This window comes from Pogona vitticeps, chromosome 12, assembly GCF_051106095.1.
Source record: "Pogona vitticeps strain Pit_001003342236 chromosome 12, PviZW2.1, whole genome shotgun sequence".
Lineage (NCBI taxonomy): Eukaryota > Metazoa > Chordata > Lepidosauria > Squamata > Agamidae > Pogona > Pogona vitticeps.
Window position 1 is genome coordinate 68,043 of NC_135794.1, and position 60,948 is coordinate 128,990.

Consider the following 60,948-nt stretch of genomic DNA (forward strand, 5'->3'; position numbering starts at 1 on the left):
CCTACAAAAAAGGGCAGGAACAAAGTCCACCCCCACCCCCACCCCACCACCGAAGCGCCTGGTTGAATTTTCACTTAATTTAATTTCATAGGAAACCACAGATGGTGCTACTAAACAGCTAAAGGTTAAAAGGGGCACTTTGCAAACTGAAAGAGAACTTATAAAATGTGTCATTCGAGCAAATGGGATAAAATGTTTTTACTGTAAAGGCTGTAGTTTACACCTCATTTCCTATGGGCTCAAAATTTCTGTCTCAAGACTCCTGGGAAAAATATTTCCCAAAAGGGTTCAAAAAAATCACCACTTGTCCCTTCAGAGAAGAGAGAAGACTGGAGCTCAGGATTGTCAGAATCTACATTGTCACAAGAATATTAACATGGAAATGGAACACTTCTAAGATGTGTGATGCTGTGCTTCACCAGAATTGCTCCTGGAAGATGGACATTGTTTGTCAAATGTAGTGCCTTGGGGATTTCCCCTCAGGGATGATGACCTGCTGGGAACTCTGTTGATTCAGAAAGGGGATGGAGGGAGGGAAGAAGGAAGGTGCTGAAGGCACAGGAAGAACAGTGCCCTGTTTTTAGAAGGGAGTCCTGGTCCATATATTTGAGAAGGTCCCTTTTCGATAGAGGCTGTCACCTCTTGTTATGAAAGGTCAAGAGACGGACAGTAGAGAGCTAGAGCTCAGCTGATCGGGGCAAAAAAGCTGCAGGTGGCAGACCATGCAACCACAATATTTGACCTCTGGGGATTTGTGAATAAATGTGGGTTCAATAAGGGAAAATGTAAAGCACACTCAGAGTTGACCAAGCATTGAAAATATGTCAAAACTGGCAATGCCTGGGATTTGATGTATGGGATAAGGTGTCCATGCAACAAGCAAGACATAAACAAGACCAATCGTAGGGAAAGCCCCAACTGCTGGAGGGGAGCAGCAGCAGCAGCAGCAGCAGCAGCAGCAGCAGCAGGGTGTTGGGGTGGGTGGACCTTTGCCCACCTCAGGACCAACCTTGCACCCTCAAAGCTAGCTTGCTGACTGCCATGACAAGGGAAGAACCTGTCCCACAAGCACTTTTGAGCTGAACTTCCGATGCCGGTCCTGTTAGCAGAAAATCAGCCCCACAAACAGTGAGTCTCCACTTTGCCCTCTTGGCTAAGTGGGCAGGGGCACAGCTCTCCCCTGCATTAAGACCTTGCCCACTCCTCAGCAGCTTCAGAGTTTTAGTCTTTATTTATCAGCCTGTATAATCTGGTTATCTCTCATTAGTGCAAAGCTGATTATTTTATCTTTCTAAATGTGACAACCAAAAGTTCAACTAAGCTGAAGGGCAATTAGCTGCTTTCATGAGCCATCTTAAGCACCCTTGTATGCAGAGTCTGATTGTGATCAGCCACCTCAGAGGCAGGGGGTGGTGGATGGAGGGACTTTGTGGTTTATGGGCTCCTCTTAGAGGACAGCTGTTGCCCAGGCAGGTGGCTGGCAAGCAGAATGGCTAGCAGGCAGGCAGGCAGGCAGGCAGGCAAGGGGAGCTAAGTCTGAGATCCACACAAGAGATCCAGGCAGGTCAACAGAGCAGCCAAAGGACCAAGGGCTCATCCCTCGTGATCCAGTGCAATCAAGAGGCCATCACCAGGTCCCTAACCTTTCTGCAGAAACCTTCCAGAGAAGTCCACAGCCTCCTGCAGAGGAACCAGATTCTTCCTTCTGGTGCTGAGTCGCTCTGACACATGAGGTGTCCCTCCCTGTGTTCAATTCTTTGTGCCACTTGAGCTGTTCGTGGGCAAGGCAGGTGGCTATGGGGAGAAACTGGGCTCTGGACTGGACTGGACTGGACTGGACTGGAAGTCCAGCAATGAGCAGACCGCTCTTCCGCTCCTCACTGCCCTGCTCCTGCCTCTTTACTCCCCCCACCTCTGTGCTGAGGCCTCACGGATCCAGTGACAAAATCCTGAACCCAGAGTAGGTCTTTGGACTGAGCGTGCCATTCCAGCTGCTGCTTGTGCAGCCCCACTTGGCCCCCTTTGTTCCCAGCTGCTCTGCTGACCTCCGGCTGGTGACCTTTTTGGCCTTTGTCCCTGGGGTGTGGCTCTGTCATGGGGACAGGCTGCGCCCTCCTTCCCACCCTTGGAGAAAGGACCGATAGCAGTGGAGGAGCATTTCAAGAGATGTCAAAACGGAGAGGAATGTGAGTCCCCTGCTGTGCTTCTCTAGGATTCCGAAGGCAGGGCCAGCTCAGGTGCCAGCCAAGGGCAGCTCTTCCATGCTTGCCATGTGTGAAGAGCTCCTTGTGCCTCTTTGGCCCACAGATACAACAAACCAAGGGCAGCCCCTGCCCCCAGTCCACCCCCACCCCCTGGATGGGGCAGGCCGATGGCAGAGAAACCCAGCACCCCTCACCACTTGTCTGTTGTCACCCCTACTTTGGAAGCCAAGCCAAGAGAAAGTGGCAGCTGCATCTTCATGGCTCAACGGAAGGGGGGGGGGAGGCAAGTGCTCTGCAGGCCAGTGTTTTCTGTTTTCCTTCTGCATTTCCAGAGCTGTTCCTAGACCTTTGGAAGTCAGGTGCCGGGGTGAGGCCAGCTCCTGGTGTGTGGGAGCAGTCCCAGTTTCCTTGGCCAGCTTCCAGATAGGCCAAGATAGGCAATGCACCTGGTTTCTAAGCCTTCCTTTGCTGTACAGGCCTGGTTTTCCTCCTGTCGTTCCTGCAGCCTCCTGGCTTTTTTGCAAAGTGCCTTTATTCGGCATCCCGCACAACATGTTCCATGACTGCTTCCATTGGCTTCCTGATATCTTTTGCTTACCTTCACAGCAAAACATTTTGCAAATGACAAGCCTCAAATCTATTATTACACCTTCTATTTTGAGGGCATGGAAGTGCCTAAAACAGCAAGCTCAGTGTTTTTGAAGGCTTTCTGTGGCCAGCGTGGTGAGCGTGGTAACATTTCATCTGCCCACAAAGTCCGTCCTCCCTCCCTCCCTCCCAACTGCCCTCATAGCTTTGTAACAGCAGGAAGGAAGAGGGCCACAGCCTCCTGGTGCTCCGTTGCCTTCTGCCTCTGCAGGGACTCAGCCAGGGAGAGCATAGCCAGCAGCCTGTGCCAGGGAAGGAGGAGGGCACCCATTGGCACTTTGGTTTGTCTGTCCAGGAAGGGACCATCCGGGGGGGTGCAGGGGGGGGAAAGAAGAAGAGTTCCTCTGCTGTCATGCACACCTGGCCACTACCACCCCCTTGAAGAGTCCTAGGGAGGAATGTGAAGACGTGCACTGCCCCTGAGCATCCTCTGTAGCCAAATGGAGAGAGGGATGTCCTCCTGGCTTTTAATGATGTAAAATTTCTGAATTGATTTCTGGCATTGTATAACACAGTTGGAATGAACTAAAGGGAGTTCAGCGCACCCACACCTCCTTCCCTCCATTGTTGCATAATTCATCATCTGCTGTAATACGATACCCTTCACCTAAAGACTTTACACATACTCATTATGGTTAACACCAAAGCTGTGACTGTGGATTCATTATGCCCTAATGCACCCATGATGCCAGAGTTCCCTCAAACCTTAAGAAGCTGGTCTAAGCGTGGTCCGTGCCAGAAGCCTCCTCCCTTCCCTGGAGAGGAGCTGTAGTCCCCCTCCCCCTCTTCTCTCCACTTCCTTCAGAGAAGGCTCTGGAGTGAGACAGAGAGACATGCTTCTGCCTTCTTCTCCCATATAGCTCTAACCCTCACCCTTTGACTCTCCAGGGACTAAAGAAGCAACAGCAACATCATCATCAGGTAGCTCCCAGAGCTGGAAGCACCTCTTTCAGCCCAACCAGAGGACACCCTTTTGACTCCAGGCACCTAAACTATGAATGAACCACAACAGGTGCTTTAGATCAGTGGTCCCCAACCTTGGGCCACCAGATGTTTTTGGACTTCAACTCCCAGAAATTCTGGCCAGGAGAGGTGGTGGTGAAAGCTTCTGGGAGTTGTAGTCCAAGAATATCTGGAGGCCCAAGATTGGGGAGCACTGATTTAGATCATATGGAATAAGGACCTATTGCTTTAAGAAACATCGGCTGAATTAGAGGCCTGCTGACTCAGAAGTCCTCTGAAATTCCCAAGACATTCTTTCCTTGTTCCATCTGTTTCCGTGGAATTACAGTCTATTTCCTAAGGTAAAGGTAAAGGTAAAGGTTCCCCTTGACAATTTTTGTCCAGTCGTGTTCGACTCCAGGGGGCGGTGCTCATCCCTGTTTCCAAGCCGTAGAGCCAGCGTTTTGTCCGAAGACAATATTCCGTGGTCACATGGCCAGTGCGACTTAGACACGGAACGCTGTTACCTTCCCACCGAGATTGTCCCTATTTATCTACTTGCATTTGCATGCTTTCGAACCGCTAGGTTGGCGGGAGCTGGGACAAGCGACGGGAGCTCACTCCGTTGCGTGGATTCGATCTTACAACTGCTGGTCTTCTGACCCTGCAGCACAGGCTTCTGCGGTTTAGCCCACAGCGCCACCACGTCCCTTTGTCTATTTCCTACTTTGCAGTAAAAGGCAGTTTCAGCCACTGTTACCACAGGCATTTTAGACCCTGCAGGGACTGGGCAAGCTGTCTTCTGAGACCAGCAGAGCTTACATGGTGGTCACTGAGAGATTCTGGTTTTACTCTCACCACCTTCTGTTCTGAACCAACAATAATCAATAACCCTTAAATCTGAAAGATTTCATTGAAGTTCATTTTCAAGACAAAGTTTCATCCTTGGACAGTGGCCTGCCCAATCCTCTCCCTGTCCATCACAGGGTACTTTGGAGCTGTCCTCAGACTGACAGCCAGAGAGGGAATCAATGATAATTATCAGGCTGCAGCCATATGAAGCTGAGCCCTTCTGCTGGGGAAGAGGTGGGCAGAGAGATGCCATGTGGGCTTCCAGGTCGGCTGCAGCATTTGACAGGGTGGGGTGGGGAGCTCTGGCCATTTGGTCACTGGGACCATGTGATCAGCAAGAGGCACTCCCCTTGCCGCTGCCCCCCAAGACACACACATATGCACATGACAACCTTTTAGCATGGTATTCCACTTTGGGAGATAGATGGCTGATGGCACACAGACCACGTTTCATTATATTAAAAGCTTTCTGCTGGTTGACACCAAATAAATCAGTGAGACACAGAAGCAGATAATCACAGCAGAGGAGGGTTTGCATGGTTTCTGTCTCTGTGATGGAAGGCAGGAGGAAGGAGAAGAGGGCAGCAAGGGCTCAGCCACCTGGCAACCGTCCAGCTCTCTGGCTGGGAAGAAATGTATGCTAGTGGCAGCAACAGCAGTGGGGCGGGGGGGGCAGTTCCTTCTTCCTTGCTCATCTGGTGTTCTCTGTCCCACTTGTGGATCCAGTCCAGAGATCAGGGTTCCTGAAGCTGCATCAGATGTGAGAAGGACTTGTTACCATCATAGCCAACTAATAGATCAATAACCCTCAACATGGGCATAGCTCCCTGTGGAGCTGTCTTCTTCTGATCCTGGTGGTTTGTGTCCAGCCAACATGACTAGCAGGCATGGGAAGACCTCTCCTCCTCCTCCTCCTCCTCCTCTTCTGATTGGAGTACAACATCAATCCAAATGGAGAGTACAGCAAAGAAATTGAGAGAAAATTGAGACTTGAAAGAGAAACAGTGAAATAACTAGAAAAGATCCTCAAGTGTGAAGACATATAACTGAAGACCAAGGCCAAAAGCATACAGACTACGATATTTTTGATTCTAATTTAGGGATGTGAAAACTGGGCAGTGGAAGAAAGCTGCTGGGGGTGGGCAAAGAGATTAACTCAAAATGAAGTGTTTGAGGAGAGTTTTGAGGATACCTTGGACCATCATACTGGAAAGGCAATAATGCTAGGAAAAGTTGAAGGCAGAAGGAAAACAGAAAGACCAGATATGAGATAGATCATGTCCATAACAGAAACCATAATCTTGAGTTTGCAAGAGCTGAGCAGGTTTGTTAAAGACAAGATGTTTAGAGGTCATTATTTTCTAGGGTTGTCATAAATTGAAGATGACTTGATGGCATATGACAGCAATAACAACAGTGCACAAGATCCTTTCCCCCAAAAGCTGACCATAACCCATAACCCTTCTGCCCTCGGTAGCACATCAGCCTCCCCAAAAGGAGCTGCTCTAACTGGGGAGAACAAGAAAGGTGAGCCTAGTGCAGCTGTGAAGGTCCAAAGGCATGCAAAGGGATGGTGTTGGGCACTTTGCATTTCTTGGGTCTTGAGTCGAAGGGCAAACTCCCGTCTTTCAGGGCAGCAAGTTCTTCCAGGCAAAGCAATGTGTTCTGCCACCACTGGGGAATAATGAAAGGGTTGGAGAATCACGTCAAAGAAAATGGCATGTGCAGAGCAGAAGGTGCATGGCTCAGGTGTGATCTGCTAATTACGAGGCAAAACGGAGCTGAGTGCCCCCTTCCAGGAGGGATTTATCCTTTCTCCCCTTTGGTGGCTGATTTGCAACAGGAAGTGAGAGGAGTCATTAACTCCGGGCAAGAATGTGAAATGGCTTCTAAAGTAGGACAACACATTCAAATAATTAGATAATCATTATTTATTCATTTGTATTCATTTTAACAACTTGGATGGCAGGCTGCTAATGCTACATTAGTGTTGAAAAAAAAAAAAAGCCAAGTTGTGAATCTGAAGGAATTCAGGAGTCAGGGGAAAAACACCACAGGACTGGGAGAGTTCTTGGATCAGCACATGACAGGCAGGCAGGCAGGCAGGCAGGCAGGCAGGCAGGCAGGCAGGCAGGCAGGCAGGCAGGCAGGCAGGCAGGGGGGTGTCCCTGGGAGAACCCACAGGCAGGGCCCCTTCCCTCCCATGCCTCCAAGAGTTGACCATGGGCTCCCTGAGAGGCCTTTGGTGTTCCAGTCTGGAAGCCCTCACAGGGAAGCCCCGGCACCTTGATGAACTCTGCCTCAAAGGAGTTCGTCTCCTTTTGCTTTGCAAACAAGGCAAGGGACATGGCCAAACTTAAGCGGTCAGGAGCCACCGTCTCTTTTCAGCAGGGGTGGCCAAGCGGATGCCCTGGCCAGGTGGGGCAGGAAAAACCACAAATCACATCAGTTCTTTTGCTTAAACATAAAATGACAGTTTCCAGTTTCCATGTGGATCGGCTCGGCTTCCTCCTCCCCGTGGGTGCCAGGTGGAATCTGCATCTGTGCATTGGCTCGTCCACTGCCTAGGCCAGCTCTGAGACCCCGAAGAAGTGTCCACGAGGCCACAGAGAAGGGAGGCCAGGCTTTGGCCACCACCCGGCAGCCGCCGTCCTCTGACTTCCTCTCTCTTCAGATGCTGGGAGAAGGGGGTGCCGAGCCCCAGCAGCCACCAAAAGCCCCACTGGAGAATCAAACAACATTAACTCATGACGTCAATAATTCATGGATTCTTTCATCTAAAGTGGCAACATCACACCATCAATTCACAAAGCAGCCACTTCTCCACAGAGTGTGATGCTAATAATGGCTTTCCTAACAATACACTCTTGGCCCAAGGTCGCTAACAGAGGCACAGCAGACACACACGGGGCCCTGACCCAGTTGGCAAAACAAGTGTGGGAAAGAGAGAGCCTCATTAGGAGCTATCAGGATAATGGCCTCGCTAAACTGCTTCCTGGGGGGATTGTTTAGAAATGTGTCAGCCTTCTTCGGCTTCAATCTGAGAGAAGATGGCTTGACGTTCTGCCTTCTGTGGGCTTCTCAGCACACAGCTTTTGGAGAGCTCAACCTGCAAACACTAAACTGGGAAAAAAGAAAACCACCTACACATATTTTCTTTAACAACCATGTGTTTAGGGCCGTGGGATCAGTCCAGGAAGGCCACCAGAGCAACCCCCACCAGTCCCCACTGCTCCTTCCTTAGAAGCGAGCCCTTCCGGGGGCAGAAGGTGGCCGGTGGCTCAGCCAGGCAAAGTCAGGCCCAGGGCATAACCACCCAATGGCTTGGCTTGACCACTGGCTTATTAATCAAGACGAAGGGGTCGGGATGAATAGTTTCATCGCTCACTCATTTTCACAAGGCAGAAGGGTCAGTGTAGTTGTGACACCAAGTTGCATCTCCCCCCCCCCCCGGTCTCAGTTATTTATTTCCTTTCATCTTTGCTCTCAACCTGATCTTCCACTTATATAAACCTCCCAGCCTGAGAAGGTTCTAGGACATTGACAAATGGCAACAGAGCAAGTGTCAAACCCCTTCCCTGCAGTTAGGTGGTTCATTTACAAGCTTTGTTCTTTGCCTGAGGTGCTGTAAAACCTTGGGCTAGGACTGTTATTATCAGGTGTCTTGCCATCTGTTGTACTTTAATGTCAGTGGAAGTTTCTGACCTGAAAGACTGTCCTGCTTTGTCTGTCCCCCCACCCCCTCAGGCCCCCTCCCTGCCAACGTGAGGGCTATTGTTCTGCATCAGCCAGGCGCTGCGCCCACCTCCTCCCCTTCCTGCAGCCCAGCATCTCTCTGGACCACGCCTGCCTTCCTGGTCAAAGGGTCAACGCTCTTTCCTTGCAAGTGATGAGCACTCGCTCACTCCACTCACTCTACGTGGGGGCCATAAATTCCAGGTCTGGGTAGAGGAATGGAGGGAGGGAGAGAAAGCCTATGCCTTTTAATGGTCCTCCTTTGAAATATTTATTTTTTCCAAGTTCTTCCATTCCTGTTTTCCTGTCACAAGGGACTGATGGTGGGAAGATGCCTGGAGCCATTCTGTTCCTGCAAAAACACATTCCCTTCTCCGGCTGATCAAACTGTTGAGCAAAAGTTGGATTTAGCCCCAACAAGGCAAAGAGAGAATGAATGGAGAAAGGTGGGGCTTCTTCTTCTTCTTCTGTGGTGGTGGAGGTGGTGGAGGTGGTTGCTGCTGCTGCTGCTGCTGCTGCTGCTGCTGGCGGTGGTGGTGGTGCTGGATTGAGGCATGTGTCAGAGTTTCGAGCCTTCCCTGTGGGATAAGAGGGCCTGGAGGTAAAACTGCAGAGAGGGCCTGGAGCTGCAATCCCAGGAACCAATATTGCCAAACAGTGCCCCTCCCCCGATCATGGGATGGCAGGCATGAATCAATGTCCCCGTCTGATCCCTGGCCATGAAAGGCATAGATGGAGTTCATGTGAGAAAGACAGAGAGAGGAGCAGGACAGCGGCCGGCAGTAACCTGTGGACTTCTCTGGTGACAAAACAGCCTCCTTCAGTGTCCCTAACCAAGGAAGGAGAGAGAGGACCTCCAAAAATCCCTCCCTCCCTCCCTCCCTTTGTAGCTTTCTCCAGCAACCCTGCCTGGGATAGGAAAGTCCCACTATTTGAAGGCTGTTTTCCACTCCCTCCCTCCAGCAGCAGGAAGGTGAGGAGCAGAGTCTGCTTGGGACCTCACCACCCCAAGCACGAATGTGGTGTCATGTCCCCAGATGAACTCCTCACAGAGCCTTGATCAGAGAGCTGGGTCTTTCCTCCCATACGCACCCGAACCCTCCAGGACCCCCAGGCGAGGGAGAGCCATTCCTGGGGGAGAAAGCAGGGGCTCTGCCTTTTAACAGAAGTGGGGGACAGCTCCCCCTTTCCACTCTTCCCAACCCTAACCCACATCCTTCCAGGCCTCATGATCGAAGGGTTACCGAGGCAGATTAAAAGGCAATACAGGCCAAAGGAGCTATTTGACACACGCAGCCCTTGCCAAAGAGGAGAGCCTGGTCGCTTCCCTTCAACCCCTTCCATCAAACATGAGGCTCCAAAATTATTCCTGGTCTCTCAACCCCTCCAGCCACCTCCTAAATTGAGCAATGGGCACCTGGGTGAAAAGAAATGGTTAAACGGCAAATATATGAAAAGGAGTAGAACAGCAAACAGGAGTGAGTTTTGCAGGAGAGCACCCAAAAACACAGATACTTTAATTTATTGATTGGGGTGTTGACGGCTGGAACTCTTGTGAGATCATGCCACCCATCATGACACTTCACTGCCAGGTAATCATCCAACTCTCAATAAACTTTAATCTTGACCCCATTCAATTTGGGGATGTTTATTCGCCCAGACCTGTTTGTCCGCAATGTGCTTTGTGAAGGAAGCATGTGTCCCTGATAGAGCCATGTCTCTGCAGCAGCACGACCTGAGCATATAAGCTCATCTCACACCTGAAGAACCAGTGGACTAGAGCACACGGAGGGGTTTGCAAACATGCCTTGTTGAAGGGCTGTCCTTTCGCTGAGCCACTGCTTTTGCTTCTCCCTCTATTCGGCACACAAAGCTGGGCTTTGTGGGTGGCCCTTCCTTCTCCCCAGGGAGGAGACCAGAGTGTGAAAGGCCAGTGAAATGCCAGCAAGGACACATAAACAGCAGGACTCTCAAAAAGTTGCACCGGACGGTTTGAATAATTTGGCTACTGAGGAAGAAATGACGAAAGGTCTGTGTAGAAGGCATGACCAGCTTTCAGGCCTCCATTCATTCTCCCCCTGCTCCATGCATGTTCTGTGACCACGGAAGATTGTCTTTGGACAAACGCTAGCTCTGTGGGTTGGAAACGGAGATGAGCACCGCCCCCCCCCCTAGAATCAGACATGACTGGACAAATTGTCAAGGGGAACGTTTACCTTTTACCTAACAAAAGCTGGCAAACTCTGCTCTTAATGGGCTGGATGGGAGAGCTCGGCATTTAGGGCTCAGTGGGTGTCCCGACCAGCACCAGCACCCCCACTCTGCCTTTCTCCCTGAATTTCATGTTATCAGAAAAAAGGAGAGCAATTATTTGTAGACTGTGTATTATTTTCCCACAGACATTTATGGATGGTAGACTAGAAATGGTCCATTTTCACATGCATGAACAGATGGAGCAGAAGTGAGCAAGAGGGGTTGGGGGGGGTGGGGAGAGAGAATGAGGGCCAAGAAAGCCAAGCAGTGTCTGCGCCCTGAGCCACATTGGGATTCCCAGTTAGTCACAGATGCTTAATTTAATTACAATTAATGAATTACAATTTACCCTGAGGGGAAATTGGCTTTCCTTGCCAGAGAGGTGTTTAGTGAAGAGCGTTCAAATTCGTGACCTAGACCTCAGATTCACAGGCGCTCCATTAAGAATGCATGAGGAGCTTTAAAGGATGCCGTTATTTGTTAGGGTTGCTCTAATCCCTGGGAATGTCTCAAAAAGGACCATCAAATGGTGAAATACTAAAGATTCTGCTTTCCCTCAGTTGTCCCACAGTCAAGGACCACTGAGGGGGCTGCTCCCTCCCTCCCGTCCCGTCCTCCTGTCTGTTTCTGTCAAATGCACACCCCTGGCAGAGGGAAAGTCGGGGCTCACAGAGTTGTTGAGAAGACCAGAAGGAATGGGCTCTCCTTCTAGGACTGGGGAAGGTGAGAAAGACCTACGTGGGCAGAACTGAGCCCCCCCCCACCGCACCGAGTGAGCGCAAAGAGTCTTAGGAAGGAGGAAGCCCACTGGGAGGTTCTCTGGAGTCGGTTTTGCCACCTCAGCAGAAAGAGCTACTGTATAAAAAGGCCATCGACATTTGAACTTTTTGAGATGAGAACTTTCCCCCCCTCTGAATGGGCAAGCTGGGAGAAGCAGATGGCTCAGGATGATGGAAAGTCCACCCCTCTCCCACAAGCCAAAGCCATGGGATTTTGCGACAAACTGGGTTCCATACTCTCAAGAATTACGGCTGTGTTTGACAGGCCATGAGTACAAATGCTGGAAATAAATGAAGGAAATCACACTTGATAAACATAGTGCTCAAGAAATACAGTTACCTTGTAATGAATTATGACACACATTTCGTTGGACGATCAAGGCATCGTAGCCCTATGGGGCAGGTTGTGCATCATAGCCCTACAGGGCAGGCCCTCCTGGAGTGACACAGCCTCTGCTTTCCATGCACTCAGGAGGACTGGAGGCTGCTTCCCACCAGGAGCAAAGGGAGGCCCTGCCATCCAGGGTTGCAGAAAACAAGACTGGCCGAGATCGAAAGCCTGAGCGGAGGTAAGGCAGCTTCCTCTGTGAGATGTTTGCCTCCCCCACCAGGCACATAGGTGTGTCTTCTGGAGTCAAGCCACTACCACCTCCCGGGCGGAGACGTCAAGGCTTCTGGCAGTGCCACTGAGCTTGTCTTTAGCTCCAACTAACAATATTTTGAGATCTCTCCCTCAGACAAGGAAAACGTTAGGAGCCAGGAAGGAAGAGAGGAACAGCTGCAACTTCTGCATTCCTCTAGACCTAAGGCTCCCATTTCTTCTTCGGGTGGTTCAGGAAGATCCCTGAGGAATGAAACGCAGAGACAATTGCCACCAGCGCATATGGGCCTCCCCCTGCTTTAAGGGAAAAACTGCCGTTTCAGTTCAGAAAGACATGGATTTACACAGCTTTCTATTGTGTGGCTCCAGAGCACACTCTGTAGCTTCAGGTCCTTCCTGGAGAAGCTCTTCAGGGGACAGCGCTGGGGGACTCTGGGCAGCCGGGGGCCCTGAGCTCCCAACAGGCTGTGGAGACGGATTGCAACCAGGGTGGGAGGAAGCCAGTGCCCCAGGCAAAAACAGATGCCAGCCCGTATCTGGGAAGGAGTGTCCAAGAAAGCTCAGCTACATTTTAGGATGTGCCACTATTCATTAACGGTTAGCAGATTAATTGTCCTTTTGATGCTGCTGTTGCCTCAGCATAACGGTAGTTATTGCTAAAAGGAACATGTCCCACATTAAGGGAGACAGTTCAAGGGAGTTTCTCCAGCCCTCACCCCCAGAGGCCACCTAAAAACTGCCTTTCCCTTCTTGCTGACGTGAGCCATCCTGATCTTCCCCCATGGGAACCAAAGGAAGGAAGGAAGGAAGGCTCTGAGGGTGCGCCATGATCTTGCAGGTTTGCCTTTACTGGGTCATGCTCATCCACTTTCTCTGCCCTTTAGTGAAGGAACTTGAACTTGGAAACCACAAACTATCCTCAAGGCAAATTATGCAGATGCCTGGGTAGTTAAGAAGCTAAAGCAGCAGGACGCCTCTGCTTCCAGGTCAGCCAGCCATTGCTCACCCTGGGAAAGACCTCTTTTGCCCCCCCCACCCCCGCCCCCCACAAAGCAGCTAGCCGGGTGCCCCTCTTTTGCTCCTTCACTGACGCGCTTTGCTAGGATGAGTGGTGAAGTTGGGTGTCCCGGAAAGGAATAAAGGGCCATCATGAGATGATGGGTCTTCTCGCGTCTGTTTTGGGAGCCTTTGCTTGACATCCATAGTTTTGGATGATCCATGTGAACAAAGTGCCAGTGACCTCAGCACCAAGGAGAGGTGTGAAAATGGCCCTGCTCTACAGGTTGGCCACCAGTAAGGCCCCAGAGGCGAGAGCCTTCTTCTGCCTCCAGTCCTGCTGCAGACCCTGGAGCAGTCTCAGGAAGAACGACCAGGCGACGTCGGTGCAACTGACTGCAGCCCCCCCCTCCTCCCCTTAATAAGTGGGGCTGTGACATTTGGAGTGCATGGGCTGTACAGAGAGAAAATCTCAGGCTGGCCAGTGTGCGACATCAGTGGAAGCAGGGTCGTGACCTTCCTTCCTATTGATCGCCCCTCTCTAATTTCCACAGCTTGCTGAGGCTTGTTCTTCCAACCTGCTGGTGTACATTAGAGCAGAAATCCATAACAGGGCTCTGTTCATCCAAGCACAGGAAGAAACTAAATTAAATGTTAAAAAACAATCCGAGGATGGAGCTGGAGACAATTCATCATGATCCTGAATGTCACTGGGTAGGCGGATTACCAGGAGGTCTTCAGCCAACAGTGCCTTCGCTGAAGGAAGAGTATGGAGAAGGTCCCAGAAGTGCCACATCCAGAAGGCAGACCAGAGAAGGCAGGAAAGCCTGTGGGGAGTTTACGTTTCCTCATCCTTCAGGAGCCTATAAAGATTGCTCCTTAAAGAAATGGAACACAAACTCTCCGAAGACACAAGCATTTGCCCGACCGAAACTGTACACAGCAGTGGTGGAGGGGGGGTGGGGCTGGGCTGCGGGGGAGGGAGACATGCCCATTTCTCTCTGTTTATTATGTGCATGCTGTGGGAGTTGTGATGGGCTTTGTAGAACCAGCAGAGGTGACTGTTTTTTAAGTTCCCTTAATTGCACAATGGAAACATGACCTATGTTTGGAGCTAAAATCGAGCAGTGTGGCTCGCCATTCTCCCCACTGCATTCAACCAGCTGAAATAATTGCTCAGACCCTGCTTTTAAGATAAAAAGAAAAATGGATATTTGCTCACTTATCCTGCAATTCGCAGGCTTGCCTTTGGTTACAGAAGGTTCAATAAGGTAGAAAACCTCTCATAGATTAATAGAAGGAATGAAGGACAAGATTAAAAATGGTCAAAACAAAGGTGGGTTCTCTCAGACCGCACGGCCAAAAGAAGATGATGGACATGGGGAGACCCTCCAAGGAGCATCCTTCCTTTTCGATGTCCCAAAGGTTGTGTGCCTAAACAAAGGCTGTCAGCCAACTGGAGGTGGGGAGGGGTCATCTTTGCCCACCAAAGAAGGAGTGTTAGTCCATTGACCAACACCATGGAAGCTGGCCAGCATGTCGATTTATAAGCCCTTCCTTCCTCTCCGGTGATCATTCATTAATCTGAACATGGAATTGGCCATTCATCCCAATACATGCGTACTCTGCCTTTCGGTGGACAATAGCCAAAGCCTTCAACCCTCACCTCTAGGCAAGGACTCCCTTCACTCTAGAACACCACCGGTGGTGACCAAGTCATCTCCAATGTGTTGCGATGGTTTAAGCAGAGCTGTTTACTTAGTCCTTGGTCTTCTGATGTTTGGCAGACATTTGGTGGAACCTTTGGGTGGCAGAAAGGGCCTCCCCTGCTGAACAGCAACTCCTCTAGGGGCTGACCCCTGGTCACTTGAAGTAAGCCAGCTGTCAGGATTTATGGAGAAAGGTGGGGTAAAAACGTGTTAACTAAATAAAACTACAGGCTGTGTGGAACACTGAGGAAAGCCTTGGCAGCAAAGTGGGATATTTTCTCTCAAGAGGAAGCGACAGACCGGGGTCTTCAAAGAGGCAGCAAAGAGGCCCCAACATCTGTGGAGGAAAAGGGGGCTGGACCACTTGTGGGGCCTCTGGCGCCTCACCTGGGCCTGCATGAAGAGCCCCACCTGGCAGTCCTGCTCCTCTGCCCTTGGAGGGGCTGGGGAGGTGGGACCTCAGCGTCCCTCAGGCCTGCTTAGCAAGTTGGCAGTGGCGAGCCCGTGCCCTGGGCAGTATTTGGTCCCCTTTCCGGAGAAATCATAACGGACCTAAGTGGGGAACCGAATGCTTCTGGCTCTCCTGCACGATAGCCTGCCACCCTGCAAAGAGTGAAGTCTTAAACAATATCCAGAGAAAGATATAAAGAAGTAACTATAAAAGTAAAGAAAATCGTGGCTTGCCATGGTAGCTTTAAAATTATACTTTTGGGGGGTAATTTTATGTTTATTTTTATCTGTATTTTTTCCCCTTTGTGTTTTGCTTGAACAGCTTGCACAGACTATCAGGGCTACCTCTTCCAAATCAGAATTAGGGAACTTTTATATAGTGGCCTGCAGAGGTTTAGCCCCCCCCCCCCGGCCTGTGCGGCTCCTTCATGCCATCCTCAAAAGTCTTCTCAAAGCTTTAACTTTCATAGGATGAAAAGCGCCTGATTGAAGTTTGGCTCCTAGGCAAGCAGGAGAGGCCAAAATGAGAGGATGAGAATCAGATCAGGTGAGGGACTGGCTTGTGCTCTTCCTTCCTTGTTTCCCTCTTGTCTGGACCAACTGATCTAAAAGCTGTCCTTCAGCTGAGATTCCTACATACATACATGCACGCACGCACAAACTATTGTTTCTGGCCATAGACCTTTACAGATTCCTTAATACAGATTCAATTCAATAAAGGATGCTTCTCTCCCCCCCCCCCCCGTCCCCTTCTCCCAAACGGGCTTCTTCCTCTCTGGCAACTTCCCCATTTCTGGAAACAGAGGCTTCCACAGTCAAACCGACAACACTTACCACAGCTTTTATCAAAGATTTCAATTCTCTTCATCTTAAGGAAAATAGGCCTTTTATTTTGTTGTGGACATAAAATTATGGGGCTGGGAAAATTGGAAACATTTCTGTTGAGGGAAATCAATTTTCTCACTGCCACATATGTTCAATATGTCAGAGCCATTATCCAGATAATAACAGCAAAATACAACTGAAATGGCAGGTAGAACAATCTTCAACACAGAGTCAAAAAAGATTTTCGCCCCCATCCCCCAGAGCATGTGTTGTCCCACAGAAGACGCTTTCAAAACATTTCTGTCGATGAACCATTTCCAGGCACCAACAGTGGGAAGAGCTGCTGGAATCAAACGGCCAAGAAATTTGCACTTCAATTAATATGTTCTCCCTTTCTGAAGCAGAGTTCTTCTTTCTATGAAACACTGAACTTTTTTCTGCACAGAAAATCTTAACACCAAGCAGCGCAAGCATGCTGCTGTCTTGATTCTAGAAAACAAAAATATGCCCCATATTTCCAAATTCCCTTGGCGAGAGCTTCCTAAAAGCTCCTCTGATGGGACCGACAACTGGCTCCTCTGCCAGTTCTCTGCTGCCAGGAGAGAGGCTGAAACTGGAGGGGACGGGGGGGGGGGAGAGAGAGAGAGAGAGAGAGAGAGAGAGAGAGAGAGAGAGAGAGAGGAGACGCCTTCTTGGCTGGCGCTCTGGCCCTCTTTGGCCAGAGAGGTAAGTCCACCTGCAGCCTAGCCTGAACCCTTTGCAATGACAGATGTTTTCTGTCTACCAGACAAGGGATGCCTCAGTGGGTGTTCAAGGCCAGCCAATGCGTGTGGCCAGACGGGCTCGTGGCTGCTGCTGGCCAATGCAGCTGCCCAGAAATTTCGACAATCGCTCGAACCCCGGCAGGCCTTTCCTCCTGTTTCTGTGGGAGACGTTTCAGAGAACGATTGGAACTGGCAAACCACAAGGATGTAAAATTAAAAGCAAGTCATGAAAGATCATCTTGCCTGAGCGTATTTGCTATGACAGCACCCACTGGTGTACAGGAGGCCACGGCCAGTCGGGATCTGGCCACTGCCTGTTCTAGTCCTCTTTGTTCCAGGAAAGGAGCGAAGAGCCTGCGCTGGCTGGGATTTGCTTCTCATGGCCTTCCTCTTCTCTGGTCCCCGTGGTGGCCAGTCCTGGATCGGGGCAGCAGTGGGGGCTCGTCCAAGACACCGAAGGGGGTCCAGCCCTTCGTCCAGGCGCAGGAAACTCAGAAGCAGCACCAGTTTGGCAAGTTGGGACCCCAGGGGTGGAGTAGGCTGTGGCAACTGGTGGGATCCAAGTGAACCAGGCCACACTTTGAACCGGAGGAGGCCACAAGCGGGCGTCAACAACCATTAATGAAAATATCTGGGGGAAGGACTTCTGCTAAGAATCATTCAAAACATGTACATTTACCACCATTAAAGAAAATTAGGAAAAGACCACGTGGTTCAGAATTACACAAATGCAAGAGTAGGGTGATGCCTTTATTGAACAACTAAAAAAGCCCCAGACAAATTGAAAGCTTTCGTGGGTAAATATCCCACTTCCTCAGACTGGGCAGAAGAAAATTATAGGTACTCTTGGTCAGAATCCCAAAACTTCATGGTAAAGGGGAGCTAAAGTAAGATGAAACCACCCTTCCCATCTCAGTTTAACTCACCTCATGCAGACAGAGTCAGCATGAGCCTATGCCATGATATTTTGGGTCTCTGACCTACAGTACCTTTAATTTTTCCTGTACTAACTAACTAACTAACTAACTAACTAACTAACTAACTAACTAACTAACTAACTAACTAACTAACTAACTAACTAACTAACTAACTAACTAACTAACTAACTATCTATCTATCTATCTATCTATCTATCTATCTATCTATCTATCTATCTATCTATCTATCTATCTATCTATCTATCTATCTATCTATCTATCATATACTGCCCATCTTGTCAAGGGTGACTCTAGGCAGTTAACAACATGACTATGGTGCAAAGCCTGAGGAAGTGGGACATTTACCCATGAAAGAGTAAGCATCCCCAGTATTATTTGGTTTCTTATTTATCGCCGGGCCTCCTGCTTGGTTTGCTTGTTCTGTGGAGGGCTGCATTCTCTTGGGGGTGACCTGGGGGGGGGCTGCTGCTGCTGCTGCCAGTGGGCAGAGCCATGGGCCACCCACATGTCAGGCCAGAGCCAAAGGGGGCTGGGTGAGGTCTCTCTGCTCTCCTTCCCTCCCTTGAGCAAGTGGGGAGGGGGAGAGATTAGCCCTTCATTTGCCGATGTCTTGAGGAATGGCCTGTGGGTGCCCTCCCTTGACTCACAGGGATCCCATGGGCCCTTGTATCATTATCCTCGGGTCCACTGAATCCATCCAGCCCTTTCTGTGATGCCTTGTCCTGCCCAGCTTAGCATTTTTTTGAACTTGTCATGTTTTTCCAGCAGGAGGAGAAAACTCGCAGTTATTCAGAGTCCGTCCCTCTGGGCAGCTGCATACGGTTTGTGCAAAACTCCTGAAAGTTTCAGAACCATCCAAAGAACAACGGGTGCAAGTCTTCCATCTTGGTGCTTTCTGTGGAATGGGGAGACAGTCCTCTAACAGACCTTGCAGGAGCACACCTTGGACATCCAGGGATGTGGCTTCTTTTGATCTGCAGAACAAAAAGAATAAGTGTATTTTTGAGCTTCTGATCACTTCTGCACTTAATCCCCCCCCTCTCTCAAAGAGACATGGAAACAAAATGTATGGTTATTTCTGTTCTGCAAATCAAATATGGTGTGGGGTGGAGTGAGGAGGTACAGCTTGTGCGATTGGTAATGAACTTCTTCCTTCCTCCCTTCCTCTGTGCCCTCAGTCCCTATTCTTGCCCCCCCCATGGCCCTGCAGCAACCCCTCCTGTGGCTGAGGGGGTGCCTGTGAGGGCCACGAAACCCTTCAGACCCTCAGACCTCCCTTCGGGGCAGCGTTCAACCGGCACCGTCCTGCTCAATGAGGAAGCCACCGGGGGGGGGGCTGCCGAGCTCCTGCCTGCCATTGAGGGCAGCTGCTCTTGTCCAGCCTCCCTTCGGCCCAGCCGGCCCAGGCGGGAGATGCCAACAGCCGCACGGGGTGCGAAACCTCAAAGGACAGGAAGCCGTTTTTCTCCCTTTGTCCAGGCGTCATTGGCCACCAGCTTATCCCCCTCCCCACAACCTCAAGCTCAAAGCCTCCCCCAGTGGCCCCCCCATCCCTGGCAGACCCTCTGTTTCCTTCACACTTGCCTGTCCATTTACGCCTGTCCACAGATCAATAGGAGCCATTCTTGGGGAAATACGATGTTGCCATGACAACCAAGCCACAAATTCTCTGTGGGAAGCCCTGAAACCCGTAGTAGAGAACTCTCTGGAGGGCTCCCAACCTATGAGGCAAGTTTCTTAAAATGCAAGAATAGGCAAAAGCTGGAGAAATTCGTGGCTTCCTGCCAAGGCAACAGAGTTGCAGGCCAGGCGGGCCCTTGCCTGACCAGGGGAACATGGGCTTCCTAATCCTCCCCCCACACACACCTGAGCTCTTATCTGCACCTTCTCTACTGGATGCTTCACATTTCAAACCCCCACCCCCACCCATAAGACAGAGAGAGAGAGAGAAAGAGAGAGAGAGCGCAGGTCCCATTTCATGATCCACTCCCTGGATGTTCCAAGACAAAATATCCGTGGGAAAGGGTCAGGTGTCGGCCTCCTTTCTCTGCCACTCTGTAAGGACGCCCAAGGATCTTTGTCTTAAAACAGTGGCAAGCATGAGATGCAGGCTGGCTGCTCACCGTGGACTGACCATCGAGCCGGCTCTTGTCCGGCAGCCCCTCCACCTTCACCTCGGCTGCCACTCACTCCCCCCCCCCGGGAGAATCCCTTGCCTGGAATCTAATTGTGTGGCCAAGGGCGGGCGGGCGGGGAGGGGGAGCAGGGAGGCCCTGAGATGGCTTTAGGGACCTGACATGGATTCTAGGCTGCTGCACGTTTCACTGAAAATTAAATCTCCGCCACACTCCTGGGGGAAGGATCGGGGGGGGGGTGCATGGCAGCTGCCCCTGGCAGAGCAGGTGGGCAGGGCAGCTCCAGCTGGAGAGGTCTGCACCAAGCAGATAGACACCAGAGAGGAGGGATTTTTAAAAAAAGATAAACAGATCATCATGCAAAGAAACAGGAGGGAAAAAGCCAAGCAAACCCAAAGGAGGCTTCATTTCTACATGAAGGAAAAGAGCCAAGCTCCCTGCGCTTCGCTCTGCACAGGTTTGCAGGATTAGTTTTCCAAAAGCGAGGTCAGCCCTCTTTCCATCAAAGAGGGCAGAGATTCACCCTGGTCTTTGGGGCCCTGCAAGGTTCACCCTGTCTTTCTGTTTACCGAGCCATCAATCAAAATAAATCTATTACAATATGAAATAAAAGAATCACAATGTAAGAAACAGTGAACTGTAAGAAGACCTGTGTGATTTGCTCTGCAGCAAGAACATTTCCCAGCCAAAAAGAGGACAGCAATTTGGTTGGGAAAGAATGATGCAAGTCTCCCTTTAATGAAACACCTTCGTATGTTTTCTGAAACATGGGGGACCCTGTTTTCTGGCTACTACCAGGCACCATCTTACACACATCTGCTCAGGAGTCAAACCCACAGGTTTCCATGGGCTTCCTGTCCAACGATGGCTTGGCTCCCCAGCAGGGCCGTTCCCCCCACCCCAGCACTGCTGCCTCATCCTTCCGACCAGTCTTGTACTTTTCCGATCGCACGCGCTGGGGGTGGGCATGCTTCCCCACCTCCTGGGAGGCAGCCTCCCTGGCACGGGTGGCCAAACAGGTGCCTAGGGGATGGCTCTCCTCCCTTGGTGCAGCTCCACCCTCACCAGCCAATTTAAAGAGCAAACCTACGTGAAGCGCTGAGAACTGACAGGCAGGGGCAAGGCCAGGTCATCAGGGCCAGGCAAAAGCAGGGCCGTTCCACTGGGTAAAAAAAGAAAGCTTCTATTCCACCAGTCTGTGTGTCTAAGAAGTAACAAGACAGGCTTTCCCAACAGATAATCCCTGACGATTTTTCTTTTATATTCTTTGATTTCCATTTTTGTCTATTTGTAATGTTTTTAATAATTTTATTGTTGCTCCAATTGTAAGCCGCCTAGAGTGGTCTAGTATGACCAGATAGGCGGGATAGAAATAAAATAAATAAATAAATAAATAAATAAATAAATAAATAAATAAATAAATAAATAAATAAATAAATAAATAAATAAATAAATAAATAAAGACCGGTTCTTCACTTGCATTGGAAAACTCCCTCCTAAGCCAGTGCCTCCGACAGAGGCTCACCTTGCATTTCACGTGACAGTAGTGCTGGCATGCCTGTATCCACATTATTTAACACTAAAGCTGCTACTATATAAGAGAAACTTTATTTTCTAAAAGTTAAATAATAAAAGCACCCAACTTGATTTTGAAAAATGAATTTTTTTAAAAAAAAAAACCATTAACATGTATTTATCCTATTTGTAAATTCTTCAAAACATATATTTACCCAGCGATACTTCCTTGTCCTTGGACGGAACAATGTTTTCCACATGATGTCTCAGAACCTAATCTTTCTTCGTGGCCCAAATATTGTCCAAGAGGTTTTATCTAGAATTGATGGTCACCCTGAGCTTGTTTGATCAGCCCTGAGGTTGTCCGGCCCCAGAGTTCGCAGCTAGGCAGGGAAGCAGTGCTGGGTTCTGAGCCTCTGAGGCAGGGCTTCACCTGGCCATGGGTGACTCTATTGGTAGGGTTAATTTTCAGCTCACTGAAGCAGCCACCCCTCCTTGCCCTTGCCACACCGTGGCTCCCCCAGGGCCACATCTGGACGGTCTCACCTGGATAGTCTGGCTCCTCCAAGACCTGCCTCTTGGCCATGTCCCCTCCTTCTTGGGCAGGCAATATACAGCTGTCCCCCTGGGCTGGGCTGGCAGCACCTGCAAAGAAGCAGAGCAGGAATACTCTGAGGTGGTGGTGGTTTTCCTCTTTTTCTATGGCTGACATCTAGTGATTAATTCCAAGTGAAGCAGATTCACCGAATCAACTGTACTTCTGTTGAGTGCTAACTTAACAAATCACATTCACTCCATGGGTCTTTTCTAACCAATAATTTCCAACTGGGTTTACACACACACACACACACATCCTGGCTGAAATCCTGTTGGGACAACTTCGCAGGTGCAAGGCAGATGATGTCATCAATCACACCTTTTTACTACTAATTCACTAATTCAAAGTTTCTGTTCCCTTTCCGCCTCCTCAAGTCCTGAGGCTCTCTGGGGGTCCCTTTCCTGGGGAAACCTTTGTGAGCCTTGAGGAGGAGTGAACTCTTTACAATCCAGACATTGCCTCCGGATTTTGAAGTGTTTTTAATGGTATATTACCAATAATGCTCACTTGCCCATGCTTGTCTTAGACCTTTTCAAACAGAGGCAGGAATTAGAGTACTGTATCTTGGAATGAGGACATAACAAACCATCAGCACCACGGAGAGCACCGCAGCCCTCCCTCTCGCTTTGCAGGGTGCAGTGAAAACAGCCACAGGCCCCTGCGTGGGATGCACAGAACACAAAGGCATACATTATTTCCCGAAATCCAAAATGGCCGCAGGTGTTGCTAAGAGGGCGGCAATTCTGCCTCGAGGGAAGGAGTCCCTCTCCCCAGCACCTAAAACTGGAGAAGGGAGTTCTGCTGAATGTTAGGTTTCACTGACATCAACCTTGAGTGACTCAGAGTTCAGGGGAAGTAGGTGAGCGACTCTTTCTCTTCTCAGTTTCAGCTCAGAAGCCACCTTGAGAGGCACCGAGCAATGACAGCCGGTGGCAAGCCTCCTGCGCCCCTGGAGCCACCTTGAGAGGAACAAGCCTCATGTGTCCGCCCGCAGTGACTCTCTACAAGACAGGCCATGACCGCCCGGGTCCTAAAGCCTTCCACATGGGTGGAGGGAGGGAGGGAGGGAGGGAGGGAGGGAGGGAGGGAGGAAGACCTCCCACCACCACCACCACCTTCCTGCTCCTTCCTGGTGGAGCCATTCTATAGCTGCACCCTCTTAGCCGATCACGGGCCTGACCCTTGGCCTCTATCTCTCAGCCAAGCAGGGCATACAAGGCTTTAGCAGCCATGTACACAGAGCAGTCCAAGAAGAAGTTAGAGATTAGCATGCTGCTCTTATGAGTTACCAGAATTGCTCACAGGTGAATCAGGAGTTCTTTGTTTATAAACATAGGAATGCTCAGCGAGGCTGGAAGCTGGAAAAAAAATTGCCAGTGACTTGCAGTGGGCCTAGACTTCCCTATGATTTTGAAAGCCCTCACAGGTGGCTGGTGTTTGGCCACCTCTAGCAACATCTACATAGCATCCAAATCCAGCATTTGGCAAAGATACTAGACGGCACATTGTTTTTAAAAGAAAGCCCCTTGCTGAAATGGGTAATTGCGCTCTGATTGAGTCACAGGCTGTTGTTGATCTGGTGATTAAATGACAGCCTGCAAGGTCTTCATTACCATTTTTTGCAAATAGATTAAGGAATTAATTTTGAGAGACCCCAAAATTAGGACTCAGAAGTGAACTTAGCAACATATGGCTGGGGGTGGGGGAGATCTCTGAGATGCACCCATGAAAACAGAACCAGCCGAGGGACTCTGATCATCAGTTGAATCTGGCGACAGAGTGAGGGGGTGGGAACAGGGGAAGGACAAAGAAACAGCAACCTCCCTCCCAGCCCTGCACAATCCTTTTTGGCCTCGGGGCTAAGCAATGTCTTGCCAGAAACAGGATGATGGGCCCTCGGACAGCTTTTGAAAGGGACAAAACAAACCCACTGAAAGGGACCAAGCTAGCCCACACGAGTGCTGGCTATGGTGGCTGGAGGGCTCCTTGGGATTCTGAGGCACCCACCCTGACCATTCCCTGCTCCAGAGCAGGAGCGGGTCCCTTGCCTGTCTCCGTCCTCTTGCGGGTGACCTTCCAAACCAGACCTCTGCTCCATGTGGGGAAGAGACTCTTCTGGACTGGAGTGGCCTACGCATAGCCATCATCGGAGTTCTGCTGAGGATACTAAGGAAGGATCTCCTCCCTGAAACATCCCGCATGTCTCCTGAACTTCCTCCCAGTTTACTCAGTGTGGCCTTGCTAGTTCTGAACAAGCTCTGAGGTGGAGGCTTCCTCTCGTGAGAAACTGAGGGAGTCTCTGACTGCCAGAGGAGAAGTTGGGTTGTCGTTGGCACTGACAAAATGTGCAGAAACAGAAGAGAGAGAGAGACAAACCACCCTCACCAAGGAATCTGGAGCCAAAGGAGAGCACAGTTAATGGACACTCTTGTCATTAAAGAATCAGTGAAAGCAGAAACTGATGAAAAACTGGGATTAAAGCTTTAGGGTGACTATCCTTCACACAGTCAAATTATCTGCCTGCTGTCTTAAGCTCTGCAAAACAGCTGGTATCATCTTCCTATCGCTTGCAACTCCCGAAACATTTCATTGGCCGCCAATCCAATTGAGCAGAAGTTAAACATAGAAAAATCGACTCAGTTCAACCATCTTAATTTTTAAAAATGAGAAACCAAGTAATTGTAGATTATGCAACTATTTAATCTGATTTAAAACCTAACATCAACCTCCTGCTTTATAATGCGCTTGGTAAATTGCCTTGTGACGCGCATGCTAGGCTACTCAGTTAGAGGGGCGTCCTTCTCCTCCCTCATTAAGCATCTCCTAATCCTCGCAGCCTCTGATTGCATCTTGTTCAGTGGAAGGATTGTACCTGGAGATACAGGGATTTCTATTCTGAGAGCAGGAATGGATTGAGTAACATTTGATGGCACATCCAGACTTTCTGAGTGTGCAGGATTTAATCAGCCATGCAAAGAGCCTTTCTATCTTTCTAGTCTTTGGAGCACTGCATGCCTGCTGAGGGGGCTCTTTGGCACAGGGAAGGGAGAGCCAAAGGCTGTCACAAGAAAATCCAGCACGGAGGCATTTCAACTCAGGGCGTCTCGAAGGAAGGAAGGAAGGAAGGAAGGAAGGAAGGGAAAGCAAATGTTAATATTAACTGTGTGCCATCAAGTCAATTTTGATTTACAGCAACCCTTTTTTCCCCAGGACCTTCTAGGTGGAGAGCACTCAGAAGGGGCTTACTATTCCCTCCTTCTGGGGGCTCCCTGGGACTGTGCAGCTGTTGCCCAAAGCCACATAGGCCAGCTCTTCTCCCAGGAGAGGCACAATGGGGAATTGACGCCCAAGGTCTGCAGCCAGATACCTAAACCTCTCTTTCTCTCTCTCTCTCTCTCTCTCTCTCTGTGTGTGTGTGTGTGTGTGTGTGTGTGTGTGTGTGTGTGTGTGTGAGAGAGAGAGAGAGAGAGAGAGAGAGAAGCCAAAGGAGGAGAGAGAATGCTAGAGAGTGGTTGAAAGCTCTCCTCTCCTTTTAGCAGTCTCCACTTACTTTTCTTAGGAGGAAACCTAATCTCCTCTGTTAGGAATAAATCGGGAATCTGTGGCACAGCTTTCCTCTGGGCCCGAGTACAATGCTCTGGGGCTCTTGCATTCACTAGTGCCAAGAAATTAAATGCACTGGATAGAAATATGAAGCTCTCGCTCTACAAAGCTGAGCTGCAGCTGGCGAAGGAGGAGACACTTTGTGAGGCACAGAGAGCATTTATCATGGCCCCCAGACAAGTTATTGAGCTGTCTGTGAAAAACAGGAAAGATCCCCGCAGAAGGCTGCAGCAGAAGCCCTTGATTGATAGAGGGAGGCGATGCAAAGCTGCCTGATGGCCACTCTGCAAAATAAAGGAGAGGAACTCAAGGTCCTTCGTGACATTCCCTGACCACAGATGAACAGCTACTTTATTACCACACAGAAAAAGGTTGCCCCTTGCTCCAGACTTGGCCACCTTCCGATGCACACGGTTAACTTCTCCAACAACTCCTTGTCTGCTTAACATGCCCGCTCCCTTTATAGGATTTAAAGGTGCAGCAGTTAAAACATTGCCTCTCCTTTCCCCGTGTCTCCATTTAAGAGCAGCAAATGGAAATAATCTGACTGATCTCTGCCATGGAGTCATAATCAGCGAGAGGACAAGCTGCTCTGTGACATTCAGGGACCTGTCAGAAATAGCTTGGAATTCCATCTCAGTGGCCCGAAATCTAGACGTCCCTGGTCTTTCTGAGGATTTTTATTGGTCTTAAAGTTGTTCTAGGCCAGGAAGGAAAATAGAGTGCTAAGAAAAAGGACTAGAGGCATTAACTTGCAGCTGCTGGTCTCTGTAGCCGCTCCACTGCCACGGATCCCAGGCATTCCTTCTGAGTTGCCTTGGGACAAAAGAGGAGAAATCAGGAAAGAAGCCCAGGATTGCTGCACATGGAGAAGCAGTCATGATCATCTCCGGCAGGTTTCCAAACAACTTGGGCTGAATGGTAACTACAGGCTTTTGATTTTGTCTTCCAAAATCTATGCTATACTGTTGTTGATGACAGTGGGTGGAGGTGGGGGTGGGTCCAGAGGAGTTTAATTAACCAAAATCACACAAAGCTCCTCTGTGCATCCAAAGAGCTGAGCCACTGGCGTTAACACAGATGAAGGGCAGCGGAAACTGTGGAAGAGGTGCCAACAGGGAGACACGCCTGTTTGCTTGTTGCTACACACTCTGCTTATTGGCATGTAATTGCAAAATTAAATATATATATTTCAGAAGGGGAAAAAAACCACCCGACATTGTTCAAGCTTTTCATGGCCACAGTAACCTACCACCATCCTAGGACTAGCAGTAAAGCAAAAGAGAATTACAGCTTCCTTAATACAGTGACGGGTTGGTACACCGAGAGAGGTGTCTTTCTTTGGAGAGCTTTATCCGACTCAGAGAGACCCACTCAAAGAAGCCTTCCCTTCATTTAGGGACAAGAGAACAGGCAGAGCTGCACAGAAGCCAACCTGCTTCTTGGAGGGATCCGACGGGCAGCCCATGAGCCCCAGGCCCCCCTTTCTGTGGCCAGCTATTTTTTAGGGCAGCACCTGCAAAACGGACAGGTTGGCAGGCCTTCCTTTTCCCACAGGTTGCCTTGAGGAAGCCACGGAGGTGGCCACCCCCTCCACCCCAGAGGGAGGGCTGTAGCAAGGCCTCCTCCTTCCCTTGGGGCTCAGCCCAGACATCCCCTCCCATGGACCTGAACAGTGGGGACAGAGGCTCTACCGCTTATCCCACGGGAAGGCCTCAGCCACGGAACCGCCGAGTTGTGATTCAGATCCACACAAGAGTCATTCCCAAATGATGATATTCCCTCTTGACTAATAATGTTGAAGGGCAAACCACCCCATTGTGGAAGGGTTACATGGAAGCTGCAATGGTCAGGAATGTATTATTGGCAATTTTAGCTCAAAGAAATCAATTAACAAGGTATTTAATGGTCCTGACCTTCCAGGATTCCAGAAGCAACCATGGAATTCTACAACAGACACAACCCTGGTACTGTACCTGAAAGGAAGTCATAGAAAGGAAGGGCAGAGCCTGTTTTTTAATATCCCAGAATGCAGGACATGTAATAAGGAAGGCTCAAGGAAGCCAGATTTTGGTTGAATATAGGGAAAAATTTGTGCCGCCCATGACCTCAGGGGGAGGTGGTGAGCAGGGCTCCAACGCTGGAGGCCTTCAAGGGCAAACTGGACCGCCTTCTGTCAGACCTGCTTTGATCTGGATTCCTGTCTTGAGCGGGGGGGGGGTTTGGACTCGATGGCCTTCGAGGCGCCTTCCCACGCCGTGATTCTGTGATTCCAAGAGGAGGAACCCTGAAGCCCTGCTTACTTATAACCACGATGACTCCAGGAAGTATTGTTCCCATCAGCTGGTGAAAACCTGTGCAAACCTCTCGCATTCTGCACATGGACACCTGATGCCATCCTCTGCACCAGGGCAGCAACTTTCAAGAAGTTGACGGAGCCGGTTTGGAAGCCTAGATTTCACAAGCGCATCTCGGCTCATCTTCCCAATACCGAACCCCAACACCAGGAAAAGCAGGAAGAGAGAAAGCAGGATGGAGCTGAAACCCCCCAACAAATCCTCTCGAGGGTCTGCTCCAAGCTCTGCCAAGTCCGATATCTGGACCCAGCTACACATTCTGAGATCCCACCTCACTAGAAGCTGTCAGAAAATGACCTGTCACAAAACAGAGCACGCTAATTTGCCAACTACTATGGGAGGCATGAAAAACTCCTTGTATGACAATCAAATGCTTTCAGCACTTATGGAATTCCATGTTCTAATGAAGTGCTCTCTGTGATGTATAGTTTGTTGCTCAGTGCACAAAGATCAGGCAGGAAGATGTCACTGGAATTCCTCTTTTGCCACCAAGTCTCCTCCATGCAATCCATGGTCTCAGGATTTAAAACGGTTTAAAATGGCATGTTTCCAAAAACATGGGCACTATATAACAATTAAATGCATGCTGCCTGACAGGGTACTACAAAAATACCTGGACTGTGGATATTTTACATAAATCCAATGGGAAAGCCTAGTGGATGGTGGTGGTGGTGGGGGCATCCACCAGACACTTTAAACACTAAACAGGAAAACTTTTTTTCAAAAAAGCACCAGTGTAATGCATTGGCATCCAAAATATCTAGCTCCCATCTGGAGTCTGAACAAAGCAGAGTAGAATGTTATCTTTTCTAATATTTTGGATGAGTCTGATATGGCGCCTGTACAATTAGATTTTGCATTAAAACACACAACAAATCTGATTTCTGTGCATTAAGGACTTCTCTGTTAAAAGATATGAACCAAAGAATTAAATATGCTGCAATTCTGCAGCATCTTCCAGTTTGCTTCCTTCAATACTTGACCACTAATATTAGAGAATATTGGATAAAGCTACACTTTGAAGTGAGTATCTCTGAGATGATGGAGAAGCCCAGTTAAACCACAGGTTAGATGATAAAATTCAAAATTGAGTTGTGTTTCTTTACAGGAAAGGGCTGTAATTTGAAGCAAGGGCCTTAATGCTTTCATCCTGAGGCAGCCTATTCTACCGAGGAGAGAGCTGGCTGTTCGCAAGCTAGCACTCTCTCTCTGTCTCTCTCAAATAACACAGAGGCCCCTGTTTAACCATCGCAGCTTATGAGGGATACCTGCGCTGGGGCCTTGCCACCTCTGGTGACAAGAGAAAGGAACAGGTTGGTTGAGGAGGGTGGCATGCCGTGAAAGCAGCCGAGAGGCCAGAGGGGAGAGGCTCCCCCTCCTCTTCCAGGGCAGACAGACTGGGTAGCAGTTCTTCTTGAAGGCAAGACAGAGAGCCACAACCGACAGCACAATGGGGCATTTCTGACTTGAGGGGGCCACAGATCTGTGCCTGAATGGCAGAAGGTGGGACCTGGCAGGAGACTGCTCACATCCAAATCCAGACCAATAAGACCATTGTTTGCAGGCTGAGTCAAGCACAAGATTCAGTGGCTTCCTTCTAAACACACATGTGTAGAACTGAGGAAAAACCAACTGACAGGCAGCTGGGGGCAGGGGGGGGGAATCCAATGTAAAAAAAGACATTCATCCTGCCCCACCCCCCACTTCCATTCTGGCACGATTACAACCTTCTCTTTAATAGGCAGCCTCTTCTTTTATGATGCAGAAAATGGACTCTTTCCCAGATTCCTGGAATGAGACGGCCAGCCACACTTTCATGACAGACAGACATGCCATGGGATCATAAATTAGTGATCACAGAGAAGGCTCACTAAGAAGATTGGATGTAAACTTTGGGTCACTTAATTTTTAAGGCTCAGCTAATGGGCTGAAGAAAATTGGATACCGCTTCATAACATAAATTCAGATGTGGGCTTCCCTGCCCATAAATATTAGAATCATTAAATATTATAGCAAATAGGTCTGTTGTAAAATAAAATGATCCAGCTGTAAAACTCATTTCCACGGTGTGGATTCTTCTACTGCCAAAGAATAAGAATTTCACATTTTGTACTAGGAAGTCATAAAACAGGAACAGCGTATGTTTAATGTAAGTTTGAGCTGATGGTTAAAAGAGAAATCTGAAACTGATGACTCCCTATAATTTGCAGTTCACAAATGTTGCCTATAAGATGACATGCATCCAGTCTTTCCAGCCAGATTTCCCATATAACACAAACATTCACTAAGAAGGAATGAAATACTCAATGCAATTTGAACATGTAGACAAAGTAACATCCTTTTTTGTTCACACCTTAAATACAGAGGTAGGAACAACAGTGGTAGGTGAGCAAGGGGAAATAAAAAGACAAGGAGGAGAAAATCCCACACAGGATGCTGGCTTGCCAAGCACATTTTAGGGCTCATCCAGATGCAGCATGTGTTGCCCTTCATGTACACTGATGGTTATCGGCATTTCCCCCACCACCACCATCCAGAAGACACAAGACTTAAACCAGTGCTAACCATGGCAAAAACCAACAGCAGCAGCAACAACAAAACCCTGTTTTCCATACTTTTTCAAAACTGTTTTTGGTGGGTTGGGTTTTGTTTCACTTTGGACTGGTGGAAGTTCCAGGGGCTTTCAATTTTGCACTATTCCACTGAAGCAGCCAATGTACACAGAGATTTCCTATAGAAAATCATTCTGAGGATTTCCTTCAGATTTTTAAAACAGTGGTTTGTGAAGGCAACTGATTTCCAAAGTGAATTATGAGATCAGCAGACATCTTCTGTCATCAGAACCCTTCTATTGAGCATTAATCTGCTAAAGCAAAGGGGGAAAATTCAGCAGACAAAATAATTGTAAAGTTTTTTTAAAGGATTTTTTTAACCAGGGTTTCTCCAAGGTTTTTGGAAGATTTTAAATCTATTTCTAAAAGAGATGCTGATTTCTTGAGAAGACAGGTGGGATCATGTGGGCAGAAACCCTGTTACATTCTACACTTAACCAGCACAAAATGAGAGGCTCAAGTGCTCCCTCTGAACAAGTCCTAAGAGGTGAGATACTATGGAAACACGCTCGTCCTGCTGAACCCATTCAGGCCAAGAGAGGTTGCTCGTACTCACCCAGCGAAGGATGGCTCCTCATTCTTTCCGCCTGGTCTGTCTGGGGCAATTCTCTATAGGCTTGTGGTTGCCTCTGGCCAGTGGCTAAAGCTTTTCGTTGGTTTTGGAGGCCCCACTGAACTTCAGCCAGCAAAACAGCCTGAATGGCTTCCATCACCTGTCATGGAGGAAGGTATGGGAGAGGTCGGTGTTAGGCAGTTGTTAATGCCAAGTACACCCTTGCTCCTCACTTCTGCTTCATCCCACTTGCTATTCCCTCCTTTAATGGGACAGAAAGGAGGAGTGTGTTCCTCATTCCCACTTCAAAGCCTGGGGCCATGTCCCTCTCCGGGCCAGGACTGGGAAGGCTGCATTGGCCCAAGGCCCCACTGCTTGCGCTGCTCGGGGGAATGGCAAACAGGCTAAAATTGGACAAAGCAGGGGAGAGAACGTGAGCCCTTCTTGTCCATCAAGAGGGACAGCCTGAGGAGTTTTCAGCTACATGCAAGAAACACAGCAGCCCCTTCAAGTGTTCCCTTCCTCTTTTTCTGCTTTGAATGGTGCTATCCCTTGGAGGGCAGGGCACAACAGGACGTGTCTCCAGATTTAGCCAGGAGAGGCCCTTGGGACTGTATCTGGGGAACCATCTAGTTGTGACACTTAATCATAGCCAATAGGCTGAGAAGCTGTTTCAAATAGTTACCATGCTGTTCATTTCTGATATTGTACTGCAATGACCTTCGCATTGAGCAATAAATATTTTGACTGGTTGATTGATTGAGTAGTTGTTGGGAATGCCTCTCTCATGACCTATGAACCTGGTTGGCAGAGTAAAGCACCAAGCGTGCAGGAGGCGGAGAACACGACGCCCCAGCCCAATCAACCCTCCATGTGCTTGGAGGACCATTCCGAAAGGGAAGGGCTGTGTGCCACCCCCGGGGCTCTCCGGATGCTGCCGACTGCGATTTCTGGCATCCTTTTAGCGACTGGGACTGATGGGGCTGGTAGTCCAACACACCGCTGGAAGACCAAAGCTTGGCCCGCTACGGAAGGGCTGCAATGTCAGAGCCGCACTCTGAGGAGCATCCTCCATTTCTTACCTCGACGGACTGGTCTCTCCAACAAGAAATAAGTTTGGCAAGCGAACTATTATCCAGTGCAGAAGGATGAAACCCAAAGGTGCCTGAAAACAGACGGGACATTATTTGTCAGCCAGCCTCTAGTTCACACTGAACCAGGTAGATGTTCCAGAGAAGACAGAGCCATTTCAATCAGTGACGCTTTCAGAGATGGCAGCGAGACAAGAAAAGCATTGCAAGGGCCACAGGTGCAGGTTGCGTTGGTTACAGGACTCCCATGCGCAAACCCTTTGGGGTAGCCGTGTCTCTCGTTGAGCTTCCTGCCTGTAACACATATCACACTCCAGTGCAACCCACAGGACAACACAGAGGACCAGAGGACACAGCTGACCCTCCCCAAGAGAGAGAGGCACGTCCAGCAAGAGACGCCAGGAAGGGATTTGGTTGCTCAAACAGTACAGACCATGCCTCTGCCACCCCCATGGAGCTCATGTGCAAGAGGAGGAGAGAATTTGGCCTGGCCTGACTCTGCCAACTAAAGGGGAAAGGAAGAAGGGCACCAGGACAAAAATGAAGGGGAAATCACTTATGGGTCCAGCTTGATACCGCAAGTCCACCCACCAAAGGAAACCAAAGCCTGACAGGCCTCTCGGCAACTGGAGCCCTGAAAGGCTCTCCTCAAAAAGGCACCCGCACGACAGCCTTTTCTGCACCAAGCGAAGACTTTTCTCCTTGCTTTGGCACTTGGAAGGGTTACATTGTCTGAACCTGCCTACAGTTTTTACTGTCTTTTAGAGGGTTTCAGTCTGTAGTTGTTAAAAAAACATGCAATTTGATCATACTTGCATTACACCTAAATAATGCATATGGATTAAATCCAGGACCTGCCTTCTGTGGACAGAATGAGTCCACCCACAGAAAGTGGTTCCACCTGATTTTTTTTTGAGGGGGGGATCCCCCACCTAAACACACACCAGAGCATAAGCCATCAAGCAGGGTCTCCTGCCCCCTAGGAGGAAGTTTTGGGGAACAGGGAGGAGCTGCTACGGAGCGCAGGAAAGTCCGATCCCACCCTCTCAGCTGCGTGCAGTCAGGTCCTCTCTGACCCACGGGCTCTTGTTGGAATGAGGGATGCTTTAGAACGGCTCAAGTAGGCAAATAAAACAAGTCCGATTGTTTTGGCTGCAGGGCTTGGCCATCCAGCCACTGGAAAGTGTCGGAAGAAGCCGGGATGGATGCCTGGGGCCCAGAGGCTCATGGCAGGTTCGGGGCCATGGAGATGGAAACTCAGGCTACTTCTCACAGACGGCTGATGGAGCTGAATGTTTGGGTGCAGCAAAGTGCGTTCCCACTCGCATCCCACACCTGGAGAACCATCTGCAAGAATTCGGCACTACGTATGTGCTGATACTCACAGCCGGCTGACTCCTCATAAGAGCTGGTGGTCCCGAAGGAAGCCGAGGGTCTCCATTTGCGTGCCGGTTCCACTTTCTGTGGGCTAAAGAGAAATGTTGACACAGCCTGTCAGTCAGTGAGGGCCGTGCTGGCTTGGAAATGTTTTATCATTCACGTTTAGGGCTCTAGACAGAGAGTGTGCCCAAAAATCCACCTCTGTGAATCTGCCCTTATCAACGCCAGCAGACTGACTGTCAAGGGGGTGGGGGGGGGGGAGGAGAGAAACAGATTAAGTAAGAAAAAAAGATGTTAAGGCCTCTATTTGCCTTGTAACGGCTGCAATGTTTTGTGTATATTAAAACACACACACACACACACACACACACAGGCTGTAACTTCTAGAGATCTGCTCACACTTTGTTATGTCAAAGTGCAGAGGCTCCCAAGAAAGCTTGGAGCAGACGGATACAGCAGCACAGCCACCTTCGTATCAGCAAAGGCGTTAAGTGGACGGAGGTGCTCCGCTAGGGAAGAAAAGGCAACCAAATTCAGAGTATTTCCTAAAGAGCCCTGAGGCTGGATGAAAACAAAGACCAGCCTGGTGTTCTGCTTCTCAGTGAGATGCCTCAACGGGAAGCCCTACAGGGAGGACGGGAAAGCAAGAGCACCGTCTTCCAGCAGCCAGCATCAGGCAAGAATTGCCCCTCCTGCCCCAACTGTGTTCCAAAAACATTTAAAACAATGCTCACAGTGAACTGTTGTTGCCACGTGGCAACCCCCTCCCTGATTCCTGTGCAGTAAACATGATGACGATGAGTCTGATGTGGTCAGGACCACTGCTGTCCCATGGATCAGCAGAACCAACATCTGTCTGTCTGTCTGTCTGTCTGTCTGTCCCGCCACTGGTCGCTTCCGACAGCGGCCAAAATACAACAGCAAGTCCCAAAGATGGTAGACCTAGTTGGACCCCCCACACACATACACACACACGGGCTGTTATGTCACTTAGCAGCCAACTGAGTGGGTCTACTCGAGCTGGGAGCCAGAAGTGGATTTGGGCCACCATCTACTTTTGCCTGTTCTTACCTGGTCTCTTTGAAAGGCATCCTCATGATCCCTTGAACGAAACATATTCGGCTCAGCAAATACACCAGTGCAGATGATCTTTCCGTGGCTCCGAGGCCTTTCCCGTGGCGGTTGAGCTTTCCACTTTGCTCTTCTGCTACCGCAAAGTACTTACTGCGCAACTCCAGGACTTTGCTGGAAAAGAGGTTTGTCACCTCGTGCTGCTGCTGCTGCTGCAGTCCAGCGGCCCCAGGAGGAGGAGGAGTCACCGCCTCGCACCACCCAGGCAACCTCAGCGAGAGGTGGCTGTTCTGAGAAACAAGTCCCAGTGAGACCGGACGGAGGAGCCTCAGGGCCTCGAGATGCCGAAGGCAGAGATCGTCCAGTTCCCTGTCCACACCCCACGGCAGGAGGCATGACAGGAGGAGCTTCCCAGCATCGGCGATGAGGTTCAGACTGATTCTTCCCGAGGGCTGCCTCCTCACCTTCTTGGAACTCTTGGGTTTCTTGGACCGCTTGGGGCCGCCGCCCCCGCCGCCCCCGCCCCCTTGCTCCGCCGGCCTAACGCCATGGCTCTCCCCGAAGGCTTGCTCTTCGGCAGCCATTCCGACTTGTCCGTCCAGAGGAGACAGAGACCCAGAGGTCCTGTTCCTTTTTAGCACCAGACTCCTTTTCTCAGCCGTGCTTTTGGCTCTCTTCAAAGTCTCATAGCTGTGGAACGAGTTCGAGGCCTTCAGCCCAGGGAGCTGAGAGGGCGGCAGCAACTCTACCAGTCTTTCCAAGTCAAAGAGAAGCAGGTGAACGTTTACGTTCTCCCATTTGGTCTTCAAAGGCAAGAGGGCAAAAGGCCTTCGGGCAGGAGAGGCAGCGGCTAACTGAAACAAATAAAAACGTTAGCAATACTAGCAGCAATGGGAGCAATAATATACTATCAATAAAACGCAAATTACAAGAAAGAATTTCTAGAAGTCATACCATGTTGAAATACTAAGTCTCACTGGGTTAATGTTACAATGCATTATAATTGTAATTATGGTTGTAATTTAATCTTTTGTATTACTTTGAGCTAAAAATATTGTGGAAAATGCAATGTACAATTTGAGGATGACTGTAACCAAGTCAAACATTACTTAAAAGAAAGCAAAATGCAACGTAGCAGCAGGAAGAGAAAAAAAATGTTATACCTTAAAATCAAAGCTGGGGACTAAACAATAAATGCCTGCTACATGGAAGCATCCTCTCATTCTAGCAAAAGACACACAAAGAGGCAGCCTGATGGGTTACCATGGCAAAAACATCATCACCACAGAAAAGCACGCTACCTTTTGGAGAGCAACGAGCAGGCTGTTGACTAGGAGTCATTTCCAAGCAACTTCCAGGCTGGAAATCCTTGGAGTCTCAGGCCCAGTAGCAGGATGTCCCGAGACAAAATGGACAGTGAGGCCCTGGCACTGATTTTATTTCCCAGGCAGACCGACACAGTAGCAAGGAGTCCCCAAGGTAAACAGGACTTAAGCCGACTAGAACCAACACTTTCAACAGAATGGCAAACTAAATGGGAAGCTGATGAAAGGAGCACAGGACCACAATTAGGGTTTGAGTTGTGAATGCTGGGCGATATCCTGGCTCCTGCATCGTTAGCCCTGTGAATTCCTGCATTTCTCAAAGCTGCATTTCTCTGCCACCACTGAGTCCCTTCTTAGGACCATCTCCAGTCAACTACAAGAATAAAACAGAGATGGGACTTATTGGGAATGAAACACCGTTTTGCTATAGAAAAAGGTGGCGTGTTTTTGAAGTAAGACCAATAAGCGTAGCATCTGTAACCATCTATGTCGCTGGCCAGCCACACCCTGCCTGTCCAAGACCCACCGTCTCTTGGCCCAGGGGAGGAGAGGCTTCGGGCTGGCTGCTCTCTGGGAGCCCTGGTGATCCAGAAGCCCTGCGCCTCTGGGAGGCTGCATCCTCTTTGTGGAGCTTCCCTGACAGGAGAGGACAACCATGGGCAGACTAGGCCAGCGGCAGCCCCCCCCCCCCCGCTGTTCCTGTCCATGACGTCCATGCAGGAAGAGTCTCGGGCCACTGGGGTTTATCCCACCAGGGCCAGCAGAGGTCTCTCCGGAGGTCTGGGGACGGACCACCTCCAGGCGCCCTTCTGTCCGGTGACAAGCAAGCCCAGCAGGAGTCGTTTGGTGACGAATGCTTGAAGGTTCAGCTCACCAGTCGAGCACACGCTAGTTGCTCCACAGGTACCCATGGGCTGCTTCCAAGGGAGCAGCGTCCAGCTTTGGCCTTGCGTTTCTTCTTCAGCCCAATGGAGCACATCAGCATTCATAGCAGAGTTTCTCCTCTGTTGATGCAGCAGAAGCGGCTGCAAAAGCACCAGATTTTGGTGTGTTTTTTGCAGAGGTATAAATAGCTGCACGACTGAGAGTGCCGCTAGGAATCCACCCCTTTACTCAGACCGAGAAGGTGCAGTGACCCCTCTCCCTAATGGAGCAGGAACGGATCACTTTCTCTGCAAATATACCACATGATTGCATTTCTTGGTTCCCTTGTGGAAGGTGAAAGCTTTGGTAGCTCCCCTCACATCTCTGTTTACACCAATCCTGCCACAGGACGAGGAAGTCAGAATGCCTGAAAAATTCAAATCCTCTGGTTCCTAATGGATGCTTGCATTTCAAGTGAGCACAACGGAATTCCTAGAAGCTGGTGAACTCCAGTGGGAACGAGCCTTTAGAGATATAAAAAGGTCACCTGGCGAGATAGCATTTTCACTGCACTTTCCATAAAATGTTTATGTGGTGGGTCTGAGTTGGACCAGTTGAGGTTAATAGCACATATCAATATGTTGGGATAGGAAGAAATGGGTAGCGTGACCTTCACCCCTTCAAACAGGGGATTAGCTCTCTGCGCTCAGTTTTGTTTCAGACTCTTGTTTAACAGCAGTAAGCATTAGCAGAAATGGTTGACTTGCTGAACTGCACGAGGTAGGTATCCCTCCAAGTGAGGAACTGAAGCAAGAGGAAGAGAAATAGCTGAGGATACATATTCTTCCATTTCAGGTATCCTCTTAAAGAGTCTTCATCTCCCAAAAGGTATCTTTATTCCATCCCAATCTGTATTCTGGCCATTTTAAAAAATTCATTTTCAAAACATTTTAACCAGCTTCAGAGTCATAGTCCATCCAAAGTCATGGGGATTCAACTGGGACAAGCAAAACTGGAGACCAAGAGCAGCAACCCAGAAGGTGGAGGAGTCAGAACGTTGCTGAGGGAATGATCCGAGTGAATGGGAAGGTGTGGGTTGGCGCAGGCAGCCTTCCTGCTGCTCTTCGACTCACAAGAACGGCAGGTGGGCCGGTGCCCTTGCAGCCACATGACCCATTAGGGGAAGCGTGTCCTGCTGAATTCTCAGGAGTACTCCACAGACCAGATTCTGACAGACATTTGAGTCTGAGAAATCAGACTTGCAAACAAAGCTTGGGTTTGCCTCCAAAAGATCAATCAAGTAACAAAGCAAGTTAATCTGTAAAGTAGGGAGGTGTAAGAAGCTTGTGCTGTGGGAAACAGAGGCTTTTAGCAGGTTGAGGAATGGCCTTTTCTAATAAGTGCTCTTGCAACTTATAGTTTGGCCCTGAAATATAAGCAGATCCTCAACCCAAAATGGTTTAAACCACATTTGATCCTTCCTTGTGAATTTTGGAACATTCATGGTAACTGTTCCAGCCAACATCTTTTTTGGCGCTTGTATGAAGCCAGAGCATAAAAGCCCAAGAAATAACATGAAATGAAATAAAAACCCAAGGTAAGGAAAAGCTGCTCTCTCTCTCTCCTTCATATGAAATAACTTTGTGTCTCCATCAAAAGGTGTGTACATCCTCACGTGGAATGAGGTGGTCAAACCAACATCCGAACACGTCAGCCTTCCAAATGGCCAGGCAGACACGTTAGCGGAAACTCCGGCTATTCGTTCTGAAATCCTCTGGGCTGCCAGCAATGGGAAGCGAAAACAACCCCCCTCTCAAAGCCCCCCCCTCTTTGAATTGTGTTCAGCAGGCAGAAGTCTGATGACTGGCAGCACAAATTGAAGGCAAACAAGCAGCCCAGCAATTGCAGCTGATGCATCTGGAAGACAGACCCCAGGAGCTCAGCCGACAAGAGTGAAAGCGTTATCAAGCTAATAGCCAAGGCCATCTTTGGTGCACCGTGCCTCTCCACCAGCAATGGGACCCCATTTGTTCGCTCGCTTTAAGTGCAAAAATACCTTCTTCTTTTGTTTTTTGTTGTTGTTTTTTATGGCGGGGGGGGAAGCAACCAGGTGCATGTAACCTACTGACTAGTAGTAACACATTACTAGGTCAGATGCCTCTTGTTGTCTTCCAACGAGGGTTTTGCTGTGTATTCCTGCACTCGTGACCTATTCGAGTGGGTGGGTGTTCTGGCCAGCTCCACTGTGAGGCCAGCATCCCCTAAGCCGAGTCCCTCCGCTCCAACTGAGCTGGCAAGGTGCACGGGAGGTCAAGAAGCTCCTTTGACCTTCTCAGCTAACTCCCCCTGACCACTTGCTAGGGAGCGCAATCTCCCCCGAACAGATGGGCACTCTGGCAGGCTCCGTAAAGTGAAGGAATATCAAGATAAATGGAATTGCGCTTCCATCTTCCAGCCAGTTTATGAGCATAAAATATTGCTTCATGAAATCAACAAACATTTTGGATGGGAAAGTCTACAACGCAGCAAGCCATTTATTCTGGACTACAAAGGCCAGGAGAAATTTCTTTCTGGGATTTGATTTCTTCACAACAAAGGTATCCCAAAGAGGCTAGCATTCCTATGAAACAAAAAGCATTGAGCTCCCGGGGTCTGTCTTCCAGATGCACCAGCTGCAATTGCAACCCCACTGCTCTCTGGTGTCAAGTGTGTGGCCCTCAAGGTGGGTGTCTGAGTTAACATTGCTGACTTCCTTGGTGATCTTGCTGCCAGATCTCCCTATTTCTGCAGCAGAGGCCCCAGCCTGTAGCTTCTCCCAAGCTCTGGAAATACCTGCCTGGGGAGGAGGAGCAGGGGCAGGACACCCCCACCTTTTCTGCCTTCCTGCAGAAGTTGATCTAGACTGCTAAGTGGAAAAGCTTTGCCAGATTTGAGGGGGGGGGGGGGAAGACCCATCTAGTCCATCATTCTGAGCCTCAAGTTAAACAAGGCATAGGAAGAAAGCAGGCACTTTTCGTAGACCGGAGCATCGGAGCCCCTCTCTCACTGCCTCCTTTCACGTGGGGTGATGTGTAAAGATTGCCTGTTTGGTATTTTCAAAATTCTTGCGGTGAAATGGCTGCAGTGGCAAACCACAACAAAAATGGGCTTTGTCCATTGAAATGCTTGTAATTAAAGTTCCATTTCTGCTCCCATCTGCTACCAGCCAGGTATCCTAGCAACCGAAGATTGGCAGGCAGCCATAGCTTTGCCCTCGCTCTGACAGACCCATACAGAGATCAGCTCAAGGGTTTTCTCTCTAAAAACTAGATCACTTTACACAGGCTTGGGAGGAAACCTGAACAAGCAAAAGAGAAGGATTTGTCTCCGTGAAAACCGCAGCCGAGGGTCGACTTTTCTCTCGGTGCAGCAAAACTTCTCCATCCCGTTTGACACCTGCCAAAGCCTCCCGTGAACAGCTGCAGCCAAGCTGCCCTCTTTACAGCCAAACCCCTTGTCTACCCAGGGACACTGGTGAGAGGTGCATTTTTGCATTGACCCACATTGATCACACCAGGAGAAAGAAGGCTGGTCCTTTCAGCATCCACACTAGACCTAATAATAATCTCTGAGTTGCATGAAACTGGGGCACTTGGCCTCAGCAGCTGCAACATCCACAAGAAGAGATGCCAGGCTATACGTCCTGGGCTCTGCTCCGGCAAAGTGCACTCAGGGCATGATCCAATGCTCCACACAAGGAAGCACTGAAGACGACTTCCATTGAAGAGATTTAGTAAGTGGCTGATTGACTTAACTCTCATTTTCAGTTTAGTGGGACTTGGAAGAGCTGGCTGGATCCGATCTTCCCTTCTAGGGCTCTGGGCAACTGGACCTTAAGCTAGCTGTAGCAGTTTTAACCTTAAACCAGATTGATCATACAATTTACTGTAAACACAAAACAAAAACTTGCCAGCCAGATCCATTTAAATAACATTATCCTCTGCTCCTGCTTTCCTCCTGCCACCATGTATCCTGCATACATCATTTTATAGATGCTATTTATCAGAAACTGATGATGATGATAAAACAGTTCTGCCCTATTCCCACACCTTTAGTGACTTCTGCAGAAGCAGAGAAAGTCCTTCTTCCACATCAGAAAGCCAAACCATTCCATTTTTTAAAAATGAAGTGAATATATATATAAAAGTCATAAAAGGAAGTCTCCTCATAAAAGAAAAAAGGAAAAGAAACACACTGTGTGTGTGTGTGTGTGTGTGTGAAGGGGGGAAGTGGACTGGAGGAAGCAGGTGAAAGAGAAAGGGAAGAATCCTAGCTGCTGGCCAGCCACCCACCCACCTGCCCACGGCCTGAGTCCAAGGCCTCCCATTCGGAGAGCTGGGCTGACCTTTCCACACACTCACCCAGGGCCAGGAAGGCTTTTCATGATGGGCAAAGCCACTGCAGGAAGAAGAGGGAGCAGCCAATTTGTAGGAGCGGGAGCGTTGTTCCGCATCCGTGCTCGGCTTGTGTGTCTCATCCTCAAGAGCTGGGTGCAAAGAGTCTGCCGTTGCCCCGATGGAGTCTTCGCCACAGGCAAGGATCGCCCTGGCCATCTCCCCGCTTTCCTGGCGCTCCAGAGCTCCTAAGCAGAAAAGCGAAAGTGGTTGGGAAGACTCTCGTGGCCCGTCTGGTCCCACCCCTTCACTGCCATCGGGCGAGGCTGCTTGAGAGATGCCGGCGGATGGACCCGGAGCTCTCGGCATCGACCCCTCACGCCCCCTCCTGCTGCACAAGGACCCCTCTCTCTTTCGTAGAGAGTGGAAGAAGACCACCGGGAAGGTAATAATAGGCTAAGGCTCTCACCCTTTTTAAGAGACCTCAGAATTTTAAAAGGGGGGACAGTTTGCCCTTTGTTTGTAGGCAAAGGATACAAAGAATAACTTTTCTGTCATCCAAAGAAGTGCGCTTGGATACAGAAAAGCTTACGGAAAAAGAAAGAAAGAAAAATAGACACTAGTTCATCTCAAAGGTGCTACAAGACCTCTGTCTTAAAAGTTAAATGTCACAAAAGTAGGCAACGGCTGTGATGCCTCCAAGTCAGCAGGACTCATTACACAACAACCTTCGTAGGATTGTGCAGCAATGATCACCAGGCAAAGCAGCTTTGTCGCTGCTGTGTATGTGTCAAGCACCTCCCAAACAACACCGACACAGCAGGCAACCACTTCAACTCTCCCAGGCAAGGAAAAATCAGAGCTTCCCAGCACAAAACTGACTAAATTAGATTACTGGGAAATCAAGATGCAAACGTATCCTGTGGATTTGTGGGTTGTGCAGAAAGCGCCATGGACAGATGGTTGCCGCTTATTGGCCAGTGCCTGTAACAGCTGGAGTGACCAGTGGCAGGATTCCTGCCTAAGCCGAGGGATGAACCGTTTTCTTCTACTACTTCTTTTAATGCTAGACCCTTTGGTTCAGTGCAGGGGCCTTTTAAAAATAAAAATAATGTTGACAGGCTGACTGACTGCTTCTCATGGGGGAAAGGGGGCAGATGCAACTCCCCACATTAAACACACAGACACACACACTCCTCTGCACAGGCATCTCTTTCTGGCTTTGCTCTGCAGCTCAGAACAGGAACATGCAAGCAATAATGCAAAGCCTCAGCACTTGCTCAGCAAATATTTTAACACCACAAGTTCCAGAACATCTTCGTCATGCATTGCAGCAGATTCTAATATATGCGGAGGACATCAGGACGACGAAAGAGGAGAATGTCACTGAGGCTACGTCCTTACGTTGGGACGTCCATCCAGTTGGGATGGATGGATGGATGGAGAGAGAGAGAGAGACAGTTTTACACACACACAGAGAGAGAGAGAGAGAGAGAGAGAGACAGACAGACAGACAGACAGACAGACAGAGAGAGAGAAATCCCCCTTACAAAAGTTTCACCTCTGAGGAAATCCATCACAACGTACACATTGGTACAGACCCTATATAATCAGAGCAGTCAACACATCCATAGAGCATTTGAATGCTGTCCTCTAGTGTTCTAGGTATCAAATAACAGGAGGCAGGAGATCTTTTTCTGCTCCCTCCGTTTTCTTTCTGACGGGGCCCCAAATGCTCCTGTTGATTTCGAGGGCTGAGAGGGGCAAAGGGTCCCAGGCAAGTTTCCCTCTGTCCTCCTCAGGCCTTAATTTGGGCCTTAATTCATCTTTACTGGAAACACAAGGCCTCTGAAGGTCCAAGCCCCCAAAGGCATCTTCCACTAACTCTTAGGTGCCTGGACGTCCCACGGTCTCCTTCCGCCTGAGGCTTGCCATACTGACCACCCTCCCGCCACCTTGGAGCAGAAGCACTGCTGCTCGAGGGAACCCTTGGCCAGGTATTAGATAAGCGATGTCCCAACCAGGCCATCAGCACACCAGAGAGGACACAGATTTCCCTGGACTGTGTCTGGCATGAGGCACACATAAAAATGGTGCCCCCATCCTCCGACACAGTCAAGCCCATTCCCCTTACACACACACCCCTTTGCTCAAGGAGATGCTGAAGTGGTTTGCACTGGATGCCAGCCAGGAAGCGACCTGGGAGCCTCTACAACCTCAAAGCTCAAAGGGCAGCACTGATCACACTTGCCTCACTCACTCACAAAACGAGGCAACCGCCCCTCAGTTGTGCAAGTTGTGAGCCGAAGTGGAGCAGGTGTGAAGGGTCTGGTCAAGGTGCCCTTGGGGGCCCCTGTCGCCAGGCAGGCTTTGGAAAGGCTGAGGCTTGCTAGAAGCTTGGTGATGGTCCTGCCGGTCAGCCTCAGGGCAGGACACGGGCCTTGGGTTGTTGTTATTTCAGTATCTTACGCACAGCACTCTTACACATGCGGTGACCACATCCCAGGAATGCCAGAACTGTTGCTGTGCTGGGTCAGACCAAGGATCTTCCTTGTCCAGGACCCCTGGCGCCCATGGCAGACCCTGGGGTGCACACAGGAAGCCCAGGAGCAAAATGTGGACACAGAACCATCCTCCTGCTTGTGTCCAACATGTCTTTTTTCTTCTCTTTGAAACATGATTATAATTTAAATTCTGCTTACAACTTAAGTTTTGTTTTTGAATGTACTGTTGTTTGCATCTCCTTGTAGTTGTAACAATTTCAGATGGCAATCACACCTGCAGTTGCAAGAATGGACTTCTGTTTAAGCATTCAACTCTATGGTTTCCCTTGTTCAGTGGTACCTCGCCTTAAGAACTTAATCTGTGTAGCTGTTATAATGTTTTCAATACATTTGTTACTTTTGGATTTCATTTCATGCCTATGAAACATAGAAACAATGTAGATTAATGAAGTTTATAGAATTACAGTAGAGGAGCTGATGTTGTTTGTAATTATTTCAACAATGAAGCAACTTGCACCTTGATACCTAGATGCACGTTGGTAGGACTGGAAGTGGTTATCTGATTTCATTCCAAATTTAACTTTAAATGGGATCAGTGCCACCTGTGACAAACATGGGCTTCTGACTTTTCCTCGAGGGCTTTTAGGAAGCTGTTCAGACATCAGCATTTCTGACCTGGCAGGAGAACACAAGCAGGACCTCTGAGAAATATCTCAGTAGGCAGGCAGCTAATCATTCACTACTTAGGATTTGAGGGGAAGTACAGTAATTTTGGTTCTGATTTTAGCTCTTCAGCCAAAAGTTAAGGTTTCCTTGCAAATCATCCAAACAAAAAAGGCAACTCAGAAGGAGAGAAGTCTTGGGTTACCTGTTTCAATGTCCCAGATATAGATGGAATCATTTTCACACCCAACGATTAACAGATTTTGCACAGGGTGCCAGTGCAGCCTCTTCACTGGGAAAAGGTGTTTCCTGGCGTGCAAGATGCAGGTTCGCTCTTGGAGGTGCAAAAGCACCACAGAATGGTCACCACACAAGCAGCACACGAGCCGATAGCTTTTAAACTGCAGAGACAGGTCAAAATAGCCATTCTAAGTGGTGCTGTTTCTGGCCTGCACACACACACACACACACACACACACATTACGAACACGTAGGTGCATGCATCCCACACGAGAAAATAACAGGTGATGACACGCCATGTGTCTGGGCCCATGAAAGGAGGTACGTATACACAGGCACGTGCTCAATTCATAAGCGCCTGGAGCAAAGCAAAGGCAGTAGGATATGGAAAGGGATCGGCCGCACTTCTGGCAATCCAGGTGGGGCCGAAAGGCAAACGGGAGAAGTCCAGGCCTGAAAATGGGACTAGAGGGGGACTGCCCAGCTACCCACACCGGCAGCTTATCTGCTTCTGTCTCCTGAGGTCTGGCCAGTTTTGTCCCCTGGTCCTGTTACTCAGCCTACCTTTCCAAAACTACAAAAAGAATTAAGACAGTTGGTTTTGGGGTTTTGTTGTTGTTGTTGTTTTGACATGGCCTTTGTTGCTGGAATTGGGGGTGTGGGAGGATATTAGAATACTGCTTTAAAGAACACATTTGTCAGCTGCAAAGATGTATGCAAAGCATGGCAAGCCACTCCTCCAGCACAGAGCGGACAAGGCATGGGACTGAGCATGGACAGAACTACAGCCATGCATGTCCCACAGGTGCAAAGAATGGCCCTCGGCCCTCGGCCCCCTCCTCCATGGGGCACTCACTCGGTAGTTCTCTGAGGACAGCAGCAGATCTGTGACAGGACCAGCTTGCAGAGAAAAACAATGCAAGATTTTCCCCGTGAACATGTCCCACCAGATCACGCAAGAATCCTGGCTTCCTGACACAAGCCAACTGGGATCAAACCGGGCTGAGCAGCCATGAAGATAAAGCAGGGATGTGACGCTGCTGCTGTGGCCGTGGAGTATCCGGTGAGGCAGGGAGTCTGAAAGAAAGAGAGGGTGGGCAGGATGGGAGGGAGGGACCTCAGCAGCAGCCTTCCTCTTGCCCACACGGGAGCTTCTGGGTGCAAGCAGCAGACATTGTGGCAAAAGGCAGCTGGTCGTGGGGATGTTTTCCAGGCTTTGTTGTCACCCCACCTGGGAACCCTGCATTTAACAACGTAAAGTACCAGCCAGAATGCCAGCAGATCTCCCTGGGCAGCGGCTTACCTTTCAGCAAGGAAGGATCGTCCATGAGCCAGACCTTGGCCGCCGTCAGAGCCGGGACTACGAAGATCCGGCCATCTGCACACCCACACACCAGTTTATTGAGGCTGGGAATGTACACGGAGGACGTGGTGGTGGTGGTGGCCTTTCTGGGGGGCCCGTCGCCTCCACAGAGGTGATCCACCATATCTATGGCCATTGGGCTGTGCTCATCAAAGCAGTCCTGAAGAGTACAGGAGGCAGCAATTGGAATCTCTGTGGAGAAAAGGAGACGCCTCCTGAAGAACAACTCTTTGGAGACAAGGAGGTGACCTCCTCTCTCACTTTTCTGAGGTCGTCCTGCAGTCAACCTGGTTCAGCACTGATCCTGCTTTTAAAGCAAAGCTTATGTTTCACTGTGGCTGATCCTGCCTCTCAAGAAGACACTGTCCTGGGTTCTGTCTGTCTGTCTGCCAGGTACATGTATTTGTTTATCATGAGATCCATATAGATCTGTTCATTACAGTGACATCCCACTTCTCCATCAAAACACTGCCTAATGTATCATTCATATATAATTGCTGTCTTCTGAGTTCAGAACAGGCAGCTAAAATGAATCCCTGAATTAAACTGGAAAATGAAACAGAAGTTTTCTGTTCATAGCAGGCCTTCAAATTTTAGGATGCAGGATTCTAGGGCTTGATAATGTTTCCTTAATTTGTTTATTTGTCAGTGTAGTCAACTTCTCTTCAGTCAAATAAGTCTCTATAGAGCAACTTCCCTTTTTAACAAGAAATGGTCTAAGAGATTTAGGAATCCATACCTTTTGGGGAGCCATCCAGCGTTGACGCTGGTACATCAGGAATATGCCACAAAGTGATCCTCCCAGAAGCTTCTCCAGAGTAAAGAATCTTATAAAAAGGCTCCTTTCTTTCATTTATGAAGCCCATAATGTAAGAGAAACTCTGTTTAGGCAAAGCCCCCAGAGAACAACAGTGTTAATTATATGCACCAAAAAGAGAGAGAAAGAAAGAAAAAAGAAAGAAAGAAAAAGAAAGAAAGAAAAGCAAAATACCCCCCCCCAAATCCTGATAGTTTTCTTGTGGTTCTATCCTTTTTGGGGGGGACAGGTCATTCCTCAGCTGCCTGGAGAGCTACCAGAGCCGGTTCAGTACATTGTTCATGTGACCTTTCTGTATTCCCATTGTACAGATTTTCCATCCCCCCCCCCTTATGGAGGCCTCCAAGCAGCAGGAGCAGAAGACCTTTGTCAAAATGAGCACAGTGGGGGAGCAAGGCCTTCATTTCGTGGGAGGCCCCGATGCCCACCTGATGGCTTTACCTTATTCTCTTCCACACCAGTAGAACAAAGTAAGACAGGATGAACCGTTTCTTTGAGCACTCCTCCATGAGATGACGGGATGCTTCGCGAAAGGCCACTAAATAAATGGGGGTGGAGAGGTGTGCCTCAAAGGGACAGGCAAAGAGAGTCCCAGGCACCCCCCATCTCAGTGAAATGTCATTGTACCCACTCTCTCCTCAGCCCACCCCACCACTACCCCCACCCCCATGTCAGCAGCAACCACCCCATGCCTGTCACAGCCTACTGCACTTCCCCCCCCCCCGGTCATACAAAAGCAGGCTGCCCTCTCTCTCTTTCTCTCTCTCTCTCTCTCTCTCTCTCACACACACACACACACACACACACACACACACACACACACACACACACACACGGCTGAAGTGGGTTGGTTCCACCTTCAATCCCGGGCGACATGGAAGCAATTTCCGTATTAAGCTGCCCCCCCTGCCCTGACATTCAGCTGATGTCAAAAGTTTTTGGCCGCCCTTCCCCCCCGAGCCCACCTGTTCAGCAGCTGGTAGATGTAGCCAAGGCCCCCCTCCGTCCAAATGATCAGCCGGTGAGCCGCCAGGACTTCACCCCCAGAAAAGCACTGGCCACTTGGGCTAAATTCAGTCCACAGCAAGGAAAAGTCACAGTAATCATACACCTAAAGCCAAGAGTGGGGGGGCGGGGGGGGGGAAAGGGGGAGCAGATGTGCTTTTCGTTAGACATGCTGAAATGGATAGAGATCCCTCTGGTGGGAAAAGGAAGAGTTGGTTTGGGGTCAACTTTCACTCCATCCAGTTCAGGTCCCAGGATGGGACTCCTCCAAGCCCAGAGACCATCCCCATTATAAATGGCAGTCCCATCCATGAGCCATTCTAAAAATTCAAAAGACGATCCAAGTCCACAAAGCAGCAGAGCCAGAAACCACTAAACATTGTGGCCCTGATCCCAAATCTCCCTGAGATCGATGCCAAACGGGCAGGGAGCAGGACAGGCAGCTCCTGCCAGCACAGAGGAAGGCAGCTGGTGTAAGAACCCCTTCACAGCCCCCTTTTCCCAGCAGAGGGGACAGTTTTAGGGCAGGGAGTCCCCTGCCAACCTGGCACTCCCTCGTTGGCCAGAAGAATTTGCCAAGTCAGGAAGAACACCTCGCCCATGACCTCTGCGAGAAACTCTGGCAGAAAATGCCCAGAGGCAGGAGCCTAAAATTATAATCTTTCCAGATCAATTTAACCTGGATAGAAGATTGCTTTAATTCTATCTAGAATATAGAAATAGCATTTGAAGAGTAACCCCCTAATACTGTTTAGCTTAGCTTTTCAAACTCAGCAAAATGTCATCTTTAGTGAAACTGAAGTAGGATAAAGTCTTCAATTTGTCATCGTATCAATATTGTAGGGGTGCCGTTCCAATGTTATGATGGCCATATGGGATCCTTTCCCCTTTCCATTCACCATTTGGGATTCCCTCAACTTTTGAAGTTCTGCACCAAGAAGAGGGAGGCAATCCCACATTCCATTTTACAGCTCATACCTTCCAGCAGGAAGACGTCACGACTAAGAGAAGCCTTTCCGTGTAGGTGCAAAACCGGATGGCCCGGCAAGGCGCGCAGTCCAGATCCTGGGATTCCCTCTCGTGAACACATCGCTGGTCCTGCAGATGAACAGCGAAAGAAGTGGTAGAGGAAGGAAGACCCCACCAGGCGGGGGGGGGCAGGGGCAGCAGCCTCCTATTTTGTCCTTGGGGAGGGGGGGAAGCTCCTCGGCTGCTGCCTGTACCCTAAAGGAGAAATGAGCCAGGCGAGAGGGGGGCAGGATTCACGGGTGGCCCCTGAGGCTGTGGTGGTGGGGTGACTCGGCCATTCATTCCTCCCTTGGCTTCCCTGCCCAAGAGAAAGGCAGGAAGAGGCGAGCAACGCCGTGGGTGGGAGCCTGGAGGCAGCCGTTGAGACCACATGTCTTTCCTCCTCCTCCTGCAAAGGAGGAGTGTGGCACCAGCCACATCCTCCTGGCGCCCCAGGCTCCCCCAGCCAAAGTGCAGGCTGGAGCCCTGGCGTCGCTGCCCCAGGGCGGCTCTGTCCTTTCTTTGGGCTTCCCTTTGTGGTGGGCCATGGCAACAAACGCCAGCTCCATTTCAGAAAGGTGGTAAGGAGTTGCCACTAGGTTACGGCCCCTTTACAGTATCTCACAAGACCAGTGTTTGGAAAACAAACAGGTGGGAGAGGGCTGTCACCCTCCTAGCTGGCTTGGAGGGGCCTCTGACTGCCTATGGTGGGACGCAGGATGCTGGACCGGCCTTGCCTTGATCTTTGACCCTTGGTGGCTCTGTGTGCCCGTCCTGGTGCCCAGAGAGCCAAGCCAGGAAGGCCTTCTTCAGTTCCCAGATCTCAGAACAGTCCAGGCCCCTGGGGGTGGGATGGTCCTCTCATCACAGACCTAGGCTATGCTTTTGTTCTTCCTCTGCCAGCCACTCTTTTGCCGCCCCCCGCCCCCCCCAAAGTGACCCAAAGTTCTCTGAAACCTCCTCTGTCTGAAACAAAACGAGACTCCAGATGGAACAGCTCTGTTCAGAACAAGCCAGTCTGGACAACAATGTTTGGCCGGTGGCGCTTCCGTATTTGGGGACAGGCTCTCCGCAGGCTCTTACCTGAATCCTACTGACAGAAGAGGACAGATCCCACACTTTGAGGTCTCCTGCCACGGATACGGCTATTAAGGAATCCTCTGTGGGGAAGCAAGACAAGGCGAGACTCAGCAGGCACCCACCCACCCACAGGCTCCCCCTCTGGGAGGGGTGGGGTGGGGGCCCTGAGGGAGGTCAGGGAGGAGGGTGAGGAAGAAATGGGAGATAGCTGGGCTCCTTCCAGAGAGAAGAAAAAGGGCAGAGGGGGCCACCAGGGAGGAGAAGACAGGAACGATGAGGTGAGCACGCGGGACAGCCGAGAGGGCAGCCGACCAAGCAGGCAGGGTCCCTGCTCACTCAGGAGGAGAGGGCAGCCGACGATTCCCAGTTCCCCCCTCCAGCCCCTAAGTAACACGGGCCAAGGCAATCTTGTAATCTTGGAGCTGGCACGGTGTAGTGCTATAAAGACAGATCGGTCATCATCATCGCCACCCCCCCCCCGCCCAGCTCAAACAAAGCCACCCGTCTTTTTCACGGCATAGGTACCTTGAATCCTCGGGGAGTGGACTAAGCACATGCAGCTGATCCAGTCCGATGAGTGAGAAGAGGTTAAGGCATGAAGCACCACCAGCGTTTTGGCATCGATCACAAGGATATCGTTATATTGTCCACAACAGAGGAGCCATCCTTCCCCCGTCATGCGGAACGAGCTGTGGTAATACTGAGCAGAGGGGGGGGGGGAGAGAGAGAGAGAGAGAGAGAACCGCAGCAGGTGAACCAAGGAGGCCACACAACACCCACAAAAGGCTGCTTTCTATTAGTGGCCTCTCGTTTGTGCTCTTGGAAACGAAATGCCAGCAAAGGCATCTTTGGGCTACCCGGAGGCGTGCAGAATGTGGGGAATTCCCTGGCTGGCAAACCCAAGCATGGTCGGGCACCAGTCCTTCATGCCAGGCCAAGGATGGGAAGATGGAAGGTTCCTGGGCCCTGGCTGGAGGCTTTTCCCCACCCCCACCCCCACCCCCACCCTCCACGGGTAGCTGGGCCAGATATGACAAGAGTCTGACTACCTTTAAGCAGGTTGGAATAGCTGGGAGGCACCAGGTGCGCCATGAAGGAAACAGCACACCTGCCTGCCTCTTCAATTCCACACCTACCCGGTGATGTCAGTCACAGACTGTGGGACCCCCGGGAGCCTCACACCCCTCCCAACAGGCATAGGTGGCCCCTTGGCTCAGCGCTGGCTAAGCTGGCGGCAGTTCCTTGTATCCAACAGGCTAAGAGGGACCTTCAGGGGGACCTTCAGCCAGCCTGCAAGAGCAGCCACCCAGCCTGGGCAATGTGGGTCAGAAACAGAAAGGGGGCTGGCTCCCCTGAGGAACCTGTGGCCTTTCCCCAAGAGGCTGCAGAGTGTTTCTCCTGGGGGGGGGGTTGCTTGTTTCTGGCGAGGGTCAGCCTGGCCAGGACATCTGCCCACCCAGCCCAGCCCAGCCCAGCCCAGCCCAGGCTGGCAGGCAGGCAAAAAGACAGACCCACAAGAGCAACCAGGCCGGTGCCCCAGGGCCCCTGAAAGGAACCTCCATCCTGGGATACTGGTGCAGCCCTCGCAGGTCAGTGTGCTTACCGGGAGGGAGGGAGGGAGGGAGCCTCCCTCCTGATGCGGCCAGTTGCTGTAATTCTCACGACTGCCCGCCAACCCCCCCCCCCCCGCCACAAAGAAAGCCACCCCCACCTCGCAATACCCTTGCTGGGCACTTCTGTGGATCTGACTTTGGAAAATAGGGAGGCGCTCTTTTAGGAGAGGAAAGCCAGGGGGGCCCCCAAACCCCAGCCTCTCAGAGCGAAGGCTGCCGGCGGGTCCCCCTGGGTGGACAGACGGGGGCGGGGGGGGCGGGAGGTATTGCGGGGGGGCCCCGGGGAGAGACCTCCCGGGGGGGAGCCTTCCGTACTCACACAGATGGCCGTATGTGTAAAGGGGAGCCTCGTGGTCTCGACACAGTCTCCGCCGGCCACGCTCCAAATGCACATTTCTCTGCCAAAAGAGAGACCGCTGGCGTGACTCTCGCGAAACTTTCCGGCCGGGCAGCTGGAGGCTCACGCAGCGCCCCGAACCCCCCGCCCGCCCGCCCGCCCCTGGCTGAGAGCGGGTCTCTCTGCTCGGCGGTTTCGGCGAAGGAGACCCACAAGTGGAAAGGCTTCCGCTCCGGCGGCTGTTGGCGCGCAGCGGGCCCCGCCCGGGTCTCTTTTGTCTGATCCCGACGCCCTCCCGCCCCCAGGACGGCAGCCTCCCAAGCAACGGCACGCCGCCCCCCCCCCCCCCGCCAGCCGCCGCCAGGGCTCCTTTCTCAGCCCGTCCTCTGCCGGAGCAGCAGAAAAGGATCAGCAGCGCCGCCAGCCTTTGAGTCGCCGGGGGGGGGGAAGGCTGGCTCGGGGGTGGTGGTGGGGGGGGTGGTAGGGGTGAGGGTACCACATCTGGAGCCGGAGCGTCTCTGTTCCGAACCAACGACGACACCCAGAGGAGAGCCGGAGAACCGCGAGGGCTTCCCCGAGCCGAACCCCCCCCCCCCCCCGCTGCATTTCGCAGGTGCCGCAATTTATCACCTCCCTTCGCTTTTCAGTTCTCCAAACAGTCCGGCAAGAGACACAGAACCAGGCAAAAATAACAGTAGATAAGATACAACACACATGTAAACGGACTGAATTTCTTTCAAGGTTTCTTTGTTGTTGTTCAGTCCTGTCGTGACCGCATGGATGGACCCCAGAGCAGGCCGGGCCCTCCTCCTGCCTTCCACCGCCTGCCTCCCTCCCTCCCTCCCGGAGTCGGACTCCGGGAGATTTGGCTAAAGACTAAAGGTTTCTTTAGGTTTCTTTAGCCATTATCAAATGTAATAATTATGCTGTTATCTACTGTTCATTTCCTTCACAACTACGGGACCCTTATTTCAGAACAAGACTCAAAGGTACAGTTTGTCTTTCTCTCTGTTAAGACACACTGTTTTTGGTGCTTCCTTTAATCATGTTAAAGGCCTGCAGTTGGCCTTTAAACTCACTCTCTCTCTCTCTCTCTCTCTCTCTCTCTCTCTCTCTTCTGCTTCTGACGGGTTTTGTGTCTCTTGCCAGAATATTTGCAGAACTGAAAACCAAGCAGAGGCCATACAGTAAATTATGGCAAGTGCAAAATGCCACCAGACCCCACTGACTTTCAAGAGTCAAGCAGGAATGTTTTATGTTGTTAATTCCTGCTTTCTACCTCATATGCCTGACAAGGTGGGCAAAGAAGGCCCACGAAAGCTTTACATTTAAATATAATTGCTAGTCTTTAAGGTGCCACACCCCTTTTGTCTCTCTCTCTCTTTTTTTTCTGTTCTGCCTTAGGGTAACCCCTTCCAGCGTTTTCCAGGTACAGAGTACTCCAAAATGGTTCTGGGGGTATCCTGGGACTGCACAGCTTGCCCAGGGCTACCTAGGCTGGCTCATGTCTCTGGAGGCACATGGGGAATTGAACTCCCTAATTCAGTGAGCTGTTTATTCAGCTGATTGTAATTGGGACAAAATTCAGTAATTTACCTCTGAAGTTCCATGCCTGCCTTACCCAATAATTGGAAAGAACTCCCTTCAACATAAAACACATACATCCAAATATGTCTTGTAACCAGCTCATAGCTACTCAGAGGCCAAAGCCTCACAGGCAAAGCAGGGGGTTGCCTGGCGCCCCTGCTTCTGGGCCATGGCATCACAGGGTGTTGGTCTGGGCTGTTGAGGCTCTGCTGATCTCCCAAAGGAACTCTTCCTCACCAAAAAGACCTGAGTCTGAAAACGAGGACAGAGGGTGGGGCGGAAAGGAAGAGAAGGGGAGTGGGGGGGCAGGGTGGGGTGGGGAGGGCGAAGGGACTGACCCGTTCTCAGTCGCACTGACCACATAGGGCTGCTTCTCAAAGTCCCGCGCCTTCGCCAAACACGTCACCGAGGCTGTGTGTCCAAAAAGCATTTGCTTGGAGGAAATCTAGAAGAGCAAAAGGTTCAGCACGTGATGACAAGGCTGGAACTCTTCCCAAGGGGCCTTTTGGCTGACAACACATCTGCCGGCCCAAAGGATGAGAGAGAAGGGGCATCAGGGGGAAGGGGGAACTGGGGGGGGTCGGGATTACTGGGAGCCCCCAAGGAAGGTGGAGCACGGTCAGGAGGCACAAGGCCATCAGGGCCGAGGTCTTTCAGCTGTGGGCCATGATAGGGGGACGAGAGGGTGCATGGCAGGGAGTGAAGAGAAAGAAGAGGGGGTGGGTGGGGGTGAGCCCCCCCGCAGGGTGGGTGGCCCGCTGGTCTACAACCTTCAGTTCTGGCGAGAGATCCCAGAGAGAGATCTGTCCCTCGTGGCTTCCCGTCACTAGGGTCTGCTGGTCCTCTGTGATCAGGATGGCCGTGATGGTGTGGGCGGGGGCTCGCTTCCCCCATAGGGTGACCACCTGAGTGGAGGAGGCCTTCATGGCAATCTAACCTGAAACAAGCAGGAAAGGCATTTCAGCAGTCGCTCCAGCAGAGGGAGAAGCGGAAGGGTTCACTCGCTGTGCGCAGGAGAGAGATGCCAGACAAGATGGTGCTTCCTTGTTCGGGGTACACTCCCCTCTTTTGGGGGATGTGATTCTGACTCTGGGCATTTCATCATACGGTACAGGAGATGCGGTTATTTGGTGAAACTACCATGCTTAATACATTTATAGCATGCCACATCAAACTTATTTGAAAGTGTATAGTGAATAATTTTTTTAAACATGACAATTAAACCATTAAATCATAAAAAAAACCACAAAATAAATAAATAAATAAATCCGAAAACATCTTAAATACACCAAACAACTACTTTGAAATCCAGTTTTCTCTTGGGAGGGTTTTATAGTCCTGTTCTGGTTTAGAAGTACTGTACATAAGTAGCAGTAAGGAAGAATGAGGCCAGGGCCCCTAAGCAGAACCTGGACAGCAGCCGTAAGTGGCCTCGTCACAATCTCTTCAACTCAGGCGAGAAGGATTCTTTTTCCTACTCAAGTTAGAACAGCTATTTCTGAATCTGTATCCAGCCCTTTATCCTTGGTCTGATTGGCTCTGTGTGGTCTCTACATAAAGAGCAGTACTGTCTCAGATGCCTGCATGCTTGCAGGAACGCTGAGGGTGACTGCGCCTTCTAAACCTCATTTCCCATCTGCAAGACGGGGAAAAATAGGTCCCTCACAACCAGCCAGTACCATATGTCTTCCCTAGCTGGATTTTACCTGGCTTTCCTCCCTGTCCGCCTCGTTCCATCTTTATCCAGTTCCCCTTGCCTGCCTGCTTCTGTGACATCACGAGGTCTGACTCTCTGAGGTCACAAAAGGGCTGAGGGAAAGGGAAGCCACTGACTGGGTAACTTGAGTTTCACTTGCTCACAGCCTGGACACTCCCTGGGTTGCTCTCCTTTGCTTTTGCAGCGCCCTGCGGCCGGCCGACTCAGCAGGTTCCGCTGGCGCTCACGGTGGTCTCTGTCCTTGCCCTGGAGGTCTTCCTCCGCTTCTGCTTTAAAAGCAGCTCCCAGGGAGTCCCCCCCCCGCTGCTCGGGGGGGGGGACTCTCTCTGCTGAATGGCAACCTTCTCTCCATGGGGGACTGGCTTCCCCCAGGGCACCTCCCCGCCCCCCCCCCACGACAACCGTCCTCAGGAGCCAGAGGCACGAATCGATACAGGCCATTTCAAGCCACCTCTGCCTGCTAGTAATATCTCATTTGTCTTTCCAGAATGAGTGGCACAAGAAGCTCTTATTTCATTCCCTGCTATAATTCACCACTATCAGAAGGAGCACCGCAAGGGCAGGACCATCCTCCAGCTGCTGATTACATCAAAGATTGGAAGCACAAATTCAATTTTATGATGTTAATCTCAGCCTGCCACTCAGGAATGTTCTCAGAGGGGTGTGATTTTTCTTGAGATTTCATTGTAAGAATGATTTGCTTCTTTGATGATCGATAAAGATATGTTTTCATCAACATGCTCTATCTTGGTAGAAGTCAATTGGCCACTTCAAGCTCTTTGGGTGACACAGTATTAATTAAAATAGTTTATGTTGCTCCTAAACTTGGAAGCAGGGCAATGGGAAGGAAAGTCTCTCAGCACCTGTTCCCCACTGGCTGCTTAGAAGCCTCCCTTTCCCAAAAGGGATTTAAAGGACACTTTAAAGGTGTTTTCGGTGTTAATTTGGTTTACCATTTTAGTGAGGTATTTGTTTTACTCTTTTTTTAAATATTTGCATAGTTTTTAAGCCTTTTAAAAATATTTTCATACTTCTTTAGCTTTTAAATCTGGTCTTTTCATGACAATATTGTCATTATTGTCTTTTAAAATATTGTCTTTCGTGGCAATATTGTCACCTTGGGTCCTTTTTAAAGAAAAAGGCAGGGAACATGTTTTTAAAAAGTAAAAACAAACAAATCTCAAACACAAAAATTTTGTTCAGGTGAACAACGAAGCTGCAGGTGGTGGAGGAAGAGGAGGAAGAGCAGGAGAGCTCTCTGGGATGAAATGCGGAAATCCAGGCCACCTGGGGGATGCTGAGTGGGTGGGGCCAAGGCCCAGCTGGCTCCCCTAGGAGGAGGGGCCAGGTCCAGTTTGGGCAGGAAGCTACAAAGCGCCCCTCCCCCAAGAGTAAAACAGGGATACACAGCTGAGGAAGGAGAAGTGAGTTAAATTTGCGTGGACTGGGAAACCCCCCCTCCTCCCTCCCCCCCCATGTTCAAAGCAGAAGGCCCAGCAGGGCGAGACCACGGTCCCCCCACACAGTCAGAAGGGAGAGCCTCCTCTTACCCTGACCTTGAACTTGTCCTCCCCCCCCACTGGGCGGAACTGATCAAGTGGGTCATGTTTTGGTCGTTGCTTCTCAGCAGCACCAGATCGTGTTTACACAGTACACAGGAGTGACATTTAGAGAGAAGCCAGGGGGAGAGGAAAGGAAGAGGTCCCCGCTGGCCAGCCTCAGCGGCAGGCAGGGGGGGTGGGCAGGCAGCAACACAGTCCTTCCTCAGCTTCTCTGAATTTTCTCTAACCCTCCCCCCCCCCCGCCGCCTCCGCCGCCTTTTTCCTCTTCTGCTCTGGCTGAGCAGGAATGGCCTCGTTGCCTTTTGCCTCTTGGCAGCCTCTGTTTAGGGAAGAGTCGCCAAAAGGACACCGGGAGGGACGGCAGAGGAGCAGGAGGATAAAATGCCGAGGCTGCCAACTCGTGGGGTGGCCTGGCTTCTGTGCAGAGAGGGCAGCCAGCTGCTCTGGATCAAGGGCTCATGCTGGGTGGTGGCCAGCCATGTCCTTTGAGCCAAGACCCAGCAGGAATGGACCCCCACCCCCGCCCCCAAAGCCAGATTGTGAAGCACCAACCTGGAAGGAAGCCTGGGGAAGGGTATCCCTGAACATGTGCTGAGCGCCCTTTCCCCCTCGAGTTAGAAGACAGGGGTCATAAGCCGCTGTGAACCCATTCACGTCCTTTGAGAAAATAGCCTGGCCCAAAATAAACACCGTGTGAACGCTGACTTCCCTGGATGTCTCCCCCCACCCCCAAAGCAGTTTCTCTCCTGCCATTCACCCAGGATTGGCACCCAGAGGAGGGGGGGAAAGCCCCTCAGGGTGGAAACACTGCCTTTCAGGAAGCACAGGGAGCTAATTTGCCCTCCACTCCCCCCCCCCGCTTGCCTACAGCTGCTTTTCCAAGGGAGGGAAGGAGGGAAGGGGGGGTAGACACAACCTGGCAAGAACCTCTCCTGCCCTTCTCTTGCAGCTGACAAGGCCACAGTGCTGCCCGAATGGGTATTGGGGGGGAGGGGAGATTGGGGGCACGTCCAGAGTGGGGCAGGGGAGGCCGATTTGTCCAGAAGCTCCCTTTCCTAAGTCTGTGCTGAGGCCAAGCCAGGTTGGTCTCCCTTTGCAGGCCAGCACTCCCGACCCCATTAGGCTGTCCTTGCAGGGCTGGGGGGGGGCACCCAGAGCCCGAATCCTGCCGCTCCCACTCACCGTCAAAAAGGCTGGGGCCCCAGGCCAGGCCAGAGGCTTTCCCTGACCGTCTTCCTCCTCCTGCTCAGCCAGAAGTCCTGGGAGGGGGCTGCCAGTCCAGAGAGCAGTGGTGCTCCCCTCTTCCTTCCTTCCTTCCTTCCTTCCTTCCTTCCTTCCTTCCTTCCTTCCTTCCTTCCTTCCTTCCTTCCTTCCCTCGAGGGGGGGGGCTTCCACCTTCTCCTGCCGGTGCTGCTTCTGCCTGAAAAGCCTCCCGTCCTTGGACGGCGCTGGTCGGCTGGCCCTGGCCTTTACAGCAGGGAGGGGCGGCTCCTGCTTGAGCTGGTGGGAACTGGGCTTGGCTGGCCCTGGCGCTCAGCTCCCTGAGCGTCTCCTTTGCCGAGGAAGCTGGAGATCCTGACTGAGCCTGCTTCCGAGGTGACCGACCGGTGGGCTGGGCTGGGCTGGCCTTAGCAAGGCAGGCGTCCCGCTCGGTCCGGGGCTCCCTCGATTTGCTTACGGTGATCAGGGGTTGGCAGAAACAGACTCCCTAGAGAGGCGAGACCTTTACAGGTCTACCAAAGGTGTGAAAATTAAATTCCATGTTCTCTCTCTCTCTCTCTCTCTCGTGAACATGCCGTTCATGGTGAGTGATTAAATCAAGAGAGGAACGGCCCAACTGTGTTCCCTCATGGAGAGAAAGCCAGCACGGAGCACAAAGGAACAGGTACGGCAGATCTGGCCTCTCCGGCTCCTGCTCCCCACCCGGAGGCTTCTGCTGCTGCCACTGCCCACCCTCCCCCAGCCTCAGCCCTGCTTTCCTCCTCCTCCTCCTCTGCCCAGGAATTCAGGGCACTGACATCTTCCTTCTGTATTTCATGACCACGGCACCTACTGGGTTGCGGGATTACAGCCTGGGCATCCCTCGCGCTTCTTCCCCTCTCGGATGCGGGTGGGTGTCGGGTCTCTGCCGGGGCTCAGCCGCTCCCTCTCTTGACCAAACAGCAGGAAGCTCTCCAGCGAGCGTCAAGTGACGGCCGCGGAAAGGAGCAGCCGAGCCACAATATTTACTTCCAAATAGTTCTGCCCCCCCCCCCGCTTTCCCCAGGCTCAGGGTGACCTTCTTCCCCAGACACTTTCCGGGCTGCCTCGGCGAGAGGGGAGGGCAGGAGGTGCGGCGGCCATGATCCCCCGCCCCAAACGCCCCGACCGGACGCGGTCCCCTCCTTTCCGCGGGGCTGGTGGCGGGTGTAGTAAAGGGGCTGCGTGCGGAGCGCCTCCAAGGACAGTCGCGCCCGCCGGGCGGACGGTCTCCGAGGAGCCTCTCCAGGCCGGGGGTGTGTGTGTGAGGAAAAAGCCCCCCCCCGGAAGGAGACGAACCCCCCCCCGCAAGGTCCCCCGACGCTGGACTCTCATCCTAGCACGGGCGGCCTGGAAGGGTCCCTGCGCGTCCCGGAGCGCAGCCCTCGCCAAGGAGGCCCCGCGGGGCGTCGAGCCCCCGCCCTCGGGCCCCGCCGCCGGGCGCCCGAACCTCCGAGCCAGGCTCCGCGCGCCTTCCCGGGAGGACGCCGAGGGAGGCGGGAAGGGGGGGTCCTCGCCCTCCCTGGGCGGGGTGGTGGTGGTGGTGGTGGTGGCGGCCTTGAGGTGCTCAGGCCGGCAGGCAGGCAGGGTGACCGGCCCCGGGCGCCCCTTAGGGCAGCGGGTTTGACACGAGGGGTCGGCCCTCGGTGTTCTCTCCCGCTCCTCCTTCGCCCTGTTGGTCGACATCATTCTCGGCTCTCCAAGAAACGGCCCGGGGTCCTGGAACCCCGGGATGGGCTTTGTGGCCCGTTACCGCCCGCCGGGACACCTTCTTCGGTCTGCCCCTTCAGGGGAGGCCGAGAAACCGGGCGGGTTCGCCCCGAAGGAAGGAGTCCGGGCGTCGCCCTCCCCCCGTTCCAAAGCCACCCGCCCACCGCCCACCCCCCAGGATCCCTCTGGAGAAGGCGCCGGGCAGAGCAGGGCCCCGGCGGGGGAAGGGGCTCCCGGACCAGCGCTCCTTCCTCCGGGCCCTCGTGGGGAGGGATGAGGGTCCGCGGAGTGCTTGGCGGGGCACACGGACCCCTGACACGACCTTGACCGGGGGCTCGCTGGGGAGACCTTGCAGGTGAGCAGGGGGCTCTCGCTCGGGGCCCTTTTCCTGTTCTCCGCGGCGGCCACGTGGCCCGTCTTTTCACGGCCCGGGGCCGGGCACCGTTCCCCCCCCCCCCGGCTCTGGGGCTCCCCCGGCGGTCTTGCCGGTCCGGAAGCTTGGTCCCCTCCCCACGTCCGCCGCCAGAGGCCGCTCGAGCCTAACTTTTCCAGAGCTGGATTTCGCTCTCCTCCCTCCCTCCCTCCCTCCCTCCCTCTCAACCTCTTCCCCCCCCCAGCCTAATTCCAGGCAAAGGCCCGGGAGGCACCTGAGGCAAAGGGGGGGGGGGGGGAACGCGGCTCGCTGGACCGGGGCTGGAGCAGAACCCCGAACAGGGGAGTCCGGGAGCAGCCGCCCGGCTTGGGGAAGGGGAAGGGGAGCCAGCCAGCCAGCCAGTCAGGGTGGAGGCAAGGGAGCCCCGGAGCCCAGAGGAGCCTTGGACAGAGTTGGGGAGGCTGGGGCTTAAATGTCTCTAAGGGCGCTGAAGCGGCTTCCTCCTGACATGGACCCAGAGACACATGCGCGCGCACACACCCCTTGCCCTGTCCGGCCGGGCAGTGTACAGGATGCAGGCAAGCTTCCCCTTCTGAGCCTGTCTGCCTTCCACGGATGAGTTGGCACTGCCCCCGGTTGCTCCTTGGTTGCTGGACCCTGTCTCTGTCAGTCAACGTTCAGGCCGCAGAGGCTCCAGCCCCTGGGAACAGCTGGGCTCCCTGGCAATTGTCCCCCTGAGTCCACGAACCCCCCCCCTCCGTAGGGCGAGGAGGTTGGGCTTGTGCAGTAGCTGGGAGGGTGATGGGGCTTCCTGGGGGGGGGAGCCAGAAGAGGGGTGCATTAGCCTTGGGGCTTCTCATTAGCCTCTTGGCAGGGCCCACAAGAGGTGCCGTGAGTTAGACCCTCGTGATCCGTCCAGGAAAGAGTAGAAATGTAGGACGCTTTTCTCTCTCTGAT

General features: G+C 51.2%; 1 protein-coding gene across 1 annotated transcript; it reads right to left on the reverse strand.

Annotated features, from left to right (window-relative positions):
• Window positions 1–16,038: 16,038 nt before the first annotated feature.
• WDR72 (WD repeat domain 72) lies at window positions 16,039–58,576 on the reverse strand. Its single transcript, XM_078381042.1, has 20 exons — window positions 57,852–58,576; window positions 54,161–54,327; window positions 53,729–53,835; window positions 51,786–51,864; window positions 50,379–50,553; window positions 49,857–49,933; window positions 48,744–48,863; window positions 47,726–47,871; window positions 47,202–47,298; window positions 46,683–46,824; window positions 45,884–46,135; window positions 45,437–45,657; window positions 44,546–44,741; window positions 41,201–41,421; window positions 34,612–35,465; window positions 33,434–33,628; window positions 32,152–32,254; window positions 31,073–31,229; window positions 21,893–21,991; window positions 16,039–18,670 (listed from the first exon to the last, which is right to left on the reverse strand). Exons 2-20 carry the CDS (start codon window positions 54,314–54,316, stop codon window positions 18,615–18,617), a joined length of 3,453 nt encoding a protein of 1,150 aa, XP_078237168.1. The 5' UTR covers window positions 54,317–54,327; window positions 57,852–58,576; the 3' UTR covers window positions 16,039–18,614.
• Window positions 58,577–60,948: the final 2,372 nt, after the last annotated feature.

Excerpts from the sequence above, each read along its gene's own strand:
- WDR72 (XM_078381042.1), bottom strand. The coding sequence starts at position 54,316 with ATGAAGGCCTCCTCCACTCAGGTGGTCACCCTATGGGGGAAGCGAGCC. Across the intron at positions 47,872-48,743 it reads TGACGTCTTCCTGCTGGAAG|GTGTATGATTACTGTGACTT; the intron begins GTATGAGCTGTA and ends TCTTGGCTTTAG. Across the intron at positions 21,992-31,072 it reads GAGGAGCCATCCTTCGCTGG|GTGCTGCCAGCCCAGCCCAG; the intron begins GTGAGTACGAGC and ends GCTTCTTTGCAG.